This window comes from Aplidium turbinatum, chromosome 5 (assembly GCF_918807975.1).
Source record: "Aplidium turbinatum chromosome 5, kaAplTurb1.1, whole genome shotgun sequence".
Lineage (NCBI taxonomy): Eukaryota > Metazoa > Chordata > Ascidiacea > Aplousobranchia > Polyclinidae > Aplidium > Aplidium turbinatum.
Window position 1 is genome coordinate 3,354,408 of NC_137476.1, and position 72,089 is coordinate 3,426,496.

A 72,089-nucleotide genomic window follows, 5' to 3' on the forward strand; every position below is an offset into this window, starting at 1 on the left:
GCTGACGCTGACGCCGCCAATTTTTTTTACAAGTTACGTTGACGCATAAGGCGTATGATTTTTCGAACGTTTGCGTTTACGCTGATGACGTCAATATTTTTGTATGCGCGTACATCACTGCTTTTGTGTATAGGTCTTGACTGGTTAATTGCCAATCAAAAGAAGTGGAATTAAAAGTTTACTGAATATCTTCAACTACTTTTACATGTTTCAAGTAAACTAAGCTGTTCCACTACAAATTTCAACAGCTTTAGCTGTGAATCATCAAATTGTGACTTGCTCGGATCATCTGACGAGAAACTCTCCAAGAGATACACAGCTAAATCCAAAGTCTGCATTTTGTTTTCAGAAGAAATTCATTTATTAGTCAATGCTTTGCACCAAGCAAGAATGTTCATTGGCTGACTAGTAGTTTGTAAATTACTGGTATTCAATAAGTAGCCTAGGAGCATTGCTTTGGGAAAATAAGACCGGACAAAACAAACACACCAATCTTCAAGTCTGCAGAAACCATTACAGATGTCAAAAGTTTTGGTGCAACGTTTCGTTTACAGCCATAATCAAAACAATGAAAATATACACAATTAGTTATATTCACATTCTTGGAAGAGCAGCATCTTTTAATGTTGCCAAAAGAGTTAAAAAAGTTAGTTATTGAGGCTTTGATGAAAAAAGCCTCAGCCAGATTGGTTATGGCAAGGTTTGTCAGGTCGTGATGAGGCACGAGCACTTGTATTTCGACGGCAGATATAACCAAACTAACCCTTTCTGTGTCCGGATGAGGAAAAAAGCTGATCAGGCTTCGTGTTCAGTAATATAAACTCCCTAATTTTATCTATACCGCTTCTTGGCGATGTAATATTATGCAGTCTGACGAAGGTTAACACTGGAGCTGGTTTAACTGCTGGTGTATCAACAAAAGCATTCTTATAAGTTTTAGTTTCTCAAGTAACAAGCACTCAAGACAAGTTGATACATCAACTTTTCTTGTCTTGCTAAATCAAAACACTATATTTTATGTGGTAGGCCTATTAGCATGATTACTTTGTCGATGATTGTGTTTACTGTATAGCTGTAAAATTACCAAGGAAAAACACTCGAACTTGACTTTTGTAAGGCTGGAGCGGACAACCAAACAAACTTTTTAAGAATGAAATTTGAGCCAGGTTTTGTTTGCTTATTAAAACATGGCGTATATTTGGTTTTGCCAGACAACTAGTTATAAAAAATGTATTAGGTTTGTATGCTAAAACCTAATATATACTCGCGATGTTATGTTATGTTTTTATATGATAAAGCCTCATTTCAGCTAAATGTTGGCTTTGACCACACTATGTTGGCTTTGCAAGCCTAAATCAAACCTAAAGTACCGGTAAGTCTCTGGATTTCTCCCAGAACTGTGTATCATTTCGACACTGTACTCTGTAGATAACTTTGCTGATATCACAGAAGCCTGCTAGGTTAAAAGTTATCGCTGGTTTAACCCCGCAGAACCCAGACCAACATAAACAAGCTGAAAAAAAATTATTTTCAGATATTTAGCTGATTACATCTTGTACATCAAACAATTAGTACAAAAAAACACATTTGATCATTTTTAGGGGGATTTTTACCTTGTGACACATATGTCACAACGGGTATTTACAGTACATTTTGACTTTGTGACCCCAACTAACAAATCAGCCATTTTTACATTGATTCACTGTCTGCAGACATGGAACCAATGTCAAAATGACAGATTTTGTTGTCTGAGAGATTTCCGTAATATTGGGCAATAAAATACAATTTAGCAAAGAAAGAAAAACGAATATACAGTTGGACACACAACTCAATTTTGAACAGTGAAACTGATCGAACAATCTTGTAAATTTAGCAATGCCTGCATACATTTCAGACATGAAAATCAACAAAACAATTTCTTCTACAAAACACAATCTTACATTACATTTAGAGCATAAAGTGTTTGTATTGTTTTTTTTCACATAATCTACACTGTCCTCTCTTATCAACTTTTGCGGGCCAGTGCAAAATGTTCTTTTTTTGACATTTGCGCATGGAAGGTTAGAAGTTATAAATTGCTGAAAATATACAAATGGAGATAAACAGTTCATCATCAGGAGTTTGGATTGTAGGGCTAGTAGAAGTAGTATTGGGTGGAATAAAATCTTTCTTTCTCCAATGATAGGATGCACTTGATCTGTAGGATGAGTTGCTGGCTGTTTGTGGAATCAAATGGGACAGAGGTTGATCATCAATCATCATCACTAGTGTCACTTTGATCTTTACCAACAGTCTGCAATAGTTTCAAAAATAACTTGTTATTTCAATAAGATATCTGTAAAATCTATCATTTTTGCATTGATGGAACGTCTGCAAACATTGAATCTATGTAAATATGATGGATTTTACTGTGTGAGCATGTACACAAAGCAATGAAACACAGGCCCACATACACAAGTGACAACACCTTGCATGGATTTTAATCAATAACGCTGCTATTTGATTATGTGAGGTGTTTGAGTATTTTTCACAGCAAAGGTAAATTACTAATTTTTAAAAATGAAATTCGTATTTTAGCACTAGCCCGGTTGATCAAAAAAGTTTGCAAGTTTTGTATTAATTTGGCATTAGTGATGCACGGCCCGATGGTTGCCGACCCCTAATCTAAGTCCAACTCCAGGTGTCCAATAATCTTGAAGTTTAAAAATAAGTACATTAAATTTTAAAGTGACTAAGTTACTCAATACCTGAGAATCTTGACAACAGTCGTCATCGGAGTCACTATCTTCTGCAAATTCTTCAACCTCACTGTCATCTCCATTTATCATATCCAATATAATACTCCATGCTCACATGATTCCGAGAAGACATACCGTAATGTTGGCTATTCGAAATTGCAAATGCTTTTAGGATGTCCCTGTAAGAAAAAATGTTTCTTTTCAACTCATTTAGCCAATTATTTTCCAATGTATCTTCTTTCATTGTCGCACTTGGTTCCAAGCATTGACTGCCTCTTGTATGAAAAGTTTCCAAGATTCTCTGTTGTTTGCTTTGTGTATTAGGTGTATGTTGGTGTTAGTTTTGTCGGTTTGTTGGTTTAAGTAGGTTAATCGTTGTCTGCCTTGGTCACGCTTCCCTTCAATTTTGCCTGTGAGAGAGAAATGTTCTAACTTTCCTCCTTTTCGCAGCACGTGTCCTAAAAATTGAAGTTGTTTTTCTTTGATATTTTTTAGTAGATTGTTTGTTTGTTTGACATGATTTAAAACAGTTTGATTGCTTTTTCTGGCAGTCCAGGAAATCCTCTGCATTTTTCGGAATGCCCACATTTTAAATCCATTTATTCTTTTATTAATTGATTTGGTAATTGTCCAGGTTTCTGAATTATATTTAAAAATTGGATAAATGTAACACTTCAATACTCTGAATCTGGTTGCAAAAGGTATGTTCTTGTTGCATAATATTGTTTTCATTTGCTGGAAAGAAGCTTTTGCTTGAGCAATACGTATATTGAACTCCTTATCATCTTTTGCGTCCCAGTTTATTGTTGTCCCAAGATATCGAAAACTTTTTACTTGTTTTATGGTTGTTCCATTCATTTTAATTTGACAGATTGGAATTTCACATTGATTTTTCTTTGTGATTACCATCGTTTCCGTTTTCTTTTCATTCATTTCCATTCCAAATTCTTTACTTCTTTCATTTACTGTGTTGAACAAATTTTGTAATTTTGCTTCCAAATCGGCCACCAAGACAGTGTCATCAGCATACCTCAGGTTGTTAAAGTTATTTCACCCAACATTTACGCCAGCTTCATCATCAAGACATCGGAAGATGATCTCACTGTATAGTAAAAAAAGGCTTGGAGAGAGCACGCATCCCTGTCTAACGCCTTTGATTGATCTTTATTGCTGCAATTTGAGTAAAGGTTTTGAATAATACGTAAATCCTTATCGTCAATTCCAATGTTATCTACCATCTCCAGTAATTTGGTATGTTTTACTCGGTCGAAAGCTTTCTTATAATCAATGAAAGCGATGTACAGATCTTTCTTCATTTCAATTGATCTTTGAGCGATATTGTTTTATACAAATACAGCATTTCTTGTGCCGCGGTCTGGCATGAATCCGTACTGTTCTTCAGCAATTTCATCGTTGATTTTGTTCTTGATTCGGTTCATGATAATGCGTAGCAAAATTTTTGTAATATGTGATGTCAAGCTGATTGTGCATGGTTTTCACAGTCCTTTGCTCCCGTTTTTTTAGGTAATGCTATAAAAATTGATTTGTTTATGTCGGTAGGCATCTCTCCTGAATCATATATGTTATTGAAGAGTTCATGCAATGCATCCACACCTACATGTTACAGTGTTTTTAGCATCTCAGTACTGATCTCATCTGGTCCCGCAGCCTTATTCAATTTAGTTTGTTTTATGGCATGTTCTATTTCACTTCTTAGAATATTTGGTCCTGACAATGGTTCACTGAATTTGAAAGGTTTTCCTGTTCGATCTGGATCGTCATATAAATCAGATAAATACTCTTGCCACCTTTTCTGTATTTCATTTTCTTCCATTAGTATTTCACCTGTTTCACTCTTCAATAATCCTGACTTTGACGTAGAATTGTGCTTTGCAGTTAACGTCTTGATTCTTTGATGTGTTTCTCTTGGACTGAGATTATACAGTTTTTCGATTGATGTGCACTTGTCATTCAAGTATTTTTCACAGGCTTTGTTACATGCTTTCTTTATTTGTTTGTTCAACTTTTGGTATTCACTTTTATTGTGTTTCTTTTGTCTTCTTTCTTCCATCATCTCTAAGAATTTCTTCTGTCATCCATTTTTTATGTCGTTGGTAATTCATTTTAGGAACTATTTCATTGGCTTTATTAATCGAATCTTTGATAATGCAAAAATGTTCTTCCGTGGTCGTCGTTTCGGTTTTGTTTTCGATATTATTACTTGTCATTTGCATTGCGAAAGCTTGTTGGAATTTCTCTTTAATTGTTTTGTCTACTCTACATGCGTTCCAGTTGAAGTGAATAGTTCTTTTCTTCCTTTTTTGTTTTTGTAGTCTTAATCATAATTTTGCAACAACAGGATTGTGATCACTATCACAGTCTGCCGATGGGAATGCGTTTATATCTAAAATCGATCTTCTAAATTTCTGTGGTACGATGACGTAGTCAATTTGATTACGTGCTTGGTCATTTGGGCTTTTCCACGTCCAAAGTTTCCTGTGATGTTTTTCGAAGCAAGTGTTTGTTATGCATAATTTATTTTCTTGGCACCATTCAATTAAGGTTGTTCCTCTCTCATTTTGTTGACCGAGTCCGAATTTTCATATACACTTTTGATCGGTATCGATTCTGCCGACTTTCGCATTAAAGTCTCCCATAATTATTTCCAACTCATTATGTTTACATTCTTTCAAGACTTCATTCATATCGTTGTAGAAACAAGTGATCTCCTCATCTGTAGAATCTGAAGCTGGCGCATAAACTTGTATTATACAGAGATTTTGGGGTACATTTTTTATTTTAACCATAAAAATTCTGTCAGAAACCGCACAGAATCCCATAATATTGTTTGCAAATTCAGGATTAATTATTACTCCTACTCCCCTTGAGTGCTTATTGTTTCCAGAATACATAATTGTGTAGCCATCTTTATTTATTCGTCCGCTGTTATTCCAACTCATCTCTGATATGCTTAAGATTTTGATATCCATTCTTTTCATTTCTTTTATGATGATGTTGTCTGATTTTCCTTTCTGATACAATGTTCGGACGTTCCATGTTGCAATCTTAAAAGCTTTCTTCTTCCATTGTTTTCGAATATTTTGCTTCTGTTGTTGGTTTGCAGTAGCTTTTTGACGGTCCGGCCTGACCTGTAAACCATCAGAATTCAGACCGAGCGAGGAACCTTTGAGCTTTGAGGGATAGGCGAGGAGCTTTGAGGGATAGCCCCCTTCACGCTGTTTAGCTTTATTTTTTCATGTAAACTTTTCATCGAGGTATATGTGGCCAAGAGTTTAGTGTAGTAGGTCGGCCAGTCCTGATCTACAGTGCCCCACCATCTTGGCTGCTTCGGGTTAATCCTCAGCATTACTAGTTCCGCCACGTAAAGGCGGCGTCGTTGGACTTCAGGAACCAATTCCAATGGAACCAATTCCAGGAACCAATTCCAATGTATAGCTTAAATAAACAACTCAAAACTAGCCCAACAATCCATTTTTTGAACAAGAACCTATTTTGACTACTTATGTTCTAATTTACAGCATGTTGGCCTATGTGATTTAAAAAAAAAAAGCTTTCTTATAGTCCACTTGTTAGCAATGTCATCATGCATAAATACCATATCTCATTTTCAGTACAAAATATACTATAAATACTAATTAATGTCATCATGCATGAATACCATATCTCATTTTCCGTACAAAATATACTATAAATACTAACTAAAATACTGTGTCTAAATTATCACATGCTTGTCTAGCCCACTAACATGGTAATGCAAGAAAGCCAGAGTGACACCGGTGTAACAGTAAAACATTTGTTGATGAAAAAATGCTAAGAGAATATATATTTCAACAAAAAATAGATCAAACAAAACACTAATAATTGTAGAACAGTTATATCAAACTAAGAACTGATAAACTTAGTTTTAGAGCAGTAGATGGATGTTTAACTTTCACTACCGTAGAGCTGCAACTGAAAGCCTGGAAGTAGCTCTCTTTGAAAAAGCACTAAAGTCACATGACTGCAACCAGCCAATCAAGATTGGCTAGAAAATGTTACACTGATGTCACATTGGACATTAATAGAAGAATTGAACAAAAAAAGGCAAAGCTCAGAAATAATAGCTTGTCAAAAGTTATGTTACATATAATTATATGTCACAGTGGGTTCTGCGGGGTTGCTGGCAGCCTACTTAATAACCATGCCTTCATTTAAGGCTATTGTACTAAATTGGCTCATTGGCTGCACAGCATCTGGTAGGGTTGATTAAAAATGACCAAACACATTGAGTAGCGTACTCCCGGGCCTCTGTTTTAAAATTTTAATGATCGTATGCAAGCTAAGTTATTTAGCCAACCGTAAAGTCAACTAAGCCATCAGTACACCAGTAGGCTGCGAAAAATCAAACTGATCGGCGAGACGTAAGTGATAAGGCATTTAATGAAAAGATAAGCTAGTGTGATCGGATGGACAATTTTAGGCTAGCCTACATAATTAAGCTTACTTAGTGCTTAACAACATTTTAGCCCAATCCACTTTATCAAACGCTTTTAATTCCGCTTCATGCAACACAAGAGATTTAAGATGTGGTGAAGTAGCCTGCTGCAACTGCTGCTGAAATTATGACTGTAACATGACGATATCCTGTTACGTGATTGGAGTGGATGAATATGTTAGGTTTCAGAAAATTATTCTTGCACAGATTAAAATATGTTAGGTTTTACACACCAATTATCTCGAAAACCATACTACACTGGGGCACAAATTTTTCTCAGGAGATGCATGAAGTCTTTAAACGTAGAAAAATGCAAAAAAGTCATTTATTAGGTTTAAAGTCATTTATTAAGCGTATATTAGGTTTACCAAAATCACAGCAGAGCTATTAAAGTACAAAGCCACGAGTTGCTCCATTTCGAAGCATCTGCTAAAACTTGATATAGCCAACTTTAAGTATTTAGAAAAAAAGTTTTCTTAATTGTCTATTTAATATGAAACAACAATGGAGATGTTTAATCACCTACTAACATATACTTTTTTAAGATTTTTTCTAAAAGTTTCCTTAACCCTTTGCTTTTCAACGTTTTTTTGGAAGTTAACTGCTCAAGGGGGGGCCATTTTTGGATCAAATTCAATCAGCTGTTACGTGTTATCCGCTGGTGCTATTTCAACAGAAGTTGGACTGGTGTGAAAGCAAATCATTTGTCTATAAGTTTGAAAAGTCATTATTTTGAAATTTTATATGTTAAACTTGATATTTCAATTTTTGCAAAGGTACCCAAAAACGACAATTTTGATTTAACTTGCCGCTATTTAATTACCGTGCTAATCCGATTTCATGCAAACTTCTGAATAACAAAGAGCTCGATCGAACGCACGAAGTGTGTGTGCGGTGTGCCGAATCATTGCATTGATTAGAATTTACGACTTGAGAGCAAATCTGATTGTAAGCTACTCACTGATTCTAAAATAGTTACAATCAGAGTAACATTGTTACACGAATTTGAAAAAAAACAAAACTTCGTTTGTTGTCTTACATTTTTATCCTAAACTAATGCATTCCGAAACTCATGGCTAGCTTCTAGTTTTATGGAACCAAATTTCTCATAAGTAACACCTTAGCCTGCTTGAATAGCTGTTTACATCTTCGTTTGTGTATTTTATGTCTACAATTGAGTTTGTAGTATGAATATTTTTAGTAGAGAGAAGACAATTGAACAAGTTGTTGAAATTATCTGAAATTTCTAAGTTCAAATTAGGTGCTTTTGAAATTGTGGATTTGTGTCAAGTCGCAACACAAATATCATGCAGCCCACATCATAAGTCATTTCGCTTACGGGTGTTTATAAACATGACTCATAAATTACATCCACAAAAAATACAGCATTTACATCAACAAAGCTAAGTTCGAAGCTCACTTTTTATTGAAGATTGTGTCAATCAATTTGAAATAACATTTTTAGTCCGCCAACGTCGAAACAATGCAACAGCGAATTGAGGAACATGCGTAAACAAAGGAAATGTGAAATAACCCACAGTCAGCAAATCTACATAAATTTACCGTTTACAAATGTTGAATCAATGTAAAAGGACTGGATTGCTGACTGGGTCCTTATTGTTTGAAGCACAAAAAATACGCGTAAAGGCAACAACATCAGCAAGGCAGCGATTATGTTTCTGGCCAAAAAAAAAAATTAACTTTTGACTTCAAAGATAAAAATGATTATAACGAAGCTTCAAAGTTTGTCGTAAAAAATATTGCAGAGATACAATAAACATAATCATTTTGTGCCAGATTGTGAGAAGACTTCCTAGATTCTTTCCAAACATTTGCATGATTGCAAATTATTTTCTATAACTTTATATTGCCAAAAAATGGCTTCTTTGTTGAAACAACGTGGCTACAATTCTATAAAAAATTCTTAGGCCTACTACATTGAAGTAATGAAATTTTTTTTGTGATTTTGCTGATGACGTTTTACAATATCCGAGAAGTAAAAAATAATAATGATGAATTATTTTACAAAACCGTGGTTTGCAAGCGCTTTACAAAAAATTGTTGGGGAAAAATTTACTATTAGACGTAAAATGTTTGTAAAAGAAAATTGTCGGTTTACGTATTTATAATGTTTATTGCGCTGTTATCGAATTATAAATTGCCTGTATTGTCTACCTTTGTGGTTGCCGGCCAGCTTAGACCAGCATGCAAACTACGCGTTTTTGGTATTTGCATCGTGTTATGATTCTCGAAAATTTCCCACAAGGTGTTTATTTTCATCGTGATATTTTTGTGCCTTTTCTGTCCTAAACTTGAAGTCATTGTGAAGCACAATCCACATCGGTTTTTAGACTCAGTCTTCATTGAAAATCTTTTGTGTGGTGCATCATTTCAAGTAGTGTCTTCCCCTAAGCTGTTACACAAACCGCCCAGAACCAGGTTGATTATTATGTATCTTACAGCCGTTGAGAGCCCGTTATTGTATGTGTGGAATTATTACTGTAGATGTCGGACTAATGTCATGCCAAAGTCGAGCAAATTCTGCTTTCGGGATCCTTGCCGTTATTTACTGTATTTTTTGTTGATAAGTTTAGGCAGCATTTTTCCAAGATAAATGAAGACATCGGTATTGTTCGTCACTTAGATTTAGTTTTCTCAGCATTGTTTATTCATTCGTTGATCCACTAGTTTGTCTCACTTTTGGTATAATCGGATCGTTTATAAATGGCGGGTCTTCACAATAGCCGGCCTCTTATACTGTACATTGGCGCAACGTATTCAGATGTTGAATCAGTGATCAAGAAAGCTGATTTGTTTTTTGTCTAATGTGACGCCTAACTTTAAGCCTTGTTTACATTGCAAAATATTGTGTAATGTACATGAGGCATTATCATCTTTATTTTGCGCTCTTTAGAACAACACACAGTGCACGGTGAAACAAAAATGCAGGACATAAGAACAAGTAGGCGACATAAAGCAGGGAAGGGACGCCATCAAGTTAGCTGCTACGTGTAAATGGAGCCTATCTCATAATTTTAAGTGTATCTCACAATTACTGTTTGCAAAAACGCTATTTCTCCGGCTTCTCCCAAAAGCATTTGCAGTCATACATTTCTGCAATTGCAATGCTTGTCAATGAGAGTATTTCCATAGAACGTTTATTTCGAAACCAGGTTTTCGTGCCTTTACCCAAGATTTCTTATTGTAACGTTTTTTATTCGTCAATGAATATTATCTGCTTGAAACAACTGTTTTGAATAGTTTGTGGCCTACATAGCCTACTATTTTGATCGTGGATTGCTATTCTTCTTTGTAGAGCTGATAACGCAAAAAACGTTTGCTATTATTTTTTCTAATTAACAGCTTTGTGATCACTGGCTTTTCTTTTGTAGCATAAGAAATAACGCGCTTTGTATTATTGAGGTCAAACCAAACAAAGGAAAACAAGAGGACGTTTCTCTCTGCTCGCGCATATCGATGCACGAAGCAATTATGAGCTTATGGCTTGTTATCGCAATGTAATCCATTTCACGCTTTGCTGGAAGTTAGCTAGAAATAGCAAAAATTCACCAAATCTTGAATTTACAAGAAAACTGCACAACTGTTAGCATCAAATTTAATATCATCAGATCCGCCTGGCAATTTTAGGAAAAGTCAAGAAAAACCAAGTGCATGGCGTTACTGTGCTTCAAATAATCAAAGGAAATATGAGGGGGGGCAAATCTGGCCTCCCTTTGAGGAGCAAAGTGTTAACATTAGTAATATATGTAATGTAGGAATGAAAACACAATGCGTCACGAGTGCTAAAGCTTAGCTTCGTCAGACCGCTATTAAAATTGTATAATTCTTTTATCACCTTATTTCACTTTAACCAACCCTTTGAAGGTTGGGGGGGGGGAGGCTGTCAATTCAATTTTTTTGTATCAACAGTTGTATCTCTAAAAACAATGAGGCTGCGACTACGAGATTTCTTGACTTTTCCTAACTTTTATTCACCTCTATTGAGCTGAAATTTTGAGCGAATGAAGGTTATAAATTAAGAGATATAAGGCACTTCTCAGCACATCCTCTGAAATATTGCATATTCTATTGTTCAAAATTTTCCCACCAGCTGGATGAAAGTAATTAATTTTGGCCCATGTTTCGTTAATCCTAACTGTTTCACAGCGTGAAGGGAATTGACTGTGTATGCGTGGACCTTTTGTTCTCACCATGGCCTATAACCCTTTGAGGACCATTAACTTTCCCGAATAATTTTGTAGGTAGACTTTGTTTGTTTACACTTCATATGTCATATAAAAAACATTTATAAAAAAAAATTAAAAAAATATTTCATATGCCGGAGATATCGCATGGGACATATATGTCCCATCGGTCCTCAACGGTAATTTTTTATCTGCAATACTTAAACATTGGTTTTTTAATTTTTGCTCTTTCAGTGACTAAAAAACATGGCTAAAAACACAATAGACAGAAGTTTTACAAAACAAATTCTTCTGTTTTATATGCAGGCTTTGTATTATATGGTAATGGTATTGCAGTGGATGCCTACCACTACCAACCTGAAGTAGCCTACCACCTAGAGCATTTACTGCAAAACAAGTAACTTTTAGGATGCGTACCGTACTACTATGTATGCAAATGTTTGTAATTTCACAAAACAACAAAACAGAACATTGTAATACACAATAAAGAACATTTAGGGTCTAACAGTGTATCATTGAAAGTTATTGTAACATACATTTACACTTGACGGTACATTCTGAAACAGTCCCTGCCATTCACATTGCAAAGGAAAATATTGCATTCTTCACATTATTGTTTGTCCTGTTTTCCAACTTTTTAGTTGTGCACAGTTGGCCTAGACCAGACAATTGACAGTCTAAGCCTACAGGTGTACCAGTAGGCATAGACTTCTTCCATGTCAACAAAGTGGGATCTTGAACATTCTCTTGTCAGTGGCTGGCTTTCATTGACATCATTGAAGAATGATCTACCACATGTGGTTCAGCTTGAGATGTGTAACCAGCTGAACTTTGTTCTAGAGGTTCAATCAATAACAACCTTAATTGGACAATCACCACCATTGTTGACAACATTTTTAAAATCATCTTCCAAGAAGGCAATATCTTCTTCATCAAGTACCAAAACATCTTCATCATCGCTATCATTGCAATACTGAAGTTGACTAATCGATTCTTCATCCAAATGAGACATTTTTGTACGAGCAATAGATAACATTTTAGCAGTTAGCTGTTGTGTATGTAATTGTATAATAAATTTCTGAAATAAATCGCAAAATATAGATACGGTACTGAATGAAGCTGAAATATACTTAAAATAGGCTAAATCATATGAAAGATAAGCACATTATTGGCCAACAGCATTAGAACAGCTTTGTAACTGCATAATAACAGACTACCCTGGAATATACAGATAACCTATTCTTGACACAACATCGTGTGTGCAAGGGCAGAACTTTTAGCATGTAACTGTACAAGCTTTAGTGGGCTATTTGAGAAAATGCACTGATAAAAGGTGTGCAGAGAATTTAACTTGTGGATGTATGAGATACTTTTTTGCATTGATAATGCTTGCTAGTTATTTGCAGTTTAGCAGCTTAAAATAGTGAATAAGCCTAATTTAGCTGTTAATGTTTTTTAATCAAAAAATTATCATCTTCAACAGTCTGCAGAACTTTCAGTTAGCCTAACAATTGTGTTTCTATCCTGGAATATAGCGAATACACAGTCTCTAAAGAAACATAAAAAATTACCTTTGAGGACCGATGGGACACATATGTCCCATGCAAACAAAATCTCCTTTTATGCCATAATATTCGCTCCTATCCTAATTCTAACTGGCATACAACAACAAAGAAATCTTACAGAACACATTGCAACCAAAATTTTTTTTTTAAATGACATGAAAATTTCAAAATTACGTCACTAAAAACATGAACTTGTAACCTCAACTTTTCACTGTTTTCAAACTAAAATAACACCAAGAAAAATGATTCAGAGTTTCCAATTTTTATATTTATTTTGAAGGATAAACATCTAATACTATGTTAGGGTATCAGCAGTGGCAATTTTTTCAAAGTTAACCGCAGGGTAATCGGTTAAGTGCATGGGACACATATGTCCCAGCGGTCCTCAAAGGGATAAGCGACGTCGATACAGTAAAAGCTTCAACTTACTAAAATATATAAGTCACCTCAACATTTCAACGTCTATGAGCAGTTCTAAAATATGCATAGTTTTAATTTTCGGATATGCTCAGCGTGAATAATTTTACAAAGTGAATCCTAAATTTTGAAACCGTGCCTTAAAAAATAACAGAGATATCACACCCAAAGCATAAGAAGAATCGACAGCCCCCCCCCTCCCCTAAACTGAGCAAGACTCCAGGAGCCCAACCTTCTAAGGGTTAAGCTATTCTCGGATACATGACGTCACAAAATTTTGATCTGTGTCGTTTCGTAATACAGTTCTGCATGTGGTTGTTGAACTCTATGATACCCGTCACAACTGAAACTATAACAAACAAGCAAATACTGTATTCATGAGCGTGCCTTTGAAGTTCCATGTTATAAATTACTAAATTATATTTCATGAGTCGCACAGCATATGAAAAGTGATGCAGATCTGGCAAAAGGCTCAGTTTGTTCTACGGCATAAGTAATAATTTAAAGCTCAAATTTTGTACTTATATGCATGTTGTTGCTTATTCTGTTTCTTGATGTAATATTATTCTTTTGAAAAGGTTTTCGTTGCGAAGATAAATATTTCTACAATCAATCCATCAATCAGATATTACATTTTAAAATTTAGCAAGTATATTGATTCTTCTTCTTTTATTGTCTCACTTGGTTCCAAGCATTGACTGCCTCTTGTATGAAAAGTTTCCAAGATTCTCTGTTGTTTGCTTTGTGTATTAGGTGTATATTGGTGTTAGTTTTGTCGATTTGTTGGTAGTAAGTTAATCGTTGTCTGCCTTGGTCACGCTTCCCTTCAATTTTGTCTGTGAGAGAGAGATGTTCTAATTTCCTTTTCGCAGCACGTGTCCTAAAAATTGAAGTTGTTTTTCTTTGATATTTTTAGTAGATTGTTTGTTTGTTTGACTTGATTTGATTAGTATGTTGGTTATCTCAGTAAAACCTTAAAGGAATAATCATTGTCTTAAAAAAGTTTAACGAACATCTAAACAATTAATTGACTTGTTTTAAATCACCTATCAATCACTTAATAACCAGAAATATCAGTAATTCAAGTAGATTAGAACCATTCAAGCAATCGATTAATCTATAATCCTATTGACGTATTATAACATCTAAAAATTCAGGTCTTTTTAGCGTTTGGGTTAAATAGTAGATAAAGTTGTCTCAAGAAGGTTTAAATGTTTGCACAAGAATTTGTATATTTAGCACGTTAATGCCACTCAACAAACTTATAGCTTACTTCTGCTGTTTTTTATTACTTCAACAGACATTCTATAACAAAGACAAACATGAAGATCAATGTTATATTTCTGTTTAATTTTAGCTGGAACGCCCTATGGGTTACGGAACTGCCTTCTCAATGGAACATGGGGTGAAATTACTTGGTTGTCATCTTGTACAGTAACTTTTGAGGTATTAGCAAACGTTTGTGGGACTGTCATGTAAACAATGTCTAATCAACTGTTGAAGAAATTAAGCTTGTAATCGGTTTATTTTTAGAAATTACTACATTGGTATTTGTTATCCTTCTTTATTGAATATGTCTGAATATTTAGCTGTTGGTTGGATCCGGTGGAGCAATAAACGTCAACACTTTGTGAACGTTTCAAAATAAAACGTATGTGAAATACACATGATAACTTCTAAAACTGACACTTTCTTTAATATTATAAAAGTCTTAGTTAGAAATGCAATCAATGCCTTGATTTTTAATATTACCAAGCTAAATAAGTCGTACAGAAAGTGGTTTAAAACAACTTCCCCGTACCTCCAAAAAACAGACAAACAACCAGATGGAGTTAGTACACACATGAAGGACTATTTTCTTAAATTAGAAAAACAAAAGAACACAATTAAACAAAAGTGGAAAAAAAAACGTTAGGATAAAGTTTTAAAGACGAGAAAAAAACGAAGACAAAAACATCGGCAGGCACTTTGTTGAGAATTTCTTACATCGATCATTTACTTAAATATGTAATAACACTTTAAATTGCTCCTGCTGAATTGGTGATGCCTATTTGTTTTGTTTTTTTGCAGTAAAACGTTTAATTGTTTAGAAAAATTATTAAATGTGCTAGTTACAATTTGTACTACATTTGGGAAACAGCTTAACGAGTTGTTGGAAGATTAAAAATTGAAAAATATATCAATTTTTGATCTGCGATTATATCAAAATCAGATATGCGTATTTTTTCGAAGCATGTTTGCAGATGTCACTATAAATTAAAACGATTGCCATATGAACATATTTTTATCAATTATTGAAGCATTCACACGTTAAAATTCTTTATTTCATTGTTCACCAACTATTGAATATATTCTAAACATTGAACATATCTGTCAACTGCGTATCGAAATCTTACTTTTTAAGACGTTTTGGCTTTGGTAAATCAGTCGCAAATACATTTTTGTTTTGTTATCACAGGTCTATGAGAACATTACCATAACAACTCCTGACCAGCGTATAGTTGTTGCAAACGATTTACAAGTTCTAACATCTGAACCCGAAACTTTAAATGCTGAAAACGTGTCTTCAGCTGTGGTTGCTTTGGAAAATGTAGTCAATACGTCGAATTTGTTATGTGTCAATACCACAAAATTGGATCAAGATGTAAGTTTTTTTTCTATTAAATAGATATTTGATGTTGAAGCATGGATTAAAAGGCAATATAAGTATTAAGCATACTAGCACTCAGAACACGAAACAAGTTTTCATGAGCACATAGATCAGATTGTAAGTTTACTGTTCATGTTTAAGAAAGAAGTTCAAACCTTGTGTTTATATTTGGAAGAACGCTTCTCACAAATGCCTTGCATATATGAACTGAAAATAACATAATCGTATATTTTGAATGCAAAACGATGTTTGTGATAGAACTATAAATTTATTTTGAATGTTTTGCTTATTGTTAGGTAGCGTCTGCTGTTGTGCAAACGGTTGGAAACTTGCTTAACGTGTCTGAAGAGGAATTGCAAAACAGTGGAGAAACTAGCAAGTAAATCTAAACTACTTTTAATATCTTGATTTAAATTTAATAAAAAAAAATCTTGATTTAAATCATAGCATGTAGTAATCTAATGCATCAATAACAATGGTAATGCCAAGTAGCGGTAAAAAAACAACATTCTTAGTTTTAATAAATATTGACTTATTTTGCCCAGGTAGAGCTGATGCAGTACCAAACACTTCAAACTTGCTGTCTCTGCTTAACCAACAGCTTTATCAATCTAGAATTATTTGACTTTTCCTAGTTATTATCGAGTTTTGTTGTGTAGGCTACTTATTTTGCTAATCAATGTTTTGGCAATGTTTTTCAAGCAAATATATTTTGAAATGCAGATAATGAAATTTTCTAGGTTGCTCTTTGGACTGTGGAGTCGAGAAAACACAGTGCGACTTCGACTCCGGTTTCAAACTTGATTATTTTTTTAATTTGTTGTATTTTTTAATTTGTTTAATATTTAAATTCACTTACGTTCTGCACGAAATTGAAACGGCAACTTTAAAAAATCACAATTTTCTGGAAAAGCTTTAGAGCGGAATAAAGAGAACAAGAAATAATATTTTGCAAAAAAGATTGCAAACAAAGTTTGATGGTTACCGTTTTGAATCAAGCCAGAGTCGGAATCGACGTTTTTTTCAACGACTGCGACTCCGCACAAGTCAAAATCTCTCTGACTCCACATCCCTGGTAGCAAACCTTCTTTTTCTGTTGTAAAAATTTGCTTTGTCACAAATGTTCCCATGTAATCCAGTATTCTTTACAAAGTGAAACAAAGAAATAATTCTGAATACTGATTAAGAATTTACCAATCAATGGCTGACTGCACATCAAACCAAACATTGCCGTCGTGAAAATGCTTGAAAAATTTTTTTTCTCTTTCTTGTCAATTGAACAAACGACAAGAGAAACGTTTTGATAAAAACGTGTTCTGACCTTTTTAAGATGTTTTTCAATCTCACATGCGATAGAAAGTTTGCGTAGCAGACAAAACAGTTTCAATTATTACATCTGTTCATTGACTCCTTAAAAATCCACAAATAAAATTTCATTATTTAAACTCGGATTACCGTCTTTGGATGTTGAAACTTCGCAAACTCAACAGTATTTTCTGACTGGGTAGGCTACAGATAAGCAAGTAAATTAGGGACACTGAAATCTTAGAATCATTTACCAGCTTTCATTCTCCCAATAATATAGAAAACAGCATACACTGATATCGTAACAGAAAAAGATACAGCAAACATAGCAATGTTTTTTTGTTTTAAATGTTAAACAAATAATATTTGTGTATTGCTTTAATGCAAGAGTTCGTTTAGTAATTTAATGACAATTGTACACTTATCATAACCAGACAGATTCCCTTAGATAAAATCTTTATATGTGATAAGATGACAATGATACGCGTTATAATAAAAGTGTTACAAGGGCTTAAACTTGATGCTGAATCAGCACCGCGTGAGAATTCACTTGACATAAAGACTTGAGATATTAGAGTTAAAGTAGAGCAGACATGGTGTGCAGCTGTGTTGTGGTTAATCTTGGGGTAACCAAGCAATCTATTGTTTAGTATATTAGACATACTTGATGCCGTTAGTGAAAACGTGGAATTAGAGGAAGGAGAAAGCTATGAACAAGTTGCATCTACAGTTGCATTTGCCGTTGTAAAAATAAGACCAGCAGGTAAGATCTCACAATTATTTCTTTAACCATTTTGTGTTTGATCCATGCAAAAGCAGACATAAAGTTCAAAGAATAATAAAATATTATTAAAAATAATCTAGCTTGGAAAATAGTTTCGTAAATTTCCACCGTAAACTAAACTCTAAAATAGAAGAAAGAGATCCCAACAGTAGCGTGAAAAAGTCTGGAAGTTGCAGATGAGGACAATCTTGAAGATACCTCAATTTAAAAAAAATATTAAATGTCTGTTGAAATACCAAGGTAGTTTTTTGAATTGAGTTCATGATTTTGCAAATTCTAAACAGTTTATTTATATTTGAATTCTATGCTATGAATATTTTTTGTCAAATAGAGGTATATAACTCTCTGCCTAATTAATTATTTTCTCACGTTGTAGATTTTCCAAAGTTTTGCTACCATTTTCTGTTCATGGTAGTGCTAATTTTTTAGTTAATACTACAGCTCAAATAGAAAAAAAAGTTTTTGTTAAGACGTCAATGTCGAAATATAAAATGTTAGGATATAAACCAACTTAATTTGAAAAATTAAAAGTTGGCCATAGTATCTGAGGAATTTACAGTGTAAACTTATATTTGTTGCGAAATGAATGAATAAATAATTTTGTTACCTAGGCTACATATCAGATAATGCAACCCTGCGCACGTTAGATTTTTGAACCCATTTCAAGTTTTAATATCCTTCAACTTTGTTAAAATTCTAATATTTTCGGAAGTTACACTAATACAAGTCATTCTCATAAAACAGAAGAATTACTACAAGATTGAGCTCACACAAGCAGGCTACAGCAAACAATAAATGCAAAAGTGATGAGGCTCACTAAAAAAAACTTATGTATTACCAATCAAGCAGCTTCTAATTTGCATAAGCCTATTATATTCAACACAAAAAAACGCAAGAGATTCTCGACTCATTGTGACGCACAGCTTACAGTACATACACTTGTTGTTTTTTATGTTGCAGACATACATCTTGGAATAAGCTACTTATTCAATGCTCTACCGACACCAAGTGACCTTGGCTTCCGTGAAGATCAATTTCATATCTCTAAAAGTAGACCCACAAAAGGAAACTATACATCGTCTGTATATGTACCAGTAGAAGCTTTTAACAAAAGTTCAGGTATTGAGCCCAGCTACCGTAAACTAAAAATTAATTTTGGTATACAAATTGACTTTGTTATCTTATTTATTTTTATATTTGTTTACTGAACAGATATTTTAGCTCTAGATTTTCTAATCTTTTTAACAAAGTTTTTTCATAATGTTATATTGCGTCTAAGAGAAAAGAACAGTTGTACCTTTACGGCCATAATGTAAAACGAAAGTCAAAATGATCCTGGTCTTGTTGTTTGGGCATTTTAAAAGAATTCCTTTGTCTTTATTGTTATATTCTGCGGTCTTTTATCTTGTGAAACTAAAATATTACTTTGAGTGGTAACTCCTATGCTGATTTTAAAGTTTGAATTTACAGCTAGGCTTTAATTAAGGCATTTAAATAAACCATTAAGTCAGTGGTTTGCAACGTTTTTTATGGACCCTTTTAGTCGATATTCATAATTACTAATTATAAATCTTAAATTATTAAATCTTATAAATCTATTAGTCGATATTCTAAATTCCCCTTATAAATTTAGTTTGTTCAAATCTCGTTTTACATTAATATTTTAAACTAAATCTTGGACAATAAACTAAACTTTCGCTAGTAATAAGCTTTTTAGCCTGTACGCCTAATATTCCTTTTCATAATAAAATAATTTAATTAATGAAGAACGGTGCTAAAACGTATTTTATTCAAAGAATGCACTCAAAATATAAGAGTCAATGCATTTAACAGTCTGTGTGAAGCTTGTGATTTCTTTGTTTCGACAACTCATCAATATGGTGGACGAGTATTGGAAAGAGCACAACAAATATCATTCTCCACGTCTAATCTGTTACTCTGTTTTGTTTTCATTTCCAAGAGTTGAAAAACCTGATTCGCATAGATAAATGAAACGCAGGAGGATACTTTGAATAGCTTTTATTGCCACTTTGGGATAGAAATTACGCATCAATGGCCAAAATCCAGAGATTGATTTTTCTCTAAATAAGTCTCTAGCGCAAGAATCCGTTTTGAGTTCTAAAAATTTATCCTGCAATTTATCGGGAAGGTTTTCCATCAACAATGTGAATGAATTTCGTATTAAATCAAGCTCATCGTCATAAACTTAAGGAAAATATCGAATAAATTCTAGTTTTAATGCTGTGAGATGTTGCAAAATCAATTTTTTTCCAACTCTGGGAGAACTTGTTCTTTGCCGTCAGCAACTAGCACCGATGATAATTCTTCATACATGGTAACATGTTCATTTGTTCATTCTAACTTTTCTCTTTCAATTATCAAGCTTGCTGGTGAAAGCTTCTAAAGCATCTTTAAATGCTGAGCAGTACTGGCATCTGCTTTTTGAAGGGCCATCTAAGCCAGGCTGGTCGAAAGGTACAGGCAGTGCCGGATTAAGGGGGGGGCGGACTGGGCTGAAGCCCAGGGCCCCCACTTTTGGGGGCCTCCACCTCAAAGAAAAAAATCTACTAATTTTTTTAGTTGCACAGCTGGAGATTACTGCTTTAATTCGTATCTCAAACAAGCAAGGGCGGCTCACGCATATGTGCTGCGGTGCTGCAGCACCTCTGCCCAGCCCCAGTTATTCAATTTTTCTTTCTTTTTTTAACAAAAAACATATTTATTTGATACTTTCATATCTGAAAATGGTACGGATTACGGGTCAAAGTTGTGATAATGCTGCCAATATGAGTGGCAAGTATAACGGTCTTCAAGCTTTTCTGCGCGAGAAATGTAGTGTAGCTCATTATGTCCCTTGCACAGCACATTCACTTAATTTAATCGGTAAATGTCCTGTAGAAACATGCCGTTCTGCCGCTGAGCTTTTTGAATTGTTGCAAAGCCTTTATTCATGGCTCGTCTCGTCTACTCATCGTTGGCAAGTCCATCGAAAATTCCTAGATGGTTTGCCTGTTTTGAAGACATTATCTGATACAAGATGGTCAGTTAGATATGATGAAGTTCTTCTTCTTCTATCGCGTCTTCTAAAGTTCGTTGATAGGCCTACACCACAGATCGACACATTCTTCCGCAACGGAGTTATAGGCCTACACTGACAGGTCCCACCTACTGCACCGGGTGGCAAGCCGAGGGCAAACAAGAAGGTGATCCGCTGCATAGGCGTAGCCAGGGGGGCGAAAGGGGCCATGCCCCCCCAAATTTTCAAGTTTGGATTCCGAAGTTGAGCCCTTTGTTGAAAATATAATAAAGTTTGTAGAAATTTATATCGTTTTCCAAGACATCTGGCTAACACCTCCAAGGACTTGTTTTAGACACACAGAAAGACACCAATAAATTTTGCATATCTTAAATCGCGCAAAGTTTACGCGATTTACGTTTCTTTGAACTAATTTGTGGAAGCAATTTCAGAATGGCTTACTCTGTTAGGTTTTTGTGTAGTTATTGAGTTTTTGTGTAGCTGAGTTATTAGTGTTCTCTAATTTTAGCCGCAGTTTTTGCCCGTTCGTGTGTAAGAGCTATCTTTAATAAGTTAATAGCTGTTTATCTGCTAATAAATTTCATACAAATATTACCCTAAAAATGTTTTCAAAAAGCGCTATAATCCATTATTTGAGTGTAATTTTTCAAAAATTTTCCGGGGGAGCATGCCCCCGGACCCCCCTAGAATACGCGTGCCTTTGGCACGCTCTAACCCCCTACCACTTTTATTGCTTCAACCCACCAGGATACGCCACTGCACATCAAGTGGCGATAGCTTTAGATCAAACACTTTGTTGTTCTCTTCAATTCATCAAATATTTGGCCCTCCAAAATTTATTTCTGGCTACGCCACTGGTCCGCTGTTTGGGGCTCGGTGCCACAGATACATGCAACTGGGCCCGTGTCGTAGCCCCACTCCACCATTAATTTTTAGCAAAAAATGTCACTTGATAAGGGCCCCCACTTTTAGCTCAGCCCAGGGCCCCATGAACCCTTAATCCGGCCCTGGGTACAGGCCAGACAAAACGTAGTCCCCCTCGCCCAGGACAGAAGAAAAACAATCTCCTGTAATTATAGTGACATAAATCAATCACTCTCCTCCAACCTGCCTTGAGCCAGCATGGAAGCAGTACAGCTTGTAAATTCACATGGTATCAATATGTCAATGGCTTATAGATGCAGATAACCCATGCTGATGCGCAATCTGCTTTGAACGGAGATGGCGATTGGAAATATGCAGTATATTAGTGTTTTTCCCTTGCATTTTCAGATGTAGTTTATTCAAGGGACCAAGCAAATCAAAGAAATAAGCAAGGAATCTAATCCATCTGTCATCATTCAGCAATGCAACAAATTCCAATTTTATTTAAAGGTTAAACAATAATTTAAGCTCGTCTCTGAGCTCAAGCACTTGCTTGGTTACGTTTCGTCTTGAAAGCCATCGAGTATTTGAATGAAAAAGAAGTAGGCCTACGTGATGGTCTGCATCCGTGTCAGTGCACAGTTTCTTAAATAATCAGGAGTTAATCAAACAATAATTTCTTCTTTAACGCTCTAGTGTAGGCCAACTTATTAGGCTTAAAAAGGTTTATAATCCTAAAACCAAATTCTCCCCTGAAAATTGCAAAATTCTCCCCTAGTGAGGAATTCCCCCTTGGTTAGGAACCACTGCATTAAGTAAAATCTTTACCAACATTAGATGTGAATTATCGAATACTAATTAGCATAATAACGGCATTTAATTTATAATCAATAAAAATATATACAATGTGCAATAAATATATTTATAATATATCGCATATCAATTACTAACATTAACATTAGCGAATACTGTGGTAAAATACCATGTAACTTAACTTTTATGTAATCAACAGATAGTCGGGTTAGTTTTTATGGGTTCCTTGATGATTCTCTTTTCAATTCGAGCATCCAACAATCTGAAAATAAAACTGTCAATTCAGAAGTTATTCTGGCAGCTACGGTTGTTGGCAATGATGACGTGAAAAATCTTGAAAATCCAATAGAGCTTTATTTCTCATTTAAACAAAAGGTAAAAAACACGATTTAAAGAGAAAGGATTCATTCTTAGTCTGAGAGTTTTTAAAACAGCTACCCACAACAAAACATTTGTCTTTGCCTACCTTTATGAAAATCAAGAGTACAAAACCATATATTCAGTTAAATAAACTGTAAAAAGCCATTTACTCAATAGGTATGAAGCTGCGAAAGACCATATTATATTTTTGGTTCAGCGTGACTTCGTGAACGAAAAACCTTCAAGATTTCAGATCAAGCGACGCTAGTTTAATTCTCGGTGTGTGCGTTTGAACAACGCATTCTAAGGACTGTTCTCCAGTCAGCGGCACGTATTGGATGCAATAATTCCCCGGCAACAACACTTCAACAATTGGAAACTCTAGTCTGTCAATCCAAGTGATCGGGCTTGTGTCAGTGGTTCAAAGTTTCTACAAGTATGCGAAACTGCCAGGATGAAGCTCTCAATGAAGCTTTCCCAGTACGATAATAACGATTCAATCAATCAGATGTTCCAATTTAAATCTTCAATCAAAATTTTGTTTAAATTCACAAGGAAAAAAAGATTTTATTTTTCTCAGTTTTACATCATCTTGTACAATTGTTGACCTGCTATTATGCTGTACAAGTTATGACTTCACAGATGAATATGCAATATTTGAAAATTATACCTATATAATGAAGTAATTTTAGGATGACGCTGAGATAGAAGCTCCCAAAACAAACTGTGTATTTTGGGATGAAGTAACTCAGTTGTGGACAACTGAAGGAGGAAAAACAAACGCTTCCGACTCAATAGTATATTGTATCTTTAATCATCTCACAAACTTTGCAACATTATTTGTAAGTTTAATTTATATTACATTAAACAATATACAACAATAAAGCCACTCTTCATATAATGGTTTAGGAATAAGGAGAGGCCTGATTCCTTCGGGTGATTTATCTACTTGTTTAAGCTAAGGTATTAGGCTTTGTGGCCAGCCTGACTATATTTATAGGTACACGTACCTTTGATAAATCTTTGCATTCAACTATTTTAAATCTTTTAAACCAGCGTGGTCCAACTACTTTTGACTTACGGGCCACTTTAGAAAAACGTGACAACTTGCGGGCCATTTCCAATAAAATGTTAGTGAGTGCGTAATCAAAATTATTAAACAAAAGCAAATAGAAATTTATTGCAAATCTCTGTCAGTGCGATGCCTATGGTCGAGGTTTCTCTGATACTATCGTTTCTACATCAATTTCAATGTTAGTGGTAGCAAGTCGGAGACTATCTTCCAGTGTTTCGTCTATCATTCGATTTCTGTTTTTAGACTTGACTTGCTTCATTCTAGAAAATTTACTCTCACACATGTAGGTTGGCCTATGTGCTTTCAAATATTGAGTGCATTTTTAATGCAAAAAATTTCAGTTTGGGAAATCTATCCTTGCTGACTAATTTCCAGAAGCACTCCGAGGTTTCATCTTTCCTTGACAGCAAGAATTGGTTGCACTGACGCTTGCAGAGTTCGAGCTGAAGTTCTGGTAGCTGTGTTTCCACATTAACATCCATAGGATTGTTATACAAATGAAGGTTAGGTTGCGACAGCATCATTGCGATGCAATGATGCTGTCGCAATTATTGGATTATGCCAAATTTCTGACTGTTGCGCAATAGCCAGTATTAGGGTTCCAATTTAAAAGATACATAACATGAAAACTGTGGAATATTTAAAGGAAACAAAAACGTCTGATGGGTTGGTTGAAAACAGGTTGAAACAGTATAGGCCCTGATAGGTTGAAACAGTATAGGCCCTGCTGTCTACAACTTTGAACTAAATTTTTGACACTTTTTTATCCAAACGCCATACTTGTTCTAATTGAAATTACTTTCTGTAACATAAATACAAATTAAATCAATACTGTGAAAGCTCGCGGGCCGCAAAAATTCGATCCGCGGGCCGCATGCGGCCCGCGGGCCTGTAGTTGGACCACGCTGTTTTAAACCATAATGTTTTACCACGTTTTCTATTTGTTGATTTTGTTGCTGTACTTCCATACAATCATACCATTTTTTTTTACTTTTCAACAAACAAATTTTTTTTTTTTAAATAGATCACAAAAACTGCCGCTGTGGAGTGGAATGGAGATTAACATTGATGAATTTATTTCAAAATTACGTTTTATGATCAATATTCATTAACCTAAAACCTCCAAAATGTTAAGCAAGTTTAGATTAGAATTTAAATTTCATTGGGTGTGTGCAACACCTTAACATCGATGCTAAATATTTTTGGACAACAAGTTGGCTAAATTATCGCGAATAAGTTAAATGCATGTAAAGTATAAGTTAAGTAAGGTATAAGTAAAGTTAATCAACATGTATATTCTCCAGACTCCTTGTGATGATGTTAACATTGTTCCACTGAATTGGATAACTTTGATTGGTTCTTCGATATCAAGTGCTTGTTTAATCTTTACTTTAATTATAATCACATTTTTGAGGTAAGAAATCGTCTGATAGGCCGACATAACGTATTATTCTATTGTTGTCTTAAAATAATCTGGTTTAACTCCGTCAATCTGCTGTATGAGTTTAAAAGATGCTTTGTATTAGTTTATTAAAAAACTGTTTATGAAAATGTTAGTTCATTATCATCATCATCGGCCATGCCTAAATAAGGCGTCGGCTATAATGATTTTCCACAACGATTGATCGTCCATTGTTTTTATTAAATTTACGAAATCCTGGTTTGTCCATGTTAAAAGATTCTTAAACATTTCCAAAAGTGGACGCCCCCGGTATCTCTGACCGGGAAGCCACCCCATCATTACCGGATGATCTATTCCGCGCTTACGGTAGACGTTCCCGATGAATGCCATTTGCTTTTTTATAACAGTTCTAATGAGGACGCCAGGAGTAGACCCAGACAGTCTCTAAAAATTGTTACATAGAATATTATTTTAAGGAGTACACATATTCATCATCATCCGCCAGTCATGCGTGATGCGAACATTTTTTTCAATGTCGTTACGCCATGTTCTTTATGGTCTTACTCTAGTTCTTTTTGCGTATCTTGGTCTTCATTCTGTGGTTATTTTTGGCTTATCTGTTGTCTGTCATTCTGACTACATGTCCCACCCATTACCACGTCAGATTTGTTGCTGTTTCAATCACATTTTTGTTTCTGATAACTTCATTTCTAATGTTGTCTTTTCTATATACGGTTAATATTATTTTTCCATCCTCCTTTGTGCTGCTGCCTGTCTTCTGGTTTGCTGTTTTGTCAGTGACTACGTTAATGCTCCATTTTATTTTCCTGCCTTCAACAGCACTGCAATACATAACTTCTTAAATTTTTATTTTTTTATGAAATTCACTCTGATGATGCGCATTGGTATGGTCAAGTCAGTGAAGCAATAAATCAAGTCGTTTGTCTTTGCTTTCACTTTCATCAGATTAACGTTGCAACTAGTGCTAGAAATGATGATTATCCTGATGAACACTCAAACTTTTCAGTATTCGTATGATAATTTTAGCAATATTATTCTGTCCGTGATGTTTCGTTTTAAGCTAATTGGAATGTTCTTACTCTTTAAAAAGTGCAGTATTAACCAAATCTTCTTCAACCTAATGTTATCCTTTGGGTGATCTCAGTTTCGATATCGTCTCCTGGTGTTACCATTTTCCCTAGATATTTGTATTGATCAACCTCTTCTATGTTTTCTTCATCAATCAAAATACTCGTTCTTGGTTGTTTCCTTGCTGTCTCGTTATATATTATTTTTACCTTTTCTTGTTCATTTTCATTCCATCTGGTTTCCCTTCCTGATTCAATGCCTCAACCAATTGTTGCAGAGTGCATTCTAACTGTGATAAAAGGATGATGTCATCTGCCAATCTGAGATTGCTTGGCAGTTGTCCATTAATTTCAAATGCAGTCTCAGATTTAAGCCTCTTAAATATCTCTTCAACTGCAGCGGTGAGCATAACGTCCTACATATTAATATTATATCAATGTGAGGAATTGTACTAAAAAGATCAGCTCTTTCACAACCAGTTTCATAATCAAGTGGCCTGTTTATCAGATAGGTTAAAATTAAATATACATTCTATTGGGAGAATCACTTGGTTATTACATTATAAGACGAATTGAGCTGTTAAGGTTTGTTTGGCAGTGTTGATAAAAATTTGTAACAAGATTTTATTAACCCACTTCATCCGCACAAAACGCCCAAAATAAAATTTATGTTGTGATTACCTTCTGCGTTCATCAGCTGTTTGTTTTTTATGACTTCAGAACTTGCAATGATTATATTCTCGTCATTAGTTTTTATAAAATTCTGGCCGCAATATATTTCCATCCCTTCTCTTTTCCATCACATACAAAAAAGTTGAATTGATAGTCCCCCCCAACCTTCAAAGGGTTAACTCTTTGAAGGTTGGGCGGGGGGCTGTCAATTCAACTTTTTTGTATCAACAGTTGAATCTCTAAAAACACTGAGGCTGCGAATACGAGATTTCTTGACTTTTCCTAACTTTTATTCACCTCTATTGAGCTGAAAATTTGAGCGAATAAAGGTTATAAATTGAGAGATATAAGGCATTTCTCAGCACATCCTCTGAAATATTTCATATTCTATTGTTGAAAATTTTCCCACCAGCTGGATGAGCTGACGTAGAGCATCATCGACTTTATCGGGTAATCTTACTCCTAGTAATAGCCTTATATTTAGCCGAGTTCACATTGAACTTACATTGAGAGACGCTGTTGCAACTACAATACATTGGATTTAAACCGCGTTTTTTGTCGCATGATCTTTCATTCGTTTTGTGGATTGCATAATAGTATTTGATAAACGCCACCCTGCTTCTTCAGCTGGTCTACATTTGTTAATAAAGCGTAGGAGTTGCTGTTCTCGGAACCGAGGTCACAAGATCGTAATCCAAACTGGTGTGACGCGCGCTCAGAAATCTCATTACTGCATGTAATTAATGAAGTATTATTCTTTTAGTCAAGCAGCGAGCTTATGTTTGAGCATGGGAAAAGTTGAGCAAGACTCCAGGAGCCCAACTTTCAAATGGCTAAAGTTTACTAGCATGCACTGTACATTTCTGTCTTTTGGTTTAGCCTTCTTGTGAACCCCATATTGTTAATGTTTCAGGTCAACATCCACTGGAACAAAATTCCGATCCTCTTTCTTGCTGGCCAATCTATGCTTGGCGTTGCTTTGCCTCAACCTTCTTCTCATTTTTAGTCAGCAGGAATATGTTACATCCTCTGATGAAGGCTGCATTGCAGTCGCTATGCTTTTGCATTTCTTTTTACTCAGCGCAATGGCCTGGATGACAAATGAAGCTTTCTTTATTCACATGACAATGGTTCATGTGAGTTTGCTGGACTTCTAAAAATAGATCTGAGGAAACATTTATATTTTTACTCAAAAAATGAATAAAAGTAAATGATCATGCCGATTCTTGTATAACAGTAGGATGAGGCAGTTACACTGTCCAAATATAGAGGGTAAGTGAAATGCGATGACATTAGGAAAGAAAAAAAAACGTATTTGTTATGCTAGTAAAAATCAAGCATTAAATTTTTAAAGTGACTCAGTTGCCTGTCTCAAAATTTTGTTTATCATAGTTTAGATAATATGATTGCAAGTAACTTGCAACAAAAACTATTTCCAGGTGATTTATACCAAAGCTCACGTGACCACTCGAATGGTGGTAACCATCTCAAGTCTGTGGGGTTGGTTAATGCCAGCTGTGTTTGTTTCCATAGTGGTTGGACTCGATGTTGATAATTACGTTGAAACAGGCGACCAGTACGTATCTGATTTTGATTTAAATTCTAGTGAAAGCAGTAACAAGATCAGACAGTTAAATGATAAAGGATCAAGCAAATAAACATCTACTACATTTTGTAAATTGACAAAAAAATGTTTTTGAAATATTGCGTTGAAGTTTGACATAAAGTGCTGCCTGTGAGTGCAGTGTGGTGCGGACTACATGCTATGAAACAACGAAATTCACGTTGTACAGATCAGAGGTGTACGGAGTCAGGTTTTCTGGACTCCTGCTCCACTCCGACTGTAAATTCTCTGACTCCAAATCCACTCCTGCTTTAATTCATGTAATTTATGTGAAGTAATTTATGGGAAGTACATTACTGCATTCATTGTTGTAAATGTCAACTAAATCCATGTTTAGTTAAAAATTACATTTGTACATGTTTTGTGAATATGTTGAGTGACGTGAAATAATATTCTAGTTCTGAAGCAAAAATCAGGGAAGAAATGGTGTTCTATTGGACACCGCGTTAAAAATCGAATGTGAAAAAAACTGGTAATCCTAGTGTTGAGTCACATTTCAATAAAATATATTCAGACCACTTCAAGCATCTGTACCATAAACACTGAACGCATTGCCGAGATATCTGTACCAAAAATTGGTACCAAAATCTCCAAAAGCATTTTTTTCTGGAGTGGATATCTTGCCAGGTCATTTAAGTTTTATGGCATAATTGTTGACAGAGCTTTGAATATATTTTTTAAATGTGACTTAATTACTTTTCGTTCTTAATTGAGACAAAGAGTACAAAGCGTTGCTTTAGTTGGAACGCCATACGTGTAATCAAATCAGGCGTTTGTACCATGTAGACGAAAATGTTACGTTTAACTAACGAAAGACCACAACAATCGTGGTTACAAGCATAATCAAATAAATTAACATACTTTCGTTGTTAAAAGAAGATGTATTTTTGCAATTTACCTAAACTCCTTGAAAGCAATGCAGTTACAAACGAGCTCATATACTAACTGAATTAAAAGTACAAATTGCACATAAAACTTAAACTAAGCTTTACATTTTTACTCGAAATATGCGTGGAACGTTTCCACGTAAGCATACTGGTAGAAGGGTAGAAAAAAGCAACAATGCGATAATTCAAACACAAATATAAACTAAAACCGGGAAAAGTAGTATGTTATTTATAGGCCAATTAAGTTTATTATTTGATTAGAAATTATACATCCCTGCTGCTATATGGCCCATACTATATATTGCAAAATATCATCGTTGACGCTTATAATATTACTGTTATTTTTAAGATGTTGGATATCTCTGGATTTGATTGAATATTTAATAATTATACCTTGCGCCATCATGTTGGCTTTCAACCTCATTGTCTATGTCATAACAACATATAAAGTGATTTGTGGTAGAAAACCTATCAACAAGGTAAGATTAATCCTTGGGGCAAATATTTTCGGAAGTTGCACACAGTAGTCTATATTATAAAGTATAAATACATAACAACAAATCCTAAAGTTAAACATCCCGATATGCTTCCTCTGATTTTACGTAACATAGTGAAATAGTTTACATCAGTGGTTCGACTCTGGGGGTGTGCGCTTGAGCAACGTATTTCAGGACTGCTCTCCATTTAGCAGCACCTGGTGAATGGAATATTTCCACGGAAACAACACTTCAACAATCACACAACTTCACTCTGCAAATCTCGGTAACCGGCCCTGTGTCAAGAGCCTCTACATGTATGCAAAACTACCAGGAATAACCTACCAAGGCTTTGTCAGTCCGAGGATAAAGATTCAAAACCAAGCAACCAACATCGATATCTGTTGATACATCACACCACCACCATAGCAAGAATAGTGTTATGAAAAACAGTAGGCCACGCTAAAGTAGACAATTGGTCAACTATACAATAAAGAATTACATGCCGACAGACAGAAGACCATTTAAAGCAATCAGAACCTCCAGAATCCACTAAAGATCAACGACCTAGCTGTTGAACGCCATTTTCTGGAAGCCAGCAATGGCAACTAATCCAAGGACATATAGTTCTAACAAGGGGGTGTGAGGGTTTGTAAAGCCATAAGACTCCGGTTGAACGAAAATGGAAGACGCAATACTCGAGTTTCACCCACAACAGCTTTACCAGACCTGAAAGCAATGTCATGATATCCACACTGATCCATGTTCGGCGATTGTACAAAATAATATTTGGTTATCTGTAAATCGTACTAGAAAGTGGCAATTGCTCTTTTAGAATATGGCATGAGTTAACTGTTTCTTCAATAGTATTTTAAATTGGCTGACAACACATTGCAACACAGTTGACGTAACAATGACATATGTTTAGAGCTCTACGCGTATATCGGGCGTCAAACGCAACTTTTTAATATCTTGGACACTTTTTTTGACTTTTGGAGGAACGTGGATATTTGGATTTGCAGTGTTTGCTTCAGACTCTAATGAAAGCGTACAAGTAACATTTGCCTACATTTTTGCTATCCTGAATTCACTACAAGGTAAAGTGTGAAACAAAATTTTTAAAAGTCATAATGACTTGAGAGTTTTTAGTTTTGTCTCAGTCTTAGTTAAAAAAATATATCCTTCTCCTAACTGAAATGAGCAAGCTGAAAGTTTTTGGCTCTTTTTATGTGAAATGCTAAACCGACAAAATAATATCGTTCAAACTCCTGGTTCAGTAGTTAAGCGTAGTATGTTTTTATTCAAACCATACGGACCAGTAAAGTTAATAGCTAAGCAACAGTAAAAACTAGAAAAACTGAAAATACGTATAATAATGATTGCTATAATTTTGACTGCATAACTTTAAACTATTTTTTACAGATTTTGTTTAGTTGCAGATCAAGAAATAAAACTAAATAATGTTTGGCAGGTCTCAAACCAACAATAATGCTTAACAAATTGACAGACTTTTTTTCACACAAGTTAGTCCAATCATTAAAAGCTGAAAATTGATTTTTTTTAGTTCTTTTTCAACACTACTTAGTTCTACATAACAAAGGTTGTGTTCTAATAGTTTATAAATAATGTTTTCATTAATTGAAAGATTAGAAAGTTTGTTACAGCGTTAAAAAAAGTGTTCCGGATGTTATAATCTACTGATTTAAATTGAACGTTGGCGAAGGTTTGCAATAAGCAACACACAAAACAGTTACAGTTACAAACATTTGAAATACAAACATTTTATTCGCATGGATTATCCATTGGAGACTATAGAATCTGGCAGTCAAGAGAAAAATCATATTTATCAGTGTTTATCTGGAACGAAAAAAACTTCATCTTTGTTTCTGTGAAGATTGTGACACAACCCATAAACATTCTAGATCTCATTTCTCGCAAAACTGTTATAAATTAGATCAATTGTCACAACATTGTTGCCTAAGGATTGTTATCTTTACCATAAAACCAGTCGTCCCTCTTGTGCGACACCCTATTCCAATCTGTTCTGAATGGTTGGTAGCCTATAGCAATTAATGTTGTGGGTTTTGCTGTTTAGTACAAACAAAATTTACAAAGAATTGTTAATACCAACTCTGTTCAGTTCATGTTCTAGTCTGATCATCAACATAACAAATAATACGATAAAATAACTAGGATGTAAAGATAGATAGAAGCGATAAAACGCGATCGTTAAAGTAGTTTGAAACCAAATTTATATTTTTGATAAAAAAGATTAAGCAACAACTCCAGCTTCAATACTTTCAATGCTTTTTCTGAATATATCCATAAATGAATAAGCTATAAATATTATGGTCGCTGCATGGCCGAGTGGTAAGAGCCCTGGTTAGCTGATAGAAAGGTCGCTGGTGCAATACCGCTCAAGAGAAGAAGGAAGGATCCCTGCAAGTGAACAAGAAGATTGGTATGTTTGCCTTCAAGTCCACTTAATCAAAATCTTCAACTACCGGCCGGAAGCGTGGATACGACAACAAATAGTCATATTCTTTTTCAATGAAGCAGGTTTATGCTGCAGCATTTAAATATTATTATATGCAGGTTTCTTTTTGTTTGTGATGTACATTGTACGACAAGGATTACTGTGTACATTTGCAGAAAAGTCAAAAGCAATGCTGTCAAAAAACAAAGAGTAAGTTTTTGTTTTAAAGTTTACTTTTGTTGCTTTTGGCGAATATTTTGTGGCTTCCCTTTGTGATTTGACCAATCCGTATGCTGTGTTGTTAACTTTAATACTATTCTAGTGGTGGTTGGTGTTTTGAAATAAATAGATGAGACTGAAAAACATCTCAATTTCGATGGCCACTTTGCAACAAGTTAGCAACCATTGATTTGCTATGACAAATCACGTCTGAGTTCCTGATTAATTTAATATCAATCAATGTTAACCTTTTCCTGCCATTGTTCCACAAAAGGAACAAATTTTTCGATGCTTTTTAAACACCTTTAAATTTTAGTATGGAAATTGTTATTCATTTTGTGAGATGTTAAGGAGTCGTTATGCCCTTTTGGCGAACTAAATAAAAAATATCTTATTTATACGAAAATTTCTAGGCACGCCAATGTCATGAAAATTGGAGTTTCGAGGTTAGGTGAACTTCTGAATCAATAAAAAACTTCTCATTTTAAAACCTTTCTAAATTTACCATAATTTTTAGCAGACATATATGGTAACATCTCCACATAAAAAAAATCTGTTGTTTAGGGCTGTTGGGAGTGGTAAAATTTAGCTACAAGGTTTTTGTTCCTTTTGTGGAACAATGTCAGTTTACTGTGCACACTTTACTGATGTTCAATAGCAAGGTCTGACTATAAATACAAAGGCCTTTGTCAATCTCTAGAATGAAAAAAATAGGTGTAACAATTTTCACACAAAATGATACAGCTGTGTTTTTATGTTGGGGAAGTCTTCCTACATGTTAGCTATTGTCGGATTGTTTTAATGTTACGTAAATTTCTTTAATTTGTTGTAAAAATTTCGAAGCTCTTAGTTCTTTCTCAACTCTAATCTAGCAAAGAAGCCGTTTAATTGAACAGTTTGATTTAAGCACAAAGCAGCAAAGTTTAAACAAAGCTTAAAATGTCGATAGGAGTACTTTCCATGGTGAAAAACGGCAAACCCGTGTAGCGTTGACACGGAGCTTCAAAGAGTACTTTTGAACCAGGGCCTGGCTTAATTTAGGGTTTTCAATGTTTTCCAAGGCACCCGGGTGATTGAAAAACCACCGCGTCTTCTTTGAACATGGTGCGTTTTTCTAATAGGTGTCTTGCTTTGGATTCCATGAAACGTATGGAGGATTCACAACAAGATTGAAGAGCAAAAAAATCCATCTTGATTTTAGACAGTAACTCTGTGCTAGCTGAGCGTTGAAGATCACCGTGCAATAATAAGCAGTGTTTCTTCTAAACTACCCCAATCACCGGTTCTAATCGAAGTGCCTAAGCAGCTAATTTTGTTGATTTTTCCCTCATTTTTATGAAGATGCCTCAACGTGGTGTAGAGGTGAACTCAGGCTGAAAGTTAGGATCATTTTTAGCAATTCCTAGAGCTAATAGCCACAAGTAAACGTCACTAACACCAATCTCTTTTTGACGGAAAAGGGCAGTGTCTGACGAGCAGGCATCCTGTAAGGCGGGCATCGATGAACAGAGCACCCGGCAGCCCGTTGCAACCAATTCCCTTGAAGCTGCAAGTTTTGACCTTGTTAGAACGCAGTGGACATGGCAATGACTAAGAGTAACCCTCGCGGAGCCACGATCGCTCTAAACAACCATACAAGCGAATGGCTGTTGTCTCAATTTGGACCTGGACCATTATTTTTACTTTGTAAAATTATGTACATTTTGAAATAATTGTTAATCAATGTAAAAATAATGGATTTTGATGTCTGAGACGGGTAATGGGGGCAGGCTTGGTAAAATTGGAAGCCTCCAGCACGATTTTATACATTGGCGGTGTATATATGATGATCGTCTCTCGACAACTTGGCCTACCTTACTATTACCTACCCTACACCACTTCCTAGGGCTAGCAATAACCCAAAGCAGGTGCAGGAGGTGCGGGAAAAATACAAGAAGCATGTGAACAAAGTGCAATATTTTTCTATATGAAAAGCGTGGCTACTTGTGTAAAAGATTATCACACTCTTCAGTACTTAATCACAAATAAATTAATGTTTTTTCACCAATTTGTTACCCTTTCCAGACAAACGTAGTTCTTAGTCGCTAAAGTAAAAAGTTTAAAATCTTGTTCGGGAAACTGTCAGTGTTCCACAAAAGGAACATGATGTAAATTTCGTTAAAGACATGTTAGAATCTTAAACTTCACAAAACATATTTTTATAACAACAAAATATCTAAAATTTACTAAATTCCGGTAAGTGCAACTATGCTCGGTAAAATAAAGGTTAATCTGGTATCTTAACACAATGGTAACTTTAGAAAGGTTCCATGACATTATGCAATTTTACAACTAAATCATCACAATTTTGAGATCAGAAATTAAAAATCTTGATTGAAAATTTTAATTTGTTTTTAACTTATGATTTGATCCATGCCTTTGATGTTATATGGAAAATTGTGTGTGTCTAGTGGAATTCCTTCAGTTGATAAGGCAACCGGTTTTCCCCTTGCTAACATACCATCAAACACACGCACCAGAAAAAAATCATCTACGTCGGATATAGATGATGCAAAGAGTGAAATCAAAAATGTCGGCATGAAGCAAGAACATTTGTGAAAGTAGATAAAGCCGTGAATAGATTTTCAGCTGTAACCAGTGTACAATGTTACAATTGCTATATTATTCAATCATTGTAGACATATTGTTACATAGCAGTAGGTGATTTTAGATGTTTTCATACTACCGTTACATATCTTATCAACAGCTTTCAAAAAACATAACTTACTGAATCAAATTTGTTTTTGTGTATAGGAATTTTTTTTTCTCATTTATAAAGATAAACAGACAAAATCTAAAACAAAGTTTGTATCAGAATGCTAGATTTTTGGTTTTAGTATAAAGACTTTGTCCGAAATTGTCAATCACATCTAAACAATCTAAACACATCTTGTCAATCACATCTAAACATTTTGCGTCCGAATCAAACTTCCAACTTGATGGTAATTGTGGACGTATCCATCTAGTTGTTGACAAAATTAGAAATCCAAATATCCTCTCATTTATTGAACTCATTAACCCTTTGAGGACCATAAACATTTGAGACATGTTTTATTGAAATATTGATGATTTTTACTTCAAGTTTATCACTTTAAAGAGGTATTTGAAAAAAAATTAATTTTTTTTTATTTCAAATAGAAGTTACGCTGTGGTACATATGTGTACCATTGGTCCTTAAGGGTAATGTGTTCAGCATCATTGCTGGTATGGTTTTACACAGTGGCGGCTGGTGCTGTTTGTGAGCAGTGGGGTTGCAATGAATAGTGGAGGGGGGGCGAAGCCCGCCACTGAGTTCGCCGAAGGCGAACGACTTTACGGAGGGTCTGGGGGGTCTCCTCCCAGAAAAATTTGAAAAATCGCATTAAAGTTGGTGCGTTCTGAGCATGTTTTTACCCCAAATTTTGAAAAAATGCTTTCAAACTTTGTTGAAATGTTGATATTCCTAAGCTGTATTTTAAAAACACCCAACAGTACTGTTTTGGAGACAAACTTTACTAGTATTGAGCTTAGTCTTGACTAGCCTAGCCGTTGCATACAAGGTTCAAGTGATTTTGAGATGTCCTAGGCTAGACTAGCACTTCCTATACCCTGTTGAATACCCTAACTCTACAGCTAACACTTCTACATTCATGGCTCATCGCTACTCTGCGAAATAAAAACTAACTTCAAAAAGTCTGTAAAGTTATTTGGTTAGGTGGGACTGTTTTCAGAGGCTCACACGGCGACGACGACGAAAATCAATATTGCTTGTATATACAGTATTTGCTTAATTCGCGCCAAATTATTGAAAATTTTTCAACCGGAAGTAATGCTATCAGTTAAATTTACCTTTGCATGTAGGTCTAAAATACATTCCTAAAATATTACGTGTTATTTACATTAAAATTTCACAACAACAGTCTTAATTTTTATGTTTTTCCCACATCACTATATCCCTCCATTAGACTAATAGAATTTACCCTTCAGGACCTTTGGTACATAGGTGTACCACAAAAGTTTAGCATTGTCTAGCAACATTTTTTTCAATTTTTTTTATGGTTTTACTGATGGGATAAGTCAGATTAATCACTAAAGATTGATGTTGAATAAAAATTATATTTGTTTTACATTTTTTTCTTGTCTTGTTGATCTTTCAAAATTTACCGCTTCAAACCCTGACGAATTCACCAAACAAAACCAATTAAAACAAAGCTTAAACAAAATACAATTTCCAAATTTCATTTATTTATAAATAAACTATCTATTTAAGAAACGTTTAGAGACAAATACTTTTTGATAACTACAAGAAAATGATTAGACATCGTGGAAAAAGTTCATGGTACACATATGTACCAACGGTCCTCAAAGGGTTAAAGACTGAAGTAATCAACAGCTTCATAGTCTCGAGGCGTGATCGAGTGGTTAACAACGGTAAACTGGACACCACAATGCAATCCTAACGGAGGATCGATTCCAACTCGTCAAGGACGCTCTTATACACTCTTGTGTAGACATAAAGCTACCCTGATCTTATATACTGTAGAATATACTTTATATTGGCAAGATACCAAAAAAATATGCAGAAAATTGGGAGTATCTAACTTTCCCATCTGGCAATTGTTTGTTATGTTTTACGTTTATTTATCATTGTAATTCCTCTACATGTTATCACAATGGGTACAAAATGAAATGATTGTTAACATTACTGTTATAATAATAGTGATGTTAACTATCATTAAATAGTAGAAATTAGAAAAGAATGTTCAAAGTATGTTGCTTGTAATTCATAGACAATGGGTAACTTAATGTGTATTCTAAGCACATTTGCATGGAAAATGTGCTTAGAATTTTTTGATGTTAAGAACACAAGCACAAAAGAAACAAGTAAAAAAAAATTTATAATACTGAATATATAGCACCAATAAAAGCGCATCATTTCATTTGTTGAAAATTTAGATGATTTGAAAACATTTAAACAACAGCTTTTTTATTTTTAAAACCAATTCATCAGGTTTCTTTGAAAAATTCACAAGTGAATCAGTCAGTTCTGTCAAAGAAGAATACCCAGTCAATGAAGAGCTGACAAGTTCATATGGAGAAGACATATCTTAATTTGAAACGTGTTCATTGTACTCATTATTTCTGATTATGTAATCATTTTTTTGCGAATAAGATCTTATTTTACTTTGCGTGTGATTAAGCTACTTACGTTCAATTAATGTAATGTCCGTTTTGACAACATTTTTAAATCAGAAGATATAAGTTTGATGCATTTTTTAAAAGTTTGCATGTAAACTTGGTTGCTTTTCTGTATTGCTGTCGTTTAGCTGTTTGGTGTGGTGTGTGCTAATCTTTTTGCGCATAGTCTTAAGTTCCTTAATTTTGGTGTTTTGCTTATATGTTTGGGTGTCAGATGACTTTGGTGATCTATTGGCGTTTTTTCTACCATCCTTGCTACATTCCTACCAATTATTTTTGTTTATTACGATATGTATATTTTGTTTATTTGCCAGCAAAAAAATAAAGTAAACGTGTTTACGATAAAACAACAAATCTTTATCATAAAATTCCAACAAAATCAACGTAGAGTGAGAACCAATAGACTGGCAGCTAAAAAATACAAGTTTAACAAATACTGAAATGTTGTTAACTGTTGCAGAGATGAAAACAAGCGTTCTTGACTAACTTTAACACCCCCATCTGAGAGATGTCAGCGCCTGAGTTGATCCATTTCTACTGTAGATGTTGTCGTACTTCAAATTTGCTAAACAGCATACAACGACTTCTGGACAGCAAACCTTTTTATATTTTTTGCAGAAATTGACGTTTTGCTGTCATGCGCAGATTCTCTGCGTTAAGTTATTATGTTGCAGGCTTCAGAGTCATTGTATCACAATAAAATAAGTACTTTGAATATTATTTTATCACCTGACTAACAACATTGATTAGATAAAAATAATCATGTGAACATTGAAATACTTGCGATTCTATGGCAATTTTTATATCTTACATGTTTTTGATAAGATCTAATTGAATTATTTCTTAAATGTTTGCATTAACCTATACTGATATAAGCAATGTAAAATAAGTAAGAATGTGTGATAGCTCAATGTTTTTATTTACACTTCATTTTGTACAAGCAATTGATTAAAAATGCAATTATTTTCTGACATTTTGTTAAACATGTTGTCATTCCCAACCAAGGTGGTAGAGAACCAAATGATGTTGCTTGCAATGCTCTGAGGATATTCTGACCATTTTATCAATTATTTGGTGTTTGCTGTTTTCGAAACTTTTATCCACTGATTGAAGTGTTAGGTTTCGTTTACTATAGCACTTTTCAATTTTTAAGGTTTAAAAAGTTTAAAATGTGAAAGATCACCAACTAGATACCACTTGACAAAAAGTAACAATATTTCAAAAATTTCTATATTATACACAAGCACAAAATTAATCAGCAATTGTAATTCCAGGTTTTGAGGCCACGATACTTCAGTTGTGAAAGAATACCTCAGTTGTGAAAGGATACTTTAGTTGTGAAAAGATACTTCAGTTGTGAAAAGATACTTCAGTTGTGAAAGGATAGCCTACTTTATTTGTGAACAAATACTTTAGTTGTGAAAAGACACTTCAGTTGTGAAAAGATACTTCAGTCGTGAAAGGATGCTTCAGTTGTGAAAGAATACTTTGTAGTAAAACCATCCACATGTCCTCTATTAGAGAAGTTTATTCCGCTAAAATGTTTTGTTGCAAACTGAAAATAAACACCAGTATAAAAGCGACAAAGCAACTCGAGACAAACTTAAAGCAATGTAGCAACAAAACAATCAGCAACAACGTAAATTATAACGCCACTTAAAGCAATAACACGACATTCACCCCTTCCAAACATTGTAAGTAAAGGTCAACATAAAATTAATGAGATTTTAAGTAGGCCTATACAATAGGGCAGACTATGCTAGCAATGCATCGAAATAAATATATAACACAACGTTATCAACTGCTCCCAAATCTGTTTCGAAGTCGCCTTAAGGGTGATGAGCGCCGGGGTATGGGGAGCTCGCTGGAATTGGTCGGTACAGGAATTTCTCATATCAGGGCAAGTGCATCCTCATTGATATGGTTTATCGTCAGATGTAACTTGTTTGGAAAATTCAACAGATGGCTTATTTATATCTTCGTGTCCAGGCAGATTATTTGAGTTTGAAGAGCTCTTGGGATCTGGTAGCCTAAGCTAAGATTTGATTCGTTTAGATTATCACGATCAGTAGGAGTGATGTCACGAATTGACACGGTGGTTTCGCGTCCGTTTGCGAAACGAACGTGAGCGTAGTTGGAAGTCACATGAATCATTTCCACTTTTTCGACAAGCGGTTCATACTTGCTAGCACGAATGTGTCGTCTCAATACAACATTTTGAAGACATTTAACCCAAGTAGGTATGGAAAGACCTAGACTTGAACAACGCTGAAAATTAAAATTCGCTCATTTGGCATCATGTTTGTTGCAGTACATTATAAAGAGCGCATGGAATGTAAAACATCATGTAGAACACACTCCCATTTAGAAATAGGGAGATCTCGAGTTTTCAAAGCAAAGTTTACAGAAGTCCAATTTACGTCGTTATATCTTTCGCACTGGCCATTAGCCCGTGGATTGTATATAGAGGTTCTGCTGGTACTGAGGTAATGTTGACACGTGTTGCAGCTAATCACTAGACAATCTCATCCCAACTTGATTTAAATGCAAAATTTTGATTACAGTATTGAGAAGGTAAACCCATGGGATCATAATAACTCTATTGCATCAGATCAAACTTGGACAACTAGAAATTTTTGAGCTTTTTAAAATTAGATGAAGCTGGTAAACTGTTTGTTCAGTGATTAACAAGGCTTATCTTATAAAGTAAACATATTATTACCTAATTAGATAAAAATTAACGACATTTTGCTTTAATTCATCAAGTTAGACAACTAAATTTATTTAATTGTCCAAGTCTGTATCAAATGTACTCAGAGGGAGGTAGCTTTGAATGTTCAAATCTTTGCAACACTACAATCTAAAATTCTTTGTTTCCGACCGATATAATGTATTGTTTCATTGTTAAAGGAACGGTAATATCTACAATATCCATAGAATTAGAAACATTAAATTTGAGTAAATATCTGTTCTAACATCCTATTGAAGCTTATATTACTTGCCCTACAGTAATTGAAAGGTACAAAATATATTTTAAACACATATTGTGGAAGTATCATTCACCTTTCGACTGGAAACATATTTCATGACATGCAGGAAGATGATGAGAGAAAGTCTTTGTGAGCTTTTTTCAATGTAAAGACATAACATTTTGATGTGATGTCAAAATTTGCATTGAATTGTACGATACATTTATCGAGATATTTGTATTTTAATAAAAGTATTGTATTTTAATTTTAATAAAGGTGAAAAGGGATCAGCTCTAAAACAAATAGACAACACGGTGGCATGAGAAGTTGAGAACATGACACTTGCCATGATGTCAATAACATGTGCTGAAACAACATTGCGTTCTGAAGCAAGCTTCTGATAGCTCAGTTGGTTAAGCGCCTGAAAACATGAACAAATAAACTTCAAAATCAAGCGGCATTGGTTTGATTTTTGGGGTGGGCGCTTAAGAAACGTATTCTAAGGACTGCTCTTCATTCGACGGCACCAAGTGGATAGACTAGTTCACGGACAAAACTTCAATAACCATCTGAGACTTCACTCCGTCAACCTCGGTGGCTGGGCCTGCGTCATTGGTTCAAACTTTTTACAAGCATCGAAAATGGTCAGTATTAAGCTCCCAAAGAAGCTTTCCCAGTTCGATGACAAAGATTTAATCAAACAATCAAGCTCATTCAGGCAAGTCTTGTTTTTGAAAAGAATAATTGGGTAACAAACTTATAACTTTATTCAAGTACGAAGGTCGCAAATATTATATTCAATGGTATGTATTAACAATGCCTCACAAAGAACAACCCTAGGAAAATCAATTACAGACCACACTTTCAAAATTAAAATAATACTTCAAAATATAATTACAAATTTCAAAGTGCAGTTAAAGTAAAGTAAGTGAGAATCGAATGCAAGGACATTTATGAATAATGCTTGATGATCATTGCATTGATTAGACGACAGAATTGCTTTGAATTATGTTTGTGCAACTGTGAAAAGTTTAAGCGATTGTAGTTTCAACAGGAAAGCGTTGCTTTAACAGTGCAGCATCGCAGCCAATGCTTTTGTTAACTGTTGAATGCAAGTGCCATGATAAAGAGTTTAGATCCGTCTTTGATGAGATTAAAACATTGCGAATGAAGTTTTCTGAGTGAAACACAAGCAACAGATTGATAACTCTAGAAGACCCTATTATAGTGATAGGCTTGGTTTCTGTAAGCTGCATGTTCAGGTTGTCCAGTCGTGTTCACATAAACCACTTCAAGTTCTTCATAAGTGTTGTGAGCTTTGTTGATTACATCAAGAACAATTTGGTGAAGAAGAATGTATTGAGACTGGAATAAAAAAAATCAAATAAAGCACGTGTAAGATATTGCTTGCATAGAGCATGGAATGTTATTGTCTTCCATACTCACTTGATTGGCGACCATGTTAATTCTATTCATTCTCAGCTCATAAACAATTCCAAATATATCAACAAATGAATGATTTTCAATGTGTTGAAGCAAACGATCCATTGCAATGAAGGTTCCACTCCGACTTGAGCCGTCACTAAAAACAAGATATTTTATTTGTTAAGATCTACAAATAACCTTCATGTGGTGCCCAAGTTTTAGCGGATTTTAAAGTGACACTCTGCAGCATAATGGTCAGATCCTTTAATAACCTTTTTCTTTCATCCTTTGTCATAAACCTTGTGTTCTCTGTAAATGGCGCTACTAGTGCATGAGGTCTATCACACTGTCGTTTGAAACTTATCTTCTGTTATCACTACGGCATAACGTAAAGTCTTCTTCTGGTTTTATTCCAACTTTGTCGCTTTATCCTGCATTAATACAGCGTATTATCTGTGGCGCCAACTCAACTTTTGGTTTTGTTATGACAAGATACGTCGGAGTAGTGCATTGAAACGTTCGGATGAATAAAAACCGTACAAACAATATGTCAACACAGAGTGAAAAATTGCTTCACTGGAATGGCATACACACGACAACACCCTACTTGTTGTATTTTCAATTTTTGAAACTTTTCTTTGTTTAATTTTTTCTGCAATAAAACGTGTAATTCTCCCTACCTGCAGTGCACGAGTGTTGGTCCAGCGTCTGATTCTTTTTCAATCACTCGACGAACATTCCAAATGAATCGACCCAAATACTTAGTCGATTGAGGCGATCCGATCTCGGGCCAATTCGACATCTGAAACTGACTAATGTTTCGTGTCTCTGATCCCTGACGAACAAAACAAGCTTTTATTATGCAGTCATAATCTCATTGTGATAACAACCCAAACTCATAAATGATTATCCGATTCAACAAAAGTTTGACTTCTATTTTCAACAATGAAAACATACTTCAAGATTTCTATAATATGTATTTGTCTTGGCTTTTATTTCAAAAATTATTTTACAATATGTCATAATATTTTACAAATCGCTTCAGGCAAGGATTGCATTGTTTGATTTCACAAACACGTTTGTAGTAATACTAAATTCATTTTGTGAAGCATTCTAACAAATCACCAGTAAAGTAAATAACAGTTTTTAAACGGTTTGACAGTTTTAATGAAACATAAAATCCACTTTGTTTTGTAGACTATTAAACCAACTACAGAAAAACAAATTGTTTTTCACCCAAACTTGTGAAATCGTGATAAAAATGGTAGAAAACGATTGTTTTGTCAACATTAGTGGAACAGTTTCATCAGGTTGCTAAAAAATGCAAAAAGCTATAAGGAAAACAATATTTTCTAAAAACCTATTTTCCACACTTGAAACAGCGTTGTAGAAAAAACGTTGAATTTGTTTTCTCTTCGTCGTTTTTCACAATATTCCAAAGAACAGTTTTTTAAATGTTGGCTGATGATTTCAGCAAAAGCTTTGTCTTACAGTTCTACAATAGATTTAAAAATGATTGTTTAATTTATTCCCAAGTTTGAAAGTTGACTCAATGTTTGTATAGTTCGTTTAACCGTTTAAGAAACTGTGGCACACACATGTACCAGCAGTCAGACCTGATCAAATTTACAAAGGGCTTATAAAATTCGTTTAAATAGTAAAACTAACTTCAAAATAATTAAGAGGAGAATCGAAATCAACAGCACAAAATAAACAAATAAAAAGTGCGTAGTACATAACTATAGAGCTATTAGTTTTCAAAGCTACAGTATCTCCAATAGTAACCCCAAACATGTACACAATATGTATGACTTGATTTATTAGAGGTAATTGTATACTTTACAAAGCTTCAATTCCCGCACAGTCCAATCGCCTTTTTCAAACTTTGACGCTATTGATAAACCCATTTCAGCGACTTTGATTGACTTATCATCAAATGGCCAGTAATGGTCGCAAATTCGTTCATCTAAACAGCAACAATTTAAAAATATGCAGCTTAAGCAATGAATCGAGAATTGAAACAGAGATAAAGGTCAACATCTTCAATCTTGTTGCCCCATTGTCGTCTCTGCAAGCAAAACCTAACAAAGCAAAAATGTTACAAGAAATAACACTATATAATAAACGGGAAAACGTCACACGAAGGTATAATTATATTTCCGTGGCAATACCCAGTGTACCTAATGCACTGAGGAGGCCAGAAGTGCAGTGGTCTGCAGAAGTGCAGATGTGCAGTGGTCTGCAGTTAATATTTTTATTATGTGTGGTTAAAGTGCATTATATAAGTTCATAAACTTGACATATAAATTTAAAGGATCCTCAGCAAATTCTAGTCCAAGCTGCATATACTGCAGTTTTGGCATTGACTTTAATTTTAGATAACTACTATACAAGAACTTAAACTATTGACTATTACTGGAACTAAGACTTGAAAGCAGAAACTCGGTCAATTCACCACGTCCGAATGTAAAAACTTTGGTTTTCTACATCCATTCCATATCGTTCAAAAATAACCAAGGCTTTGTTGTTAAAGCAGTTTTTACAAGACAGCTTTCGGAATGCGTATTTGTAATCTACAGTTTGCTGGAGTTGTTGTGGTATTGTGACGAAACGGAAGGCAGCATTTAACGCTGCTGAAAGAAATTTTTCGGCGAAATATTTCATAGAACCTATTTTAACAACTTGCAACATTTCCAATGATGCCAAAATTTCTAGAACCATGCTATCAACAGCTTTTATAAATCTGACAAGTAGCCTACCTGAAAAGTTAGCATTCGAAATTCGTAAGCAAACCTTATTTACTAAACTATTGCTGAAATTCTTTTCAAAACTCGCCTTTTGATCCTTCCCGAGTTCACTTTTGACAAATAATGTTGCGAATTGTGGGTAACCTGATCTCCTAAACTTTTTTTCAGCAAAAGTTTTTTCTGCTGGGTTCTTGCCCTCTTATCGGTCCATATACTTAATTTGCTACAGGGGCCTGCCGACCGATTACAATACGCTTGAGGATGCATATTGCAGGAGCAATGAGTGAAGTTAGCGTGACATGGCATTCCACAACGCATCCTACGATGACAATTGATCTTATATAAAATAATAAAAGGAGCAACCATGAAATCTGCCAAACATAAAAAAAAACGTTTAGAAGTTAGTCTGACTTGTAAAACTAAGCAGCAAAATTGTTACAGACTATAATGACTAAAATACAAAGCTGACATTTGATATGTTAAAGTATTTACCAGCATGTTCAAGCATAACAATCACTCTGCTGTTTTGCTCCCACACAAGTTTCCAGAAGTCATCGCGAGTACCAGCTAATGGTTCTTGAGTGGCTATGTATTCTTTCCTATGTTTATTTCCCTAAATACAATAGATCGGGTTGTTTTGTAATTGTAAAGTAGCTAATTCGTGATGGCAAAACTCCAAGGTCACAGTTCTTGCTTCTTTTTTGATACTCACTGGAATGAAGCTGGCATTGATGTAATCACCACAAGGTTTGCTTGTTGGATTTGAAAGTTTCACTCTTGCAAAGTCATCTAAAACAAGGAGATAATCAAATCTTTTTAGTTTGAGTTCAATAATTCGGTAACGATTAAACGTTAGAAAAAAAATTGAAGTTCATTGATTAAGGAAACTTTTCTCCTCGATCTAAGAAAGCTTCTCTGAAAGCTTAGTCCGGATAGTTTAGCATACTTGTTGAATCTTTGAACAACTGTCACAAGCCGGTCATTGCGTTTGACAGCGAAATTTTCGATTGTTGAAATGTTGTTTTATGCCATGCACTAGTAACCATTGTCCTTGAAACGTGTAGCTCAAACACACACCCTGAGTATCCAACTAACGCTGTTTGAAACTTGAGGTTTCTTTGTGCACAGTCAAGTGCTTAATCGATTGTGTCATCAGGGCAGATGTAGGATTCAGACGAATTGTAGAAAAACGAACTCTTATCATATCGAGAGAGGCAAAGAAGACGCAAACTTAATGTTTAAAAATTAATACTTCAACATTCATGCAACAAACCTTATGAGGTGTTGTAAATGCGATATTAGAAATACTGGAAAATGCTAAACGTGAAAACATTTGTTAAATGTAAACTTCATGAGGCGACATGGGCTTAAACCTATGTTGCAAATTTTTAAAATAGACACGTTTTGTATTGTCTGAAAAAAGTATTTAAAATGACTACACTATACACGTTTAAACAAGATAAACACCAATAAACACCACACCGATTGACTCATTGTTTGAAGAAGGTGACTGTTTGTAGTGATTTGAGGATTTCAATCTCTTTTTGGATAAAATGTTAATTACTTTTGTTAGAGAGATAGCTTTTTTTTCTGATTTGGAAAGCAAGCTGATGCTCTAGTCTTGGAATACCGATTAGTGGATCCTATTCGAGATTTTTAAATGTTCGATTGACTATATAGAGTTGGGTGCACTCATTTCTTGCATATTTTCATACAGTATTTTGATTTTCTTTAAACTTCAAAACTGAAAAATTTCCTATACAAGTACAATTGTACAGTAAATAAGAGTTAGATAATTCAAAATCCAGCAAGGCCGCAGGCCCAGATGAAATTGTGGTGGAAATGTTGATTGCCTTAAAAGAAGATGGAATAAACTTGTTGTGGAATTTCATTAATACCATTTATGAAAGTGCTGAATTACCTAAGGATATGCTGAAATATCTTTTTATTGCCCTTCCGAAAAAACCAAACACACTTGAGTGTGGAAATCACAGAACGATAAGTCTAATGTCACATACATTAAAACTGCCCTTGAAAATTGTCCTCCAAAGAATACGAAGAAAGATTTTACCGGAAAGATCTGCTTGCCAATACGGATTCATGCCTGACAGAGGAACGAGAAATGCAACTTTTGTAGTTCGCATGCTGTGTGAACGTTCAATTCAACACCAACAAGATGTATTTCTGTGTTTCATAGATTATCAGAAAGCTTTAGATAAAGTAGGCCATTTCCAGCTTCTTTCATCACTAAAACGAATTGGGATTGATGATAAAGATTTCCGTATGATACACAATCTATACTACAAGCAGCAAGCCGCTGTCATGCTTCCCGATGGAATCACTGAATGGATGGAAATATCAAGAGGTGTTCGACAGGGCTGAGTCATGAGTCCAGATCTCTTCAATTTGTACAGTGAACTCATCCTTAGAGAACTGGAAGATATTGATGAGGGAATTAATATAAACGGAAAACTTATAAATAACATTCGATATGCAGATGACACAGTCTTGCTTGCAACGTCACAATGTGGTTTGCAAATTTTACTAGATGCAGTTCAAAAATCTAGTGAAAAATATGGACTAAAAATAAACATTAACAAAACTAAAACTCTGGCAGTCTCGAAACGTGTTCCTGAACCAACAATTTGCGTGTACTGCAATGATAACAAAACTGAACAGGTTCAAAAATTCAATTATTTGGGCTCAATACTGAATTCAAGCACCCGATGTGAAGAAGAAATTAGACGACGCATTGCATTATCAAAGTCGAGTTTCAACAACTTGATAAAAATCTTTAAAGATCGAAAGCTCTCCAAAACTTTAAAAATTCGTTTGTTAAAATGCTTTGTTTGGTCAATTTTGATGTACGGATGTGAAACCTGGACGCTAACGACAAAAAACCGAAAAAAGCTTGAAGCTGCAGAAATGTGGTTTCACCGAAGAATTCTTAAAATTCCATGGACAGCTTTTCGAACCAACAGAGCAGTTCTCCAACAGATGGGCCAGGAGCAGCCGATAATTAGATCTATAAAATGCGGCAACTGAATTTCTTGGGTCACAGCATAAGGAAAGGCAAACTTGAAGATTTATCTTTAAGTGGGAAAATACTAGGAAAACGGTCAAGAGGAGCTCAAAGATTCACATTTTTGCACAATTTTCAAACACAAATCAAAAACACTACTAAAATTTGGCAAGACACACGAGATGCTGCATCACCCATGATACCTACAGAGAGAGATTAAATGTTACAGTAACTGTTATTTCAATTGTTTCAGTGTCTTTTTTTAACTTCACCTTCAGTTCTTTAAATCTATCCAACTCACATGGCAATATATTGGTATATCTGTTCTTTAGAGAGTTAACTTCAAGTTTGGCAGGGTTTGTAGATTGTTCCGTTCCCACAGAAGAAAGTATCTGAATATAATGCGAACAGTTATGGTGTAACTAAACATGAGTTCAAACAGAAAAATGGAAATAAGGGTCTAAATAAAAGTAGTAAGACAAAAAAGCATAAACAAAAATTTTGATAAGAAAAGTTTACACCGATTTATTGCGACGGAATTTTAATTGAAAATATTTCGTGTGACTCAACAGGCAGATCTGGAATTCGAGAACGATCAAATATATGTGGATTGTTATCCATAGAAAATCATTTGTAACAACCATTAGCATGCTAATATTTATTAATAAATGAAAGTTGCCCAGTGACCTCAATAGATAAGATTGTTATTTCTACCATGTATTTACATTTAAAATCTACAAGTAGAACAGTTTCAATATTTGCAAAACATAATGTTAAGTAATTGTTTGTTTTTCCAAATTGTTAAAATAAAACATTCAGTTAGTTTTGCATCAAACTGTACACTGTCATCATATTGCATCACAATGGGTTACCTAAAACCGTTTATTCATGCAATGAAAACTTATTTTACCATATACAAACCACACCTCACCTGATGTTCAGCTGCAAGCTTTAGTGTCGTTATTGTCTTCATGTAGTCATTGAAATCTTCCAGATACACCTTCCTGATTTAAAGCGTGGTTAATTATCAACGTGCATATTATTGAATAAAAGCAAATTAGTGCATTTTAATATTTTAGAAATGTTTCTAAATAATTAATGATATTATAATTTTATTATGTAATTGTAATGTGTAGCCTAATATTAATTTATTATGTAATTGTAATATGTAATATTAATTTATTATGTACTTTAATGTGTATGTAAAGTATAAACATTCTACTAAATCAATAACAACCACGTAGCATCATTGAGATATCATCTAACTGTTATTTTCTCACAACAACCTGCTAGTGTGGTCTTCTCTTTTCGAGCTCATTATAGAAGCCTCTATCGTGTTGCTTGTGGAAACATCAGATAAGTTGATTAAATTTTTTCTGAAAAGAAGCGAAATTGTAAATCTATTTCTTTTTCTAAATCTGCCACCCATTTTCATCCATTGTTTTAAATCTGTCATCCAATTTTGCCAAGAATATTTGCAACAATTTGTATTTGATTGTTTTTCTTTTACCATAGCATTATTCAAACTATTCATTTCAAATTTTTTTTAAATATTTCTGACGTGCATCGATCCGAAGATCACTTTTCACATTTATTTTTCTAGGTAATAAGTTCATTTGAGGTTTAGTGGCCATAAACTACGCTTAGTCAAAATAAATCAACCAGAGGAATAAAGCACGATGTACGTCTGGTCAAAGCAGGTGGCCAAATGCTGTGTTAAATATTTAGTACTTTTATTGCGTTTATTTTCCTACGTTTTCGTTTCTTCTTGATCATTGTTCTGGCGCGACTGCTTCTTCCCAAGGATGTTTACCAACCTTTTGTCCTTAATCGTCAATTTCTTACTTTGGTAACAAATGATTCCTACCATGAAGATTGCCACAGCAAGTAAAGTAACAACCCCAACAGTGAGTCCAACAATCACTGGTAGATATAAAGTAATTAAATTTTGTAGAATAAGATAAAAATAAATTTTGTCAGGAATAAACCCGAGCAATTTGTACAACCTAATAGTTATTAGTTACTTTAGGTATTTGCAACAAAATTAGTTATTTGCAACCACTTATTATGTTAGCGATTATTTGTCCAAGTCTAAATAGTATTTTCAAAACCACAATTCGTTCCTTTAACAGTATCAGTTCCACCCTTCATTTTCGTGGAGAACTGACATTACGATACACCTTCTCTTATGTGCAAAATTTTTGCGCTGAAGTGTGCTTCAAATCGTAACTATCCTTTGGCGATATGTCGTGAGGCACATGCAGCGTATGAAAAAGGTCGATATTTTTTATGCATTGAAATTGGATAAATGTTAAATCTTTAAACGAGCGAGAGTTTTTTAGATGAAATTTTTATGAACATCTTTTCATCAGCATGTAGCCTATGTCAAAATTACTTCAGTAGCTTATAATTAATTTCTTTTTGGTTTCACTCATTGGTTAATTGCCTAAGACCCAATAACAACACGCTTCTTGGTTGTGAAGATGTTTATCTTTTTTTTCTGCAAAAACATTATATGAGATTTCCAGATATTACAACGAGAAAACACGGCATAAGTATTTGGAGACTTTGAGTTTTCTTTCACTGATGCATTAACTTCTTGTTTATGTAAAATTCAGGCGTTAACATCTGCTAACAAGATCCACAGGCTTAAGGATAGTTTTATTATTTTTAAACTTCTCTGTAAATACGCATCCAAAATTCTCTCTGTACCAGTGGTCTATACCCATCCACTAGAAGTGTCCAATCATTGTGTGTTCACAAGAAATGATTCTTGTTAATTCACCAGTGTGATATTAACGTTTTACCAATATAGTGATTGGCCTGCTTAGTTTAAAAAAGCGCACGAGGCCTCTGGCTCGGCAACCAACTTTTCTTATCAACTGTTTGCCAGAGAGTCCCAGTCTTATATTTACAATTGTGTTTAAAATTTGTGCTGCAGTTCGATCAATCTCTTTCTAGTTGGCTTATTCAATCCGTTCTAATCCGACGTTTTGTCCAAAATAAAAGCAATTGTGTTTGACGATTGTGTTGTGGGCCTACTTTGTTACCTATTGTCATTAGTGTATCGTTATTTTGTTTTGTTTTGTGTTTTTGTATTTCAGTAAAAAAAGCTTTAATTTGCAGTTTAAAATTTTATCACAACTAGTCATTGTCTGGACTTTCAACACTTTGAAAATCTTTGAAGGTTTTCCTAATCTTTAATGAATTTGACGATAATGTGTATTAATTGTGTATAAAGATGAAGGGCACTGTGTCTTCTGAAACACCTGGCTGCAGATTTATTTTCGTCTTATTAAAATAAAGTTGTACGAGATGTTATGCGACCAGGACGTCAACAAAAAAGATAATTTCTTTGCTATTTTAGAGAATTAAAATCCAACTGGAAAACACGGCAACAGAAGAAGCTTTGCGCACACGGCTGTGTGTAGGTATACGCCAGATTGATCTGGATGGTTTCCGATAGTTTCGTTAAGCAGAATATTGACTGGAATCGTGTTAGTTCAAATACATCTTTTGCCAGCTTCAGCAGGGCACTCCATGTTTTAAAATGTGGTGTCGGAAATGGTCATTGTAGAAAGAATTGCAGCAGTGAGTTTTGGTTTGCTTTTGGGTCATGCAACGCATGATTTCATGTTACTTAATACTGCTATAATTTACATAACATACATATCCCCATGTCTATGCACTTAAAATAGTTTAAAAATCTTACACGTTTGAGTGCTTGAAGCTGATGCCTTTTCTGTTGCTGACGATATTAAAACTCTTTCGCTTTCTTCTATTGCTCCGCAGATGTTTGTTGTGATTTTATAGATATTGACGTCATACTCAGTATCGGAGTCAAGATTAGATATGACGTAAGTAGTTTCTGTAGACGCCAAATAAACTTTCTGCGACACAAAATATTCAATTTTGAAGTAGTACTTTAGCTTTTAGATTTTGCTAAATTTGGTGTGAATGTTATTGAAAAAAGTAACCGTTGCAAATAATACAATTCATGAAGAAAACATAAATAAACATTCGAGGTTTTTGAGCAAGTATCAAACAAGACACAAATTTTAATGCGCGAAAAGAATACCGACAATAAAGCAACACAACAGCAACTTTTCATTTACAATAATGGAAAGTGTTGGGCCCAGGAACACTTCCTTCCTAATTTTGTTGAAAATTCTACTTACCAACAAAGCTTTATCGATGTCGTATTCAACGACAATCCCTTGTGAGAAGCCTGATGACAAGTTCCATGCTAAAGTGATGTCACTGGAAGATGACGTCACATTGACATCACAAATTTTGGAAGGTGCTATTAAACAAAATGAAGGAAAATAAACTTTATCTAGCTGTAAAAAATTATTCATTTCTGGTGAAATAAAAAGAAATTAGCACCTAGCTAAATATTAATTAATTAATAGTTAAAAATAGTAAAACATCTGAGAGAAGCAAATTAAACTTCACAGATTTTTATATGTTATTGCTTAATGCCTATAGACAATACGAATCTAAATATGGCTGGCATATTTTATCAAGGCTTTGTCAGTCCCAGAATAAAGATTCTGAACCAACCAAGTATGCAAAGCAAAATAACAATTGATAAACATGCAAATTATGGTAGTGGCTTCGCTTCAACATTCAGCTATTTTGAGTTATTTTGGCACAGAAATGATCGTCATCTCAAATTGCATCATAATTTGGTTTGTGATAATGTATTGTCACTTATAACAAAACTTGTCTTGTAAAAATAAATGATAATACCAATGAAAAAATTGTTTATTAAATATTTTAACATCACTTTTAAAAATAAAACTATTTCATAACAAACTTGTTCTGTGCTTTTCCAAGCTCTTCATTCCTATTCCAGCATAATTGAAAGCTGTGACAGTGACGTCATAAATCTCTCCCGGAATTAAATCCTGAAACGTAATATTGTAGGAAAAACGTCCTGAGATGTGGCTAATATTACAAGTACTCCTTTTTGTACCGGTTGCGGCCACCCATTCAACTAAATAGCCATAAATATCATCCCCTCCATCAGGTTTCCTCCATTCTATGTTCATTATAGTTGTAGAGTCGTCAAGAGAAGATGAAACACGAAGATTTCCCACTGAGTTGCAAACTGTGGAAATGCATAAATATCAGAGCTGTGTTAAACTATCTGCAATGGACCAAGTTTTGTGATAAATTTGAGTTTCACAATGAAAATTTACCTACTCTATAGCTGGCATCATAAAACGATAAGCAAAAAAACGAATGAAGTCTTATACTGCTTTTATGATTTCGTTAAAAACATCAACTGTCACAAACCTGCATGGTATGGATAATTGGGTCTACAACAGGGATTAGTATAATAACGTTTGTCTCTTCACAACTCTAATACAAACAAACAAATCAATCCAATACAAACGGATATCACAGCAATTGTTATTATATAGCCCAGCACGGGTATATTTTGCATATGTGCACTAATGTTTGAAAATCTTTGATTAGAGTCTTACATTAATAAAAAGAAAATAACATGTTTGTCTCACTTGTTGCCCCAATTATCGCTGAGCTTTGATCACTTGTTTTCTTCGTATTGTTTGTGATAGAAACAACACTGATCGTATAGTTAGTGTTGGGTTGGAGTCCTTTAATTGTTATACTTGTAGTGAGGTCAGTTGTTGTGATTCTATGTTCACTAAGACTACCAGTGGTTGGTTTATAATATACGGTGTAGTGTATGACAGGATGATCATCAGCTCCATCATTATCATCCCATTTAACAAATATTTCATTTGTCGTTGAGCTTGATACTTTCAAGTTTGTTGGTGGTAAAGGTCCTGATAATCAATTATAAATGGTTTATTTATTATGCTGGTTGCAATAAAACTAAGTGAATTAAAAAAAATTGCCCAACGCTCAAGATCGATATCCTGGAGGTTGCACCTTATAAGTTTGGTATTCTTTGAAGTTATATATGTTAATTTGTTTCAATTTTCGAGAATATTTTGAAGGGAAAATCATGGTTTCGAGTAAATACAAATAATGTTGGACATTCAGAATTGCTGTAATTTACTATCAGACAAAGCATAATTTTTCCACCAAACAAAAACAACAGAAATTGAACATATGATCAAATCACAATACATTTATCTTTATATCTGAGCAACTAGATCCGGGGATCCCAAGCTTTTTTGCTGCTCGTACTCCTTTGTCAGGTCAGATCATTCTTCGTACCCCCAAAAAATTCTGATTAAATTTTTCAGATATACATTGCTAAATTAAATTGCTTTTTTAGCTCAATTAAACGTTAAATTGGTATTTCACGTAAAAATTACAAAAAAAATTAAAAGGTAGTTAGTTTGTTTGTTACTTCTCAGTGAGATATTTGTTGCTGCTTCATTGATAAAACTCGCTCAAATGATGGTTCGATTTTACTGAAGGTAACACGTAGATCATCTTCCAGTTGCAAACAATTTCTGTACTTATTCTTGATATACATCATGGTCGAAAAGCCACTTTCACAGTAATAAGTTGTTGAGAAGAGAATTAACACTGTCATGGCTTCCACAGCAAGACTTGGGAAGGCTTTCGTAGCAACACAACAAAAATCTTCTTTGATTTGTCAAATAGCAGTTTCAATTTTTGGCAGCTTTTCATTTCGATGATGTTCTTCTTCAAATTATCATCATCCGACATTTTTGTTAAATCAAAAAGAAGTGGATTTATAATCCAATGCTAGAAATAATTCAATTCAACAGCACAAAAGTAACCATCGAAAGAATCAACCAGCATCATTAAATGGGAAATAACTTCATTTTTGACATTTTGCACCAAAGAGTAATTTGAAAGTTTATCAAGAAAATGAAAATTAGCAAGGTTTACATTTTCAATTCATCGAGACCACAGGGATAGTTTTAGCTTGAAAGCTTGAATTTTTTCACAAGCTGTAACCACATTTATCTATTGACCTTGAAGCAACAGGTTTAGCTTGTTTAGGCGATGCATGATATCAGAAATATAAGCCACGCTTTGAACGAATTCATCACATTCAAGTGAGGCAGCTAGATTAGAATTTCGACGTTGTAAGTACAACTTGACTGTTTCTTGAAGTTTAAAAAATCGTGACATCACTCGACCTCGAGATAGCCACGTTACTTCAGTGTGGTACAGCAGAATGTCGTGTTGATTTCCGATTTCGGCACAAAAAGATTAAAAAATTATGTGACTCGTGTCACTGTAAAATCTGTTTGAAAAGCTCCTCTGTGGCCCAAGGATCTTCGTACCCCTTGATGTTCAATCTCGTACCCCCATGGGGTACGAGTACCCCCGGTTGGGAACCCCTGAACTAGATGATGGAAGCAACTAACAACTGAAAATCAACTAGAAAATAGAAAAAAAGATTCCAAAAACGATGACGCGTTTCGATCAATGCATGGTGTCTTACCAGTCCCAACACCAAGTAAAACACTTGAATTACTGCTTCCACCTCCAGTATTGACAGCACACACAGCAAGATTATATTGCGTTCTGGCTGTTAGGGTAGTTCCATCACTTGTTCTGGTTAATGCAAACTGGAATGAACAATGCACATGTTTGCATTAATACATGGTTATATTTGGACACACAAGCTTAACTATCACAAACTATTACAATCACCATTTTCAAAGCTACTAATATTGCACAAAATGCCAGCAGAAAAATAAAATGTAAAAATACTGTTGGCCTACAGTACTACAAATTCTGCAATATGGCATTTAATCAATAAACTCTCTCTCTCGTCCTGTCGCTCAACACAACAAACAGTGTACCAGCCTCATTTTTGTAATCAAATATCGATTTCGCTTTTAAAGCATCTTCAGTTTGATATTGTCAAGAGCAAAAAAATAATGATAAAAATCAGTTTAAAATTTTATTTTTATTTTTTTTTGCTCTTGACAATATCAAACTGAAGATGCTTTAAAAGTGAAATCGATATTTGGTTACAAAAATGAGGCTGGTACACTGTTTGTTGTGTTGAGCGACAGGACGAGACTAATGATAAGAGACAGTCAACCGCTTCAAGTAGACAGTTTGCTGGGTGATTCACTAAAAACAGAAAAGTTTTATTAGTCAATTTAATCAATAAACTCCTGATTAAAATAATTAAATATTTTAAATTTATTTTTTTTCATTTGAAGCTTTTGTCATTTTTGCTTGTCAGAGCTCAAAAATGCAGTCAAGAAATTGACAATCAAAAGAAAAATGCGTCATTCAAATGGTTTCGATTCAGAGCCGATTTTAGTTCGAAACTAAACAGTATTATAGAAAATTTTGAGAAAGTTTAGATTTTTTGATGAACATTTTTTTATTCATACTATTAAACATTTTTTTAATGCAAAATAAATTTTTAATCAGTTTGAAAAATTTATGTCCATATTTTTATTTAGTCAGACACTTGAAGGTGGTGTTTCAACTTGATTACAAAGTGTGAGGAAAATCTTATATGTGATTTGACAGAATAGGTCAACATCGATGTTTATCTCATTTTTTTGCGTGACAATATCAATCACGACTAAACACATTGAAAATAGTCGTGATCTACCTGTATTGCTTTTTTGTGTCTTATACTGTTTGCAGCTTTGCGAAAAATTGGCATGTGCATCAAACACTAATATGCGATTTCGTTAAGAAATTGTTTCGTAGTAGGAATTCCAAGAAACAAAATTTCGTCACAGCATGTATGTTGTGTTCATGGTTCAACTGTATGTTCATGGTTCAATTCGAAAGCATGCTAGTTGCTAAACATCCAATGCATGACTCGCAACGGTAACTTGTTATGCCACAGACCACTGTCGATAATTCTGACGGGTTTGTACATTCTGTAAAAATTCTGGTGATTTTTGCTTTTTGATGCATTTTTTTGTTTGCCTTTTAAAAGGACACCGGCCACTTGGTCAAATATAAATCTCGCCATACCTTAACGGAAGCAGGTGTTCGTTTCGGTAGAAATTTGTCAGATCTTTCTAGAAGGACGTTTCAAAATTATTGTACAAACATTTTATATTCACGGTAACCATCGACGTAGCTAGTGGGAGGGCGTACCCCAAGTAGGCAGTTCCCCTCCCCCCGGTCGGCAGCTTGTGGGCGGCAGGATTTTTAATTGTAAACGAAAAATCATAGTAAAATTCCGTTTTGAAACGGATTTGGCTCGAATTCTATTTGCTGGATCTTACTTAACGCGATCAGAGGTAGAAAAGTCATAGTCCGCCCCGGCGGCACAAACCCTAGCTATAGGCTACGCCACTGACACTCGTTGTTGTCGGCTCCAGCTCGTGTCCGAGCATTGGTTTCGTCTTCAAATCAAATTTGGCTTTGGATGGTGATTTTGTTGTATGACTTTGGAGGCTCAGTCAATGATGGAAAAGACGTGGGCAAAAGTCACATTGTATTGAGGGTGGGGGACGTGGTAGTTTTAGCTTTTCTAGTGTTTCGTTTTTCTTGGGCTTTTTGTATCCTTTTTTTTTTTCGAAAATTTTCGTGCCTTTCCTAAATCTTCTTATCCAGAGTGATTTGTCACTAGCAAGTTGTTCCCATGAATCCAGATCAATGTTTCCATGGTTGAGAGAGACTTTCAGCTAATCTTTGTATCTCATTTTTGGTCTTCCGAGGGTCTTTTTCATGTCGCTAGTTCACCATAAAGCATTATTCGTGGAAGCGTCGTTGGGTCCATTCGCATGACATGTCTTGTCTAGCGAAGACGGTGTTGCAATATGTTGGCTTCTGAACTGGGTAACCTAGCGCGATCAAGAATTGCATCGTTGGTGAGACAATCTTCCCAACGAGTGCCTAGCATTTGCCTCAGTTTCCTCTGCTGCAAATTTTTAAGACGTTTGATGGCACAGCGGTATAGGCTAATGTCTAGATTTCACAAGCATAGAAAAGGGTGGATAGAACGACTGCTCAGAGGACCATAATCTTTGTGCGGATAGATATAGCATGGTTGTTGAAAACACGATGGTTAAGTCTTCCATATGCACAATGTGCTGCTTTTATACGATGTTCAATATCTTTTAACAGTGTAACAAGCAGCCAAAAAAATTTGGCTATGTGGCCAGTGTCCTTTTAAAAGGCAACCATAAATATAAAGCAAAATAAACAAACAAAATAAGCAAAACCTTACACAAATTAGAGTGTAGTAGGAAGCACAATATTATAGAGTGTTAAACTATGAAGAGACATAATTCATATCTATTACTAATAGGCAATAAAACTTGTAGGTTCCTCCTCACTTCACCTTTTTCGGCTCTTCATTTTTCAACAATCTTTAAACTTTTACAAATCCAGAAAAAGGTACGCTGTTCTCAAATATTTATCAGCACCTTCCAAAACAGACCTTAAACAACTACTAGCACGTCCAAAATGTATCAATCAAAATAGGATGATGCAATACTGAGTCATTCAAAACGATGTCCTTTTAAAAGGACACCGGACGTGAATGGGCTAATATCGTGTGTGTTCAGTGAGTGGCACACTTCAAATAATTTTTTTACCAGTATTACTGAAGTGCTACCTGAGAGCACAAATGCTTTGGTGGTCTTTGAGAACCAACGTAAAAATCATCTGGTATCACAAACAGTGCACTGGTTATCTAGCTACTAAATTGCTTACAACTGGTCAGTGATGACAAAATAACTATGCAACATCTCAACCTTGTTTGAAAATAAAACAATTTTAAATCACGGCACATAACATTGTCAGCTATTTCACATATAAGTTTTAATTTTATTGCAATCAAGTACTTTTTAACTTACTGGTGATGTTGCAACAACACCTCCGTTGCAGTTATTTATGACGACACTTGATGCTGATACTTTGTATGTTAAATCATCATCTTCTGTCCAGGAAGTTACAATCGAGCTGGAATAAATTGAACCAGTTTGAAAGTGGGAGGGTGGTAGAGGACCTGCAGCAATGCATTGTCAGAACAATGAATTAGCAAAAATGCGTTTACTGATCCATTTCATATCTAGAGCTATATTTACTTTGACTTTTAGCATATATTTTCCTCTTATTTTCATTGAATTTGACTTTTGTAGTATTGTCTTTAAAGATTTGTAAGAACAAAGACCATTTACAAACGTTTAGAGAGGTTCATATTTGCATGATTCTTCAGTGGTTAAAGGCAAATTTCAAATAATTGTGTAAATCTAATATATTATACAAGTTGGTTGACTATTATTTTCATCACTAATTTTGTTTCTTCGATTGCCATCCTGTGTTGCAACTGGCAAAAGCAATTGTGCAAGTTTTACTACTTTTCTTGTGCTTTAGTACAAAGCGAATACCTTTCATATTTTTCGTATTTTAATGCAAGTTTTATCATTTTAAATTTTTGCTGAAGAAAACACAGTGCTACACCAAAAATGTTTCAATTTGCTTGTAATTTAAGCAGTTTTCAGAAGAATACTTAACATATTTAATGTATCGTCGATTATGTGTTGAGGTCTGCCTGCTACAAAAATAATTTATTTCTTTTCCAATTCTTATAGAAAAAAGTATGCAGAGTGATTTAAAGTTTTGAATATTTAAACTTATTCAATGTATTTAAAAATATAAAAGCTGCAATTCCGTATACTTAGTTACATCATGCGTTGAGGGTTTTTCAATAATTGTTCTACACATTTCAAAGTATTTTGTGAAAAAACAAGCGAAGTTAATTATTTGGAAACTAGCAAGCAAAAAAACAGAGCCGAAAATAATATGTAAATCGAATGAGAAATTCTTTGGTATCTGGAGTAACTTACAGAAATCAAATGAAAATCACTAAAAGCAGTGTGCAAATCACTAAAATTAAAGCTATTCAATTGTAGCAAACCCACATCAGATTCATTATGAAACATATCATCAGTTTAGCAAAGAGACCTCGTAAAATACTGTGAAATTTAATAAAAAATCAAACAAAATGCTTAAGAATATCAGTGCCATACTTATTAGTTTGCAAGAGGCTTAATAAAACAAATATTGTGTTGTAAAAGGTTTATATTATAGCAAAGGTAAAGTTATGACTTACGTCGTGTTGTTCCTGCTATTTGTGAACTTCGATCACTCACTTTCTTCCTATTCGAATTGCTTGTAATTGAAACAACACTGATCGTATAGTCAGTGTTGGATTGGAGTCCAGTGATTGTTTTATTGCGGTTGGGTGTTGTAGCATTTCTCTCATGAGTGTTTCCACTGATTTGTTCATAATATACGGTGTATTGTACGACAGGTTGACAATGAAGTGCACCATCATCATCATCATCCCATTCAACAAGTATTTCATTTGTTGTTGTGCTTGATGCTCTCAAGTTTGTTGGTGGTGGAGGTCCTACCAAAACGCAGAATGTTAAGATCAACATTTATATACAGGATCATGTTTACTTCCCCTCGCTGGTCACCAGCCTGTGAGCTCACCGCTGTTTAGAAGCCCAAATATTTTTGTCTGTTTAATGGTTTTATTTACAGTTTAATAGAAAAAAAAGCTGCTACATAGACTCGATACTGATCCATAACTAAAATCATGCAAAGCCTATTTACTGTTTCCCAAACCCCCGGTTGGGGCCCATCTCCATTTAGTGACCTAGGCATGTTTGTAGCGTTTTACGGATTGTAATTTTACATGCAACATTGGATATGTATTTTTAACCATTTTGCAAAAAATTTTCACTTGCTTTCTCGGTCAACCACGTTTATTCACCTAACCAGCAACCAAAGAAATTATAAAATCAGTAAAACATTGAATTGAAATTGATTGAGTTAATTTCAAGATATTGAAATAATTCACCTTCTAGATGTAGGCCTAATTGCTAATCGCTCGGTCGAATGACTGTTAGTTTGTTAAATGAAAACGTAAAATTGAGTTTAAAAAATTACTGATTAACTTCCTAATTGATTAGTCATTTTAGTTTGGTTTGAAATATATTTTGATGAGTCACCTGTCTCGACGGCGTTGAAGGTTTTCGGATCACTCATGGAAGTTTGTGAGTCAGGATCAGACGGGACAGGGTTGGGAATCGAACCAGTGCATATACCGATGTCGTACTTGGTTCTAGGCTGTAATGGTGACCCATCTTCAACATTCATCAATGTGAACTAAAAATTGTGTTGACATTTTTGAGCTAAAATGAATAAATTAAATTACATACTTTTTTAAATCCTTAAACGCTGGCAATTAAATCTAATTGCTTGTGTAAATACAATAAAAAGACTTCAGCAAGCTTTGGTCATTTTAGAGCGTTACTGAAGTAGAAATAATCAGGAAAGAATGCACTTTGTTTTGTGGATTCAATGCCTCCAGTGTACCGTCCTTGAATAGATCATTGTAAACATTGGCTCATGGCAATACGTACAGATGAACAGAAATGTTGTTTTAAATTGAAAAAATTAATTTAATGAGATTAAGCGGAAGATTAGAATTGTGTGGATAAAAGAGGTTAACTTCCCACCTTGATCTCGATAGTGTCAATGGCTTCGTGTGATGAGAACCTTATTTTCTCATGCCCTAATGCTCAATAAGTGAGTGTAAGGCGTGTGCCTACTGCCTACTCAATTTAAACGCAAAAATCTAAATATGATTTTTAAGCTGTACTTCTGAAATATCTCTGACATAGTTCAGTAGTTTTGTATAAGTTGAAGGGCTATGGCGTACTGGCTAGAGGCATGTCTCTCTAGAGCACGATACTGTTTATAATCGTGAGAGCAATCTAGGGCTATAGTAGAATTAGCACCACTCCGCAACCAATGGCTCGCCTTTAAGTGTCTTGCGAAAGACACAGCTAAAAGCTCTTGAGCGGTGTCAAACCGGCGCGCTTTCGACCCATGGCTCTCACCACTCGGCTATACAGCCGACAATAAAATGAACCAAAGATACTGATGTGTGACATACTGATGACATGTGATGATATGACATAGTAATGTTGATTATTCTTTTACTTTTTTGCTTTCTGCTCTGCCTACTCACCGAAGAGACTGCGTCTTCTTCTCCTCCATAACAATCTGCCACAACCTCATTAATGTTTTGTATTGCTTTGACAATGTATGTTTCACCATCTACTGCGTTCCATGTTAAACGAATAGTTGTCGAATATATTTCGATTATTTGAGCATTAGTTAATGGATTTGGTTTCTCAGAGTTCTGAAACATAATACAAAAATGCATAAAGAACATTTCATGATTTTATTTCATTATCAAAAGAGGTGCTTCACCTAACTTCATCATAGAACTTAGCTAATGATGAAATGAATGCTCACAGACTCAATTTATCTAAATCTACCTGTAAAACAACAGGAGTGTCTTCGTTTTTTCAAGTAGCTTGAGACAAATCAATTTGTTTTTTCTTACATACCTGAGGTCAACCAATAACAAAGATGTTACAAAATTTTCCTAATCAAATGGAATACAACTTATTTTAACACTAGCCAGTTTATTGATTTTTTTAAATAAAAATTTGATATCGATTGATTAGAACATGAATGCCTAAGTTTTGTTAACCCAAACACAAATTCTTAAATGAACAACCTCTTGAGGTCTACAAGACCGGCATCAATTTTGCAAACACAACTTTGTCGCTGTAAGTAACCGAAGCCAGTTACAAATGTTCAGCTTGAAACTAATATTAACATGTCAACTTTTAAACTGTACAAATTCACCAATGAAATTAAAAATGCAGCATATGATTCAAAATGACTTCTTATTTTGCAGCAAATCTTCTGCGTCATGGCAAAGATAAAAACAAAATAAAAGGTATGTTCCTGAATCATTGTTTTTATTGTTTTATTTTAAATACTACTCACTTTGAAATCAGCTTTAACCCTATTCGGACTAAGCTATTTTTGTGAGGTAATGGCCTGACGTGTGGACTTATTCCATCCACACTTTCATTTGCTAATAACTTTTGATATAAAAACGTTACGAGGTTGCTTTTTTCGCAAAGATAAAGCAAAATCATTGACAAACTGGTTAAAATTTTAAGTGGACGCACATACTTTATCAGTTTTTTGCTATTGTTTTTTTGCTAAAAGTAGTCATTTTTTTTTAATTTTTCTGATGTCTCCGTCATAATCTCCTGAAAACGCTAATATCTTCGTTAAAGGCACACGGTCCAGTCATGCATGTAATCCGAAATGGTCAGTAGTCATGTAGGTCACGCAGTAAATCTTAGAAGGCACAAAACAATACAAATGTTTGCTAACTTGCTTGTACAAGATGATAAAGTTTTTCAGATGACCTGGCAATTTTAGGAGTAGGGTGTCAAAAACTGCTGATAACTAAACAACTATACCACATAAAAATGTCATTTTACTACTAAAACAAAGATGAATAATTTTTAGGAAAAGTCATAAAACTTCAGCTAATTTGAGCCAGTAACTTTTATGCAATCGATGAAAGTTTTAGGTATGGACGGAACCCGTCCACCCGTTAGTCCGAATAGGGTTAAGGGTATATCCAAAATATCCATGTAAGATGCTTGCCGCTGTTTGAATACAAGTAAGTACTGCACTGTGGTACAACTTATGTTATCTGATATTGGACACTGCAAGCACTTTATCGATTTTAAAAAATGGGATCTTAAAAAAAAGAAAACTTTGCAAAAATTAGAAGTTATGCTGTGCCCACAGAAATCTTTCACAGTTTGTATACTTGTCAAAAAGCAACTTTAAAATAACTAGCGCGATACCTTGCAGAAAATCGACGGTTTTTTATACATTTTTGTGCTTTACACACAATGTAAAGTACATTACTTGCTACAAATTATTCGTCTGTTGAAGTTTTATTATTAACATTTAAATTTGAGAAAATTTAGATTAAATCTACGATCTAATTTCATGTTTAACTATATGCAAATTCCGCTTAATTGTAAGTGTATTTCAATAACATTGAAATACACTTCCAACCAATTTTTTTGGAAATTTCAATCAATAAAATATTGGCTACAAAAAGTAATGTTCATTTACTCACCGTGGAACTTAGAACGAAGACAAAAGAATGACCGAAGACAAACTTTCTTTTCTTGATTTCATTGTGACTTTCCCTATTATCAACCTAAGCATCCAACATCCAATACTTCAAGATATGTGCAAAACTTTGAAATATTGCTTTTTATAAATGGATAACAATTAAATTGAAACAACTTCTTACAAAGTCAAATTCCCTTAACACAAAACAACAATAAGTTGAGACAAAGACAAAATAAATTATCTTATTAACCTTCATTTTTTCCGTTTGCGTCACGGACACCTGCGACAATCAACTGCAGTCAGTAGCCTACCTCGCTACCTTTTGTGTCGTTACAAGGTTTAATTCCTTTACGACTGAATTGTTACATAATTTTACTTCCACAGTCTTTTTTGCCAAGTGTTTATAAATACAAGAATATTTAGAAAACAATTAATGCCGACAGTTAAAAAATAAATTGAAAACAATTTATTTTATTGGAAAAGCTATTGAACCATTGTGACATGTGCTCTATTAATTTCAAATACAATTACAAATCGGAAGATTGGAAAGTATTGTCAAAACGAAAGGTAAATACACTCTTTTAACCCTTGAATGCACTGACGGGTCAACAGCTAATTACCACAATTTTTCTTCAGATAGTCCCGTATTTTTCTGAAACCAGTCACGTATTCTCGTGATGCTTGTCAAAGACAAGATTGGCATTATGGTTTTTCCCAACATATGGTGAAGTTAATAGCACACAGCATTCAAAATTTTATTAAAATTTAGCAGGTTTTTATGGCTAGTGTGGATGTTGGATCAATAGAGGTCGAAAACAATCAATATGGCAATAGCCTGTTTATTGGTAAGTAAACATAACAGTACAGTATCCAACGATATGCTAGCTGGAGCTACAGTATGTTCCTTGCTTGACAAGCAAAGAGTTGCTCATCAATTGTGTCATTTAACCTGTTAACCTTTTACCTACCATTGTTCTACAAGAGAACAAAATTTTGGTGCTGTTTAAACATCTTTATTGTTCAGTATAAAATTTTGAATTCATTTTATTCGATTTTTATGCGAATATATTTTAAGAAGTCATTATGTCCTTCTGACCAAATTAATAAAAATAATTTGTTGATACGAAACTTTCTACGAACGCAAATGCCATAAAAATTGCAGTTTCGCGATTAAGTAAACTTTTGAGTCCAACCAAATTTTTTTTGATTTTGAAATCGCTCCAAGTCTTCTATAATTTTTAGCGGACACACATAGAAACTTCTCCAAATAGGTCGAAACGAAACTGCACGGAACTATCTAAGGCAGTTTAGGACCTTAAGAACCGGGGTGTTGATCCTAAAATAATATGGTCCACTTATACCTGTGCTCGGCCTTACAGTGGAGGTGGCCGGAATAATTGTGGCCTCTGTCTCGCTGAAAAACTGGCCATTCTAAAGGCCGATTGTAACCACCTTCCTAACAAACGTTCTGAACTGGTGGGTAAATGTCGTCATCGGAACAAATTTAAACTCAAATAATTCAAAATAAAATAAAATTAAAAATAAATTTGATTTGATTTCTACAGATTACAACAGGTTATGTCATCTTAATTGCATTTTGCTTCTTTGTGACGTCACAGGTGTTGGAATCAATCTTCTTGATTTTCAGTTTGAACGTCTTAACCCTTAGAAGGTTGGGCTCCTGGGGTCTTGCTCAGTTTGGGGGGGCTGTCGATTATTCCTATGCTTTAGGAGTGATATCTCTGTTATTTTTTAAGGCACGGTTTCAAAATTTGGGATTCAATTTGTAAAATTATTCACGCTAAGCATATCCGAAAATTAAAACTATGTGAATTTTAAAACTGCTCATATACGTTGAAATGTTGAGGTGACTTATGACTGTAATTGTAGCGTGAGTTTATACATTATTTTTTGGTAGAGTAATGAAGAACATGCATTGCAATGTCGTGACTAAAATTTTTTAACATAATCTCAATTTGAATCTATATTTTTCATGCAAAATAACATAATAATGCAAAATAACATATAATAATGCAAAATAACATATAAATAGAATATGAAATATTTTAGAGGATGTGCTGAGAAATACCTTATATCTCTCAATTTATAACCTTTATTCGCTCAAAATTTCAGCTCAACAGAGGTGAATAAAAGTTAGGAAAAGTCAAGAAATCTCGTAGTCGCAACTTCAGTGGTTTTAGAGGTACAACTGTTGATACAAAAAAGTTGAATTGACAGCTTCTCCCCACCTTCAAAGGGTTAATTGAGTCTTTTGTGATAATGGATGGAGGTAGCCCTATGTAATTTTGATGTTTTTTTGTAGATTAAATTAAGATTATAATATTTAATATTCTTCACTTATTAGCGATTTATTGGTTATGCATGTTTTTCAGGATCTTCTGATGATCCTCCTTTCAGGTGAAACAGGCTGTCAAGGGTTTAAATAGTCTTCTTCTTCTTTCGTGTGAGAGGTTGTTTTTTTGGACTACATTTCATTGGGGTCAAATGTCCGGGCATTCTTCGAGCAGCCACTTGATTATAGAGTCCTTCAGCGTTGACAGGCCAATTTCCCCTGCAGGAGTAAATGTCGGGCAGTGGTAGAAGATGTGATCTGCTGTCTGTTCCTCTGCATCACAGTTGCATGCCGCAGATGTTGATAGGCCCCATTTGTGCATAAAGGAAGCGAAGCACCCAACACCTGTGCGGAGGCGGTTCAGCCGTACCCAGGCAGGTCGTCTGAGCTCCTTTCCTGGTGGCATGGGTCCAGCATTGGGGACAAAGGTGTGGAGTCTGGAGGTGCTGTCTGTCCATTCTTCTTGCCAGGTATTGGTGATCCAAGATGAGGCACTGGTGTTGTGCTCCAGCAAGGATTGTGCTTGAGGGACAAAGGGGCTTTTCGATTTGAGGCGTTTCTTTATTACCGATCTGGTGATGTATCTGTAGAGCGCGTGGTGTGGCTCCAGTGACCGGCGAGTCAGGAAGAGTGTGGCAGCTTCGCGGCGAAGCTCAGCAGGGGCGATGCCTGAAAGAACTGGTAAAAACTCAGTAGTGTAGGTTTCAGGCATCCCGATACAATACACAAGGCGTCGTTGATGGGTTTGTCAAGCAAGTGAGTATGAGCACTACGACACCATACCGGGGCGCAGTACTCCCCGGTGGAATGGACAAGAGCCAGGGTAGTGGTGCGCAGAGTTGTTGCTGTCACGCCCCAGCTCGTACCAGCCAGTCGACAAATAAGGGCAACGCGTGATGTTACTTTCTTGCAAAGTGATTCCAAGTGGTGTCGGTACGTGAGAGTCCTGTCCAAACTAACACCAAGATAGACTGGTGTGGGGTTAAAGGGCAGAATGTTTCCATCGATGCTGATGGTCAGCTCACGCTTTGCTTCCTTGTTGTTTAGATGGAAAGCGGTCGACACCGTTTTAGATTTACTGAGCTTGAGTCTCCACTTGTGGAGGTAGTCTGACATCTTAGCCATATCTTGAGTTATGGTCCTTTTCAGTGGAGACCATTCCGAAGCATTATGCACCATAGCCAGGTCGTCGGCATAGGCATACAGCTTAGATCTTGTTGGTGGAAGTTCATGGATGTAAACATTAAAAAGGAGTGGGGCCAGGACAGATCCCTGGGGAACACCGTTCTTAAGGCGTCTTGGCCTGCTTCTTTGTCCGCGTCCGATGGTGAGGGTGAAACTACGGTTGTAGACAAGCTCCATAATCATCCCGACCATGTGCCGGTCGGGAAGAAGGTGAAGAAGTTTGCAGGCGAGGGCACGGTGCACACTGTGTCATATGCTGCAGTGAGATCAATGAATACGGCACCAGTCTTTTTCTTTTCCTCAAAACAATCCTCTATGTCTTAGCTCATGCGAGTGACCTGTTCTACAGTTGATCGGCCACGGCGAAAACCTGCTTGCTCTGGTGGTAAGAGCGGGTCGATGATTGGATCGACTCGGGTGTGGATGAGCCGTTCGAGGATTTTATAGGGCATGCATAGGAGTGAGATAGGACAGTAGCTCCTAGCGTCATCCAGGGGCTTGTTTTGGGCTTTGGTATGGCTATGACGTCAGCTCGTCTACAAGTTTTGGGTATTTTTAGGTGGTGCAGGCAGGAAGAGAGCAAAGCGTGCAGCCAATATTTTAGTGCTTTGCCGGAGTGGAGGATGAACTCTGGGCATATATGGTTTGGGCCCGTTGCTTTACCTGGGGCTTTAGGAGGCTTAGAGCAAGCTGGAATTCTTCGAGGGTGAAGTCTCGGGATATATTTTGCTCAGGTGGTGTTGGAATTTTCCACAGTTAAGACACTTCCTTAGCCACTTGGCGAGCCGTGCTTTTATCCCCTAAGAGGTATACCCCATTATTCACAAGTTGTGATGAAATAGATTTGGCTGTAATGGGGAGTTCTCTAAGCGGTTGTCTGGACCTGCTAGATAGCCTGTTTATCGTGGACCATGCTTTACGGCTTGAGTGGGTGAAGTCTATGTTTTGGTCCGTCTCTTTCCATCGTTCTCGTCTGTTGTTATCAAGCGTTGTGATCAGTTTGCTGGCCGCTAAGTCTGATGCGTTGCCAGTGGAGGCTTGTGTGGTAATAATAGATAGTAATAAGTATATTTGATTTAATTCGTTCTGCTTTGCTTTTTGCTTGGCATTGAGCACTTTTTGTAGTATTAATAGTTTTCATTGTTTAGTAACTTCTCTATATATCAAGAAATCTGCTATAAGGCTCAGCTCACTTACAAAGTTTAGCTCAAACATTTTTGTTCTCTTTGTAGAATAATGCGCTTAACCCTATCTTAATACGAGCTGTTTTCGTACGGGGAAAGCACGTCACAGACTATCTTAACCCCGTGCTAATTAAGCGCTAATAATGGGAGCTATGAAAATCACAGAGTCAAAATCTTTTACAAGATGATATTCATGTGTATTGTGCGTATAGAAATTAAATTTTTACCCAACAAACTCATTGAAATAAAGTGTTGGAGATGAAAAGACGTCAGAAAGTCGTTTTTTATTCTACTTTCCAAAAAATAGCTTCAAATTTGAAATTTTTGAATTATAACATAAAGTAATGCTAAACTAAACAAAAAATTACTTTTTCTCATGAATGTAAGGGATTTTTGGGCGTTTTTAAATTTCAAAGTAATTGCACTAATATTTATATTGAACTTACATTAAATTATATATATCTAGCATTGCACGAAAATGTCTAGCCACCTGAAACGAAATGCTTATTGTGAAGGGCAGGAAGGTAGAAGAATTACCAGTGTAGGTTTAAAAAATTCGCAAACAATAAAAACTAAAAGTCAAGAAATTTCACATTTTCAGTAAATTTTCTTCTGAGAAATATTTCACTACTAGAGTAGGGCGTCCTAATAAAGCCCCGTGTCGCTACAGATAGGGTTAAAAAAAGAAATATGTGTATAAAGTGTAACATCCGTCTCCATAGGAAGAGTATCTACATTTTAGGCTCTTCATTTTTTGATTAGACTAACCAAGCATACCAATCATTTTCATCAAGCTTTATTCAATAACTTTTAACCTATGCACCTAACACAATATTAATGTTTAAAGCCAAGTAGAATTATTTGATTTAACTTATTTATGTTTAAACAACTACAAAGACTTGCGTCAAAACTTTCTTCACGTAGTAATGCCATTGTAGCCTTATCAAGACTAAAAATGATTAAATTAAGTTAGATCTAAAAAAAAAAAAATCCAACATTTAAATTTAAATTATACTGCCACGCTTTTTTGATGCCTTTTGCAGCATTTAGCTTGAGCAAGGCTTTGATTTTGAACTGCTGTAGTTTGAGAACAATGACTGCCAAAAAAAATCAATACATGAAAGTTGTTGCATTTTCAATAGTCTTTAGAAATAGGTTTACAAATTTTGTGTGTTTTTTTAAATACATTTCATGACTAAAGTTTCTGACAAAATACAAAAATTTTGCATTTTTTTTTTTCTGTCCGTTAAGATATCTAAAAAAATCTTTAAACTGCGGTAAGTTTCACCGTAGATATCAGGCATGTGTTACGCTTTCCACACAAATGTTGTCACGGTGATGTTAATGCGTTATGCGAAGAAAGAATCGCATAAACTTCACGTTGCATAAAAAATAAAAATTGTGTGTAAGTCATTGAAAATTGCAGAAAAAAATCAAATACAAACCTAGCAATTTTTTTAAGGTGAAGAAAATACAAGTCGTCCTCTTTCTAAAAAAGTAACACCCATGCAGTTTGGCAAACAAAGACCAGAGTTATGATGATTGCAAACAGTGTGTATTTTTTTAGGGCTCGAAATCTTTAAAGAGCCCGTGGCAGTTAAAGGGTTAAACGAGTACAATACACGTCTGACCAGTTCCACTTAAACATCAGCACAATTCATACTTGAAAGCAGAAAACTATATAAATGGCACGGAACAGATTACATGAGGTGTTGCAGATAAGTCAACTACAATCAATTAATGCATCAGAAGACGTAAAGAAAGACGAGCACCAGGCATACAGCTGTCAATTTAACATGGCTTATTTTTCTATGCAGAGCTGCTAATATGTTTATCTGGTAACATATTCACCTCTTGATGTAATTTTTTTAAATGGTGTTTCGAAACTTTGTTGTGACACGTTGTACATCAAGAAAAGTGACATTTTTCTTTTGTGTGCTTAAAAATACATATGTAGAATCACATAGAATAACATAATAGAATGCAATCCACATCTTGATGATTATCTACAGCAAATCTCAATGATATTAATTGAAGCACTTTTGTGTAAAGCAATGGCACAACCAGTTGATGAAGTTGAGCATATCATAAACATGTAAATGTATTCATTTAGTTAAATTAGTTTTAGTTTAATTTTTCTGGTATGCACTACATGCCCACTTTTTGAAGAGCTGAGCCACGATTATGATTTTGCCACCACTCCCCCGGGATAACTTTTATAGTTTTGGTTACTCAACAAATTATACTACTGTAGCAGTAAACCTTTAGCTACTAACAGTTTTTTGCATTTTTACGACGTTTCATTGTCTCCAATCTTTTACGAGTATAACTTTGGAATGTTTTCCAATTGTGAACGTTTCCTTTTTGGGTGTTTACCCGGTTTGTTTACTGTTGAGAAATAAACGTAAACGTTCACTTTTGTTTAGTCTTTTACTTTTGGGATGAGTTTGTTATTTTATAAAACTGCTGCTGTTTCTCGCTGCCTTTTTGCTCATCAATGATGACGGATTAAGAAGATTAAAACATTAACATTCATTATTGTTTCTAAGTAGTAAACTCTCATGACGTCAGGCGTATTTAAATTCAAAATGAAAGGAACCATAGCAGATAATTCTAGAATTTACGTTACAATACCGTCTGTGATAGTTACATCAGTTAGGCGTCCAATCGCATAAATATAAGTAATCAGGGGTGCAGCTTGTATATTTTACTGCTGCTTTTAATCAGATTTATTACACCTCTTGTATGGTTTTGTATATATCATTGATTTTATTCCAGAGATAAATTGCAGCAATCGCAAACAAAGTGCTCAATGCAACTAGCAGAGCTAATACAATTATGCAAAATCTAAATTGGCTAATTCATCTGGTACTTAAGG

The 72,089-nt window shown here is 34.8% G+C and overlaps 2 protein-coding genes across 2 annotated transcripts; one reads left to right on the top strand and one right to left on the bottom strand.

Annotated features, from left to right (window-relative positions):
- Positions 1-14,789: 14,789 nt before the first annotated feature.
- On the top strand, positions 14,790-38,271 carry LOC145770244 (adhesion G-protein coupled receptor G6-like). Its single transcript, XM_082581840.1, has 16 exons — positions 14,790-14,825; positions 15,879-16,064; positions 16,367-16,449; positions 18,026-18,138; positions 19,120-19,278; positions 23,073-23,248; positions 23,926-24,075; positions 25,613-25,722; positions 28,384-28,606; positions 28,910-29,046; positions 29,264-29,368; positions 30,331-30,460; positions 31,386-31,554; positions 33,053-33,143; positions 35,603-35,752; positions 38,182-38,271. The coding sequence occupies exons 1-15, from the start codon at positions 14,790-14,792 to the stop codon at positions 35,748-35,750; spliced, it is 2,016 nt and encodes a 671-aa protein (XP_082437966.1). The 3' UTR covers positions 35,751-35,752; positions 38,182-38,271.
- A 4,020-nt stretch (positions 38,272-42,291) lies between these two features.
- Positions 42,292-42,907, bottom strand: LOC145769991 (receptor-type tyrosine-protein phosphatase eta-like). Its single transcript, XM_082581564.1, has 2 exons — positions 42,785-42,907; positions 42,292-42,703 (listed from the first exon to the last, which is right to left on the bottom strand). Exons 1-2 carry the CDS (start codon positions 42,884-42,886, stop codon positions 42,548-42,550), a joined length of 258 nt encoding a protein of 85 aa, XP_082437690.1. The 5' UTR covers positions 42,887-42,907; the 3' UTR covers positions 42,292-42,547.
- Between the last annotated feature and the right edge of the window lie 29,182 nt (positions 42,908-72,089).

Excerpts from the sequence above, each read along its gene's own strand:
- LOC145769991 (XM_082581564.1), bottom strand. The coding sequence starts at position 42,886 with ATGGATCGTTTGCTTCAACACATTGAAAATCATTCATTTGTTGATATA. Across the intron at positions 42,704-42,784 it reads TTAACATGGTCGCCAATCAA|TCTCAATACATTCTTCTTCA; the intron begins GTGAGTATGGAA and ends TTTTTATTCCAG.
- LOC145770244 (XM_082581840.1), top strand. The coding sequence starts at position 14,790 with ATGGGTTACGGAACTGCCTTCTCAATGGAACATGGG. Across the intron at positions 29,047-29,263 it reads TACGTTGAAACAGGCGACCA|ATCAGAGGTGTACGGAGTCA; the intron begins GTACGTATCTGA and ends CACGTTGTACAG. Across the intron at positions 31,555-33,052 it reads TATCCTGAATTCACTACAAG|GTTTCTTTTTGTTTGTGATG; the intron begins GTAAAGTGTGAA and ends TATTATATGCAG.